We start from the raw sequence: 72,089 nt of genomic DNA on the forward strand, positions 1-72,089 counted from the left end.
CAGTTGATGTTGGCTGTCTGTATTTTTTAAAATAAATGCAAACATGACCAAATAGCAACAAGCCTCCAGAGACCTCCTTCCAAACAAAACCTGGGTAGGATCTGCACCCCAGGAACTTTTCCCTGCTCAACGAAGGGGACTGGGTGTAATAATGTAGGGTAGGTACCTATAACGTGCAGTCAAGGATCTACAGGGGAAATGTTTCATCCCCAACGTCTCTTTGACACAGTGAACAAATCTGTAGGAACAGAGGACGCTGCTGTATACTGAATCGGACCATTGAGCCATCTAACTCAGTATTGCCTACACTGACTGGCAGTAACTCCCTAGGGTTTCAGGCGGGAGTCTTTAGCCCTACCTGGAGATGCCAGGGATTGAACCTGGGACCATTTTTATGCAAAGCACATGCTCTACTGCTGAGCCACGGCTCTTGGAACATACTGCATCTTTAAATCATGCCACATACTCAGTGTTAACTAGACTAGACATAATGATGGCAGACCTATGCATCAATGTAGATTTCCTCCAGAATCCCTATAAAGCAGATTTTAAAAGCAGCACGGGCGACCATAAGAATATAGGAAGATGCCTTAGACCATTGGTCCATCTACCTCAGTATTGTCTATACTGACTCCAGGGTTTCAGACCGGAGTCCCTCCCAGTCTTACCTGGAGATGCCGGGGATTGAACCTGGGACCATCGGCATGCAATCAGATGTTCTACTGCCACTGAGCTACGGCCCTTCTCCCAAGAGCAGGGGAGACGGCTTCTTTCCTTTCTGGTATTTCTACCACCCTGTTCTCCAAAAACTATTTTTAAAAAAGCCTCCTCCCTCTTCTCCCAGTAGCATTTTGAGACCAAAGAAAACCTCAGGAAGGGAGAACAGGTTTTGAAACAGGTGGTTTTGGGACAGAAAAAGGAAAGCATGTGTCATGGCCCCGTCAGAGGACTCCTCCGATGAGGATGACTCGGGAGTAACAGCAGCAGACCCAGGAGCAGTAGACCCAGAAGGAGCCACGGAGGAAACTCCTGAGAATCCAGCTCCTTCTCCCCCTCAGCTGCAGAGCACCTCAGATACAGCAGAGGCCCTGCAGCCAGACGCAGACAGTGAACAGGATACTCCCCCCTCACCTGCAGAACGTAGACAGCAGAAGGTCAGGCATAAGAGAGGCTGGCCTGTCCCCTTAAGGCCCAGACGCTGAGGGCTCACACCTGCTGTCAAACCTGCTCCTTATAAGGCACCCCTTGGCTTCAGCTGGTTGCTGACCGCAACGTCAGGCGTGGCTTCGTGTATTCCTGGTTTCTTGGCAACGTCTCTTGGACTGACCCCTTGGCAATTGATCCCGGACCTCTACTGACCTCGCTTCTGGACTTCTGACTCGGCAAGTAAGCTTTGGACAGGCCTGGCCCTTATCAGGTTCCCTCCTCATAGGCCTGGCAGATTTACAACCAGACTGCCGGCTAAGGACTTTCTTTCCCTGCCAATGACCCAGGCATTTCCAGCCCCCACCGGCACTGCTGACTCAGTGCAGAGCTGACAGCATGCTGGTAGGATTCAGCTCTGCCTCCTGCCTATCCAGTCTGCAGATGAAGGCTGCAGACACCCCAGTTGCTTCAAAAGCAGCCAGAGCGTTTTCTCTGGCTGCGCTTTGAAATGACTGTGATCAGGCTGGACTCATCTCCCTTTCCCACTGCTGATTAGGACTGTCCACAGCAAAGTGTGGGGCCAGTCACATTTGCCTACAGCAAAGTATTTTTATTGGGCGCACCTGGAGTGGCCATGGGGTTGATGGCCAATCCGTTTTGGTGTCTGTGTGAAGCTGACTTTGACATAACGTGCACTGGAGCTGCAATGTCTGAGGTTTGGGAGTAAAAGAGGGCAGGGCTTGCCTGGTGTCATGTGTCCCCGTGTTCAGAAAATGGAGGTGCACTGAAGCCAGCAAAACTGCAATGTGTTTCTACCCTAAATTGCCCTCATCTTCCCCACTTGATAGGAATGGAAAGGAGCCAGGCTGGGTCTTGCTGCCCTCACATCTTAAGGCATCCTGAGGCACCAAATGAAGACCCAGTGCCTGCAGGGGGAAGAGGACCATCACTGCCCAGGGAGGGAGAGCCATCTGCCTGCTTGTGCTGCTGCTGCTGCTGCTTGGCTGTCATCACTGCCCTCTCCTTCTTGGGCTCCTGCTCTGCAGGTTGGCACCTTGCAGGACCAGGCCCCAGGTACTCAGCCAGATGTGGCCGATATTGTTCCACCTGTCCCTTCCTCGGAGGGGATACATAAGCCAGCTGACTGAGGTGGCTCCTGCTTTGTTTGCCTTTTTGTGGGTCTTGAATCATGTGCCTGGGAGAGAGGATTCAGAGCCAAGTGGGGAGACTTGAGGGCCCCCCAATTAGTGTAGTGACAGGTAGAGGGAGATATGGCGTTGTGAGGAGGACTTGCCAGGTAAGCGGAACGCGGCCCAGGCAGTTAACGGCTGTGCCTTGTTCCAGTCCTCCCCACACCCGCAGGTTTGTTGGTGGCCCTATCAGCCAGCTCTCAGGCCTCCGGATGCTGCTCCTAAATGCCAGATCTGTGCATAATAAGATCTCCCTCATTCACGATTTAATTGTGGATAAGGCAGCCGATCTGGCATGTATAACCGAGACCTGGGTGGATGAGCAGGGAGGAGTCAGTTTCTCCCAGCTATGTCCGCCAGGGTACCTGGTCCAGCATCAGGGTAGACCTGAGGGTCGAGGAGGGGGGTTTGCTGTGGTCTATAGGAGCTCCATCTCCCTCTGCAAGCACCCTGTCCATGTGACTACTGGTCTGGAGTGTTTACACCTTATGTTGGGTCAACGGGACAGACTGGGGATTCTGTTGGTGTACCGCCCACCCCGCTGCCCAACAGACTCCCTAGCTGAGCTGACGGAGGTGGTCTCGGGTGTACTGTTGAGATTCCCCAGACTGTTGGTGCTGGGGGATGTCAACATTCATGCCAAGGCCGCCTTATCTGGGGCGGCTCAGGATTTCATGGTTTCCATGACAACCATGGGACTGTTCCAATACGCCATTGGCCCAACACATGTAGCAGGGCATACTCTAGACCTGGTTTTTGCAACTAGACATGGAGTTCGTGATCTGAATGTGGGGGGCCTTACATCAGTCCCTCTGTCATGGACAAATCACTGCTTGCTGAAGTTTAGACTCACAGCAGCTTTTCTCCTCTGCAAGGGTGGGGGACCTATTAAGTTGGTCCACCCCCAGAGACTAATGGATCCGGATGGTTTCCAAAGGGCTCTGGGGAGTTTTCCGGCTGATAGGGCTGGAGCTCCTGTTGAAACCCTGGTTGAACTGTGGAATACAGAAATGACCCAGGTGGTTGACATGATTGCTCCTGAGCGCCCTCTCCGGTGTAGAGCTCGTATGGCTCCATGGTATACCCCAGAGCTGAGAGTGATGAAACAATATTGGAGACGGCTTGAGCGCAGATGGAGATGAACTCCTGGTGGATGCAATTATACACTGGTAAGTGCCTATGGTAAGCTGTATTTAGGGGCAGTAAAGGCAGCAAAAAAACAATATTTTGCTGCCAGTATCAAATCATCAATCTGCCACCCAGCGGAGCTCTTCAGAACTGTCCAGGGGCTATTACACTGGCCCCAGCGACAAGGTAGAGCCATCTGAGGCCCGCTGTAATGAATTTGCTAGGCACTTCTAGGAAAAATCTTTAGCATTCGCCAGGACTTAGACTCCAGTGTTATAGCAGATGAATCAAGCGAGGTATCCAGAGCACAGCCTTGTCCCGATTTCTTGGATGAGTTTCAGTTGGTGCAGCTTGAGGACGTTGACAAGGTGCTTGGACAGGTTCGTGCAATCACTTCTGTGCAGGATCCTTGCCCTTCTTGGCTGATAAAAGCTAGCAGGTATGGAACAGCCGGCTGGGCCAGGGAGGTGATTAATGCCTCTCGGCGAGAGGGGGTGGTTCTTCTGACCAGATGGTGGATGTCCAACCTGTCCTGGATAGGGTTGCACTCCCCCTGAAGGAGCAGGTTCGTAGCTTGGGGGTTCTCCTAGAATCATCTCTGTCACATGAGGCTCAGGTAGCCTCGGTGGCACGGAGTGCCTTCTACCAACTTTGGTTGGTGGCCCAACTACGTCCCTATCTGGACAGGGATAACCTGGCTTCAGTTGTCCATGCTCTGGTAACCTCTAAATTAGATTACTGCAATGCACTCTACGTGGGGCTGCCTTTGAAGACGGTTCGGAAACTGCAGCTTGTGCAAAATGCAGTGGCCAGATTGGTAACAGGGACCAGACGGTCCGAACATATAAAACCGATTCTGGCCTGCATGCACTGTCTGTCTGTATGTTTCCGAGCTCGATTCAAGGTGCTGGTTTTGACCTATAAAGCCTTACACGACTTGGGACCACAATACCTGATGGAACGCCTCTCCTGATACAAACCCACCCATACACTACATTCAAGATCAAAGGCCCTCCTCTGGGTGCCTACTCCAAGGGAAGTTAGGAGGATGGCAACAAAGGAGAGGGCCTTCTCAGTGGTGGCCCCCAAATTATGGAATGATGTTCCTGACGAGGTGTGCCTGGCACCAACACTGTTATCTGTTCAGCGCCAGGTCAAGACTTTCCTCTTCTCCCAGGCATTTTAGCATGTGTTTTATACTGTTTACATTTTTAAATTGTGTTTTAAATTGTTTTTATAAGATCTGTTTTAAATTGTATTTGTTTTAATGTTTTTAGTTACTGTAAACTTCCCAGAGAGCTTCGGCTATGGGGCGGTATACAAATATAATAAAATAAATAAATAAAATAAATGACCCCAGGTTGGGCAGATGCTTGCAAATGGAGATCCAGTTTGTGTTTGTTTTTTTGCTTCTGGTCACTTCCTTTCTCCATCCCTTCAGCACCTGAAGTTTCTGGCCATCTCATGCTGGACTTGTAGGTTTAATGATGGGTGATGGGGCTAGGAGTTTTGATCTATTTTGATCAGCAGGCTGGCTTTACCCCACTCTGCTAGGCCTTGTACAACGTCCTTGTGGAGGATCAGCCCGGGAAATCATGGGTAGCTCTTGTGGGTATGTTGAGAAGTTCCCAGGGCAGGAAAAATGGGATTACAGATGTCAGTCACTCCAAATGTTTGCAATAGCAAAGGTATGAGAAATTATTACAGCACACAATGCTGCCCTCTGCGGGGGAGAATGAGTATTGCAGATATTGTGTTTTATGTGTTTCATAATAGATGATTTGTGTTTGGATATAAACTCAGACATGTTTTTGGCAGGGGACCATGAGAGTGGAACTTGAATCCAAAATTTGAGTAGTTAAATTTTATTTTGAGGTGAGGTGATTTTTAACAATTTAATCCCCAAAAGCCCTCCCTTGGCAACAAATACAAGTTTTGAAAATCTGGCTAAAGGTGACTTTACAAAGCAGACAGATCCTTGTTCTTAAGGCCCGGGATCTATTTTAAGGACAAATTGGTTCTACTTTCCTTTATGATATTATCAAATAGGACCAGTAATGAAATGTTGCAATATGGAGTGCCTTTTTTCAGAGTGCCAGCCAGCCAGCCATGTCCTCCTTGACAATACTCCATTCCATTTTCCTCCATTCCACCCAGTTTTCTGTATCCCCCTCAACAGTCAGTCAGTATTCTGTGGCCACTCTGCATGGTCAGTCCTTGCTGAGCTGTTTGGGGTTTCCATCCTCTTTAGGGTTTTTTGGAAAGAATTTTGTTTAAACTTTTGCAAACTTTGGGGTTTCCCTGAGTTTGCTGATACCTCCTACTTTTGTGTGGGTGATACAGTTTTGGCTACATAAGTAATGGCACTCATGCCTGAACATCAGAAATAGGGGCAATGATTATGCTTTAAATGTGGTGCTTTTATTTTGGACTTGGTCTTTTGTGTATGTTGTGTGAATAGGATGGGGGGGGCAACCTCTGAGTGCCTTTGTGATGTTGCCCCACCAGCATGGGCTATGAGAGTTGTAGTCCAACAACATCAGGAGGGCCACAGATTCCCCATACATGGGATCAGTCCAGCAATGGCAAATAGCCATGATAGTTCAATGCAACTCAGTGGATAAGAGTGAGGGGTAAATAACCGAGGAAGGCTGTTGCTTTCATTCCTTGCTTGCAGACTTCCTAGAAGTATCTGGCTGGTTGCTGCTGGAAACAGAATACTGGGTACGGCGGACCAAGATCTCATCCAATAGGACAGTCCTTTTTCTTTATACCGAGAGTGTATTTCATGGTAGGCATCTGTTGGGTAGTGGTAATTCTTGAAGTGTAGGAGCTCCTCATGAGAGCCTCCATAGCCACATCTCTAAGGAGAGTTCAAACATTAAGGAAGTTCCCTTGAACCTGGCGTTGCTTACTTCTGACTGCATTGGTAGAACTTGTAAAACACAATGAGCTTTAACAACAACAATCTTCATCCAGCTAAAAGTAACCTTTAGCAGTTAATTAGAAGGGCAAACTATCTTGCAAAGAATGTTTATTATTTAAACTGCTAGCCTAAAACTCTGTCAAAGAAAAGGAAAGGAGTATCCAGCCTCTATTTGATTATTTCCCCCATTCTTTGACTGCTTCTATCACAAACAAATTTGAAAGCCTCGTTTTCATCTCTTCCATTTGCCAGAGCAAGGAGGGCCAGGCAGTTACCTCAAAGCTGTGGCAGATAATGCCATTGCTCCTGCTCTGAAAAATGTCCTGGAGCCGTGCTGTGTTCCCACTCCACTACACTAGTGCTCTTCAACCGTGGGTTCCCAGATTTTGTTGGACTACAACCCCCATCATCCCCAGCCAGCTTAGCCAATGATCAGGGATGATGGGAGTTGCAATCCAGCAACATCTGGGGACCTGAAGTTGGAGACCACTGCAGTACACCACTGGTGGGCACTTCTCAACTACTCTGTATGGACTCCTGCCTTCTGTCTGTGTCTCTCCCCTGTCTGCTGTGCTAACTGGATTTTAATGTTTAAAAAATTCTTAAAATGTTAATTTTGTAGCATACACAAAAATGAAAAATAGAACATAGGCTATTATTCTGGTTGGTGGGTCTCAGCTAGGAAACAGAAAGACTGTGTGAGAACCTCCCTCACTTTGGGACCTGCTTCAGATTGGATCCATATTCACTTTGGATCACTTTGGCAGTGGGTTTGCCTCAGACCCCAAATCCGAAGCAATATTTGGAAATCCAAATTTTTGGTTCTCCTATCGACTTGCATTGGGAAACTTAATGGTCCTAACTTTTGTTTTTGCCCCCACAAAGGTGCTTGAAACCTGCCGACTTTGTAGACCCCCAAGAGGGGAATAACCTTGCCAAATTTCAGACGGGTAGATCAAGGGGTTTCTGTGCTAGCCACTTTTTTTCCAAAATATTTTCAAAAGTAAAACAGAAAAGCAATGAGGAAATTATACAATAGTCTACCAGGCAGCAATGAGGAAGGCCTGAGGATTTTTTTCTGTTTGTAAGATCCATGTCTTTATTTCCCACAATTTATATACTTCTTAACACCATAGTCTCTAAGTGGTGGTCTCTAAGTGGCCTTGCATGGATCCTTGTGGATCCTTGTGCTGTTGAGTGATTTTTTAAGAAAAATGCTGGCATCCTCTTTTTGGACAAGGAGAGGGTGAATGTGTTGCTGCTGCAGCGACTGCAGAGAATTGTTTTTCATGGGAAATGGATGCAATGGATGAGGTTTCTGTTCTACAGCAGCTAGGCTTGCCTAATGATGATAGGCGAGTGTATTTCTCATACATGTGTGAGATTTGATCTGGCAATGACTCAGAAAGGGGATCTTGGGGTTGTGGTGGAGAGCTCAATGGAAAGGATGACCCAGCGTGCAATGGCTGTGAAAAGGGCAAAGTCTGGAAAGGGACTGAAAATAAAACTGCCAATGGAATACAGTAATGTCTCTATATATGCATTGCTTGGAAAGTTCATTTTAAAATGGAATTTGTTTGTGGTCCAGGTCCCCTCCTTCAACAAGAAACTAATTCTGTTCCAGTTCAATTCACAGAACCTCCAGAATTGTACAAGCAGCTTTGCTCAAGTATAAAATATACTTAAGAAGACTAAGGTTGTAGTCCTGGGCTCCTACTGGGAGGAAGGGCAGGATATAAATCTAAGAAATAAATAATAAATAAATCCAGTACACACTTACCTGGGAGTAAGTCCCATTGAACCCAGTGGAGCTTACTTCTGAGTAGACATGTATTGGATTGCAGCCTTAGAAAGCATCAACACACACCTAACACACCCGCAGTGTAATGTGAACAATTGTTTCATGTATTTTCCCCAACAATTATGATATTTAAGTTTAAACAGCAGCATCAGATTTCAGACAGGTAAAAATTGTAAATGCGATTACTACAATCAAACAGAGAGTTAAATGAAATATATATGAATTCAAATTATAATGGAATTTAAAATCACCCAAATTTCCTCTGCAAAATGAACATAATTCACATTCGGTTCACTTGGAATTTATAGAAACTACTTTCAGGTGTAATTCCGGGTTTTTTGAATTAAATCAGTGAATTAGTTAATCTGAATTAGTTCATTCCAAGCACTGTGCACAACACAAAACCCTTGGTGGGTGAGCACACTTGGAAGAGCTTGGAAAAGTTACTTTTTTGAACTACGACTCCCACCAGCCCAATCCAGTGGCCATGCTGGCTGGGACTGATGGGAGTTGTAGTTCAAAAAAGTAACTTTTCCAAGCTATGCTTGGTACTCTGTATCCTGTTCTCAATGCATTTCAGAAATAATATTGTAGAGCTGGAAAAGGTGCGGGATAAAGGCAACCAAAATGATCAAGGGAATAGAGAGGTTCCCCTGTGGAGAAAGGTTGAAATATTTGGGCCTGTTTTAAATTGTTTTTTAAAAGATGTATTTTAAATTGTATTTGTTTTTAGTTACTGTAAACCCCCCAGAGAGCTTCGGCTATGGGGCGGTATACTATAATAAATAAATAAATAAATATTTTAAAAAAGGTGCACAAGTGGGGCATTGGGGTGTTGCTTGGTACTTAAAGGACTCAGGGCCCTGGCCTATGGCACAACTGGGCCAATTAAAGTGGCTGGGGACTGGGTCTCACCAGTGCTGCACTGTGTGGTGTGCCCAGTCATCCTGTAAGAGAAGTATTTATTTAAAAAGTTTTAAAAAGGGGAGGGAAGGGGCAACAGATATGGGGCCTGGCACAAATGACCTAGGCTCAGCCACCCTGGGCCTCTGCCTAATAATGCCCCTGGAAGGCATGACAGAGGTGTATAAAAGTAGGCAATGTGTGGAGCAGAGGTAGGCAGTGTACCTCCAGATGCTGCTGGACTCCAATTCCCAATAGCCTCAGCTAGCACAGCCAAAGGTCAGGGATGGTGGGAGTTGCAATCCAACCATCCCTGGCAGGGACACCATCTTGGCAACCAGTGGTGTGAAGAAAGTGGATAAGGAGAAGCATTTTGGGAAATGTAAGATAGCAGTCACTCGGTGCCAATAAAAGCCAGACAGCCACTCAGCTCTCTTCTTTTTTTTTTTTTTCAATAATTTTTATTCAGATTTTCATAAAACATACAAGACAAAATCATAAAACATTCAAAGACAAAAAACAAAATCAAAAATAGTTAAACAAAAAGAAAAAAAGAAAAAAAAAAACAAAAATAAAAAATAAAGAGTAAAATATTGACTTCCCATTTGTCAAAGATCAAATCAGTTATAAGTCTATAATATATAACAATCCTGTCTCTTAAGTCATATTATAAAATCACTTTCCTCCAGTAGTTATCTTACTTAATCATCAAATCTCATAAACATTACTTTATTCTTTCCACAAAAAGTCAAAGAGAGGTTTCAATTCTTTAAGAAATATATCTATCAATTTTTTTTTCCAGATAAGCATATCGATTAATCCATCTCATTACTAATTATGATAATCTTATTGTCATAACCATAGTCAAAATAAACATTTCAATTAATCCATCACATCAGAATCTGTTAGGTTCAATAATTTCAGTAGCCATTGTTCTATTATCTCTATTAGTTCCATTTTCCATCTTCCATCTTCAGTAGTCTTGTTAAGTCCAGTAATTTCAATATCCAATCTTCCATTATCAGTATTCCATAATAATCTTGCTGTCAAAGCCATAGTCATAAAGTAAGAGTCTGATGGGAATTACCTCTATCCCAAATATTTTCTTGCCATCCATTCTGAATAGGTTGCTGAAATACTGCTGTAAAATCATATCTCTGTTCTTTTTTTCAAAATACACTGGGTCATCTCTTAAAAGTTTTTCCATTGTCACATGGCTGCAGTTAATTCCATAGATTTTCTCTATATTGGGCTCCATCACATCATTCCAGTCCAGAAGATTATCCATGCCATTGATAACTTTATCTCTAGAATCTTCATTCATTTCTTCAGAGATAACATTGAGTTCCAAACAATAGATTTTATTTCTAAAGTCCATAGACTCCAAATCTTGTTCCTGTTCCACGTTGGTTCCAATCTCCGGGATCTCCTCTCTCACAGGGACCCCTATTCCAGTCTCCAGGGTCTCCTCTCTCACAGGGACCCCTGTTCCAATCTCCGGGGTCACCTCTCTCACAGGGACCCCTTCCAGGGTCACCTCTCTCACAGGGACCCTTATATCTTTAATCTCCTGCTTCATTTTACTCAATTCAATTTTCATTATCTCAATCTCATCCATTATTTTCTGAAACATAGTTATTTCCAGATTTTCAGCCACTTTCTTAATTGCCATTTTAAAAGAAAAATATAGGAAAACCACTTCTTATTTCAGCAACAATTGGGTTAATACTCCAAACTTGGTGACATCACAGTATAAACAGAGCAGACAGCCTTATCTCTCCAATAGTTAAGTAAACAAAATGCAGTTCCCAGGATCGAAACAATTAATGGCAATCGTCAAGAAACAGATTCGTCAAAATAAAATAGACCAAAAAGAGAGTAGTCTCAAAACAGTATAATATTTTTCAAAATAAAAATCTGGAATAGAAATCCCTCTTCTGTGTATATCTTTAGAATGCAAATCCAGGACAGCTTTTTGCAACAAAAACAGAGATAAGCTATTAATTAGTGCGTAGCAGAGAGAAGTTATGGCTCCCCAGTGAGATGTCAAAAACTGATCAATCTGGCAAATCTCTTTTAAACAGCAACAATTTAAGTCAAGTAAAAGAAAAATATAGAAAGAAGGGTGCTTGCCTGTTAGTGCGTTCTCTCTTAGAAGATAAGATGAACGTTCGCTTTAACAGATAGAGCTTGCTGTTGAAAATCCGTCCCACCTTCGTCGGCTGGACCTCGTCCCATAAATTAATGAGATCTGGTCGTCCCAACAAAAATAGGCTTTGAGGTTAATCTCTTCGTTTCTCCCTACCCGGGAGAAGTTTAATCAGTCAAAAAAAAAAAGAAAAAACTGACTGATATATCTGAATAAGCTTCTTTTGAGGCAGGAGCCCGTCTCAAAAGCAGGCACAGGCTAAGTCACCCTTCCCGGAAGTCCAGCCACTCAGCTCTCTTCCAGAAGTGCGTCTGCTGCTTCTGCCGGATGAGGGTGAGGTTAAAGCATGCGTGCCTGGGGGTGGCAGGGTGGCAGGTGGGTCCTGGCTGGCAGTGCTGCCAAGGTGCCTTAGTGGTGGTGATTGGGGACCAGTCTGGCACTGGTGGGGGGTGGCAATCAGTGGCACCATGTTGAGAGCTAGGAATGGGGAGAATATCCACTAAATTGGATTTATTACCAGATTTTGACATAATCCAACAATTTGCTGTGTTTTCGGACTGGCATTGATTTCTTGTGGCAGGTCGCATCTGTCATCGGCATGGGTTTTTTTTATTAAAAAAAATCTGCTCTGAATTTTATGTTATTGTCTTCGTAATTGGCCTTTCTTTAAGCTGATGCATTTTTAATTTATGTCTAGGTGATAATGATCACTATTTATACCCATTAACTTTCCTCCAATTTTCTCTTTGTCTTGTTAAGTCTCAGAAATGGCCAACAACCCATCTCCCCCCCCAATTGTAATACAGAGCAGACTTGGACAGGATTCCCCCTTAGCTTTTTAATCTCTCTCTCTCTCTGTCTGTCTCTGTCTCTGTCTCTGTCTCTCTGTGTGTGTGTGTGTGTGACTGATTGTGTTGTGTGACTGATTGTGCTGTGTGTGAGTGAGTGGCTTAGTTATAAATTCCCTTAAAAAAATTAAAATAAGCAGTGGTGGTTGACTTTTCAACAGTAAAAATCAAAAGCACTGCAAAACAACAACAATAGCAAAATGTGTGTGTGTGTGTGTGTGAGAGAGAGAGAGAGAGAGAGTCATCTTTAAGTGTCACATCAGTTAGCCTGAGGCAAGAGACTGACTCAATGGGCGATTGTCTGCCTAACTGGTATGTACATAGCAAAAGAAAAGAAAAGATGGAACAAGTGCTAAAGCATAAGCATTTTCATAAGTATTTTCATTAGAAATTGTTATTTTTCTCACTTAAAAAAAGAAAAACAGCAAATCGGCAATCGCAAAAACAAATGGGAACAAAAAATGGTGAATTGGCACCGAAAGCCAGACTGTCAGAATTAAAATGGTTAGGACCAGCTAGCGAACCCCATCCCTACAGAGGTCGAGCCCTGGCTGATGTACTGTAGGTTTGTATAAGGGTATTACATCATTTGGTGGGTTTTTTGGAGGGGATTGCTTTCCTAATAATCACTAGCATGAAACCTGCCTTGTCACGGCAGCTGCACACTAAGCCAATGCTTTCATTTTGTGGCCCTAGTGACACCAAAATCTCTTTCCCAATTGATTGCTTCCAGGTCACAGAACCCAGCCTTCCTCAACAAGTCTTGATCTTCTTTAAGCTTTCCACCAGTTTACCTGGACTAGACATTAAGGCTGCCATTCTATAAATACTTTTGTGAGAGTAAACCCTATCGAACTCAGTGGGAAGTACTTCTGAGCAGACGTGTGTAGGATTACACTGTAAGATAATAGCCCTATAATTTCCTGGACCTCTTTTTAAAAACTGGCATCACAAGGACCAGTGGCGTCACTAGCGGGAGTGCGGGGGGGTGCGGACCTCCGGTGCGCGCCCTCCCAGGGGCATGGATGAGGTGGTTGGGCTTGCATGCGCACATGCACTCGAGGCCAGCCACCCTGTCTATGCCCCTGGGAGGACGCGCGCCAGAGGGGCACCCAGCCGCAGAAGGCCTGGGAACGCCAGCATGCCTCCCTCGCCCCGCCAGCGCTGCTCCTGCTCCTGCTCTCGTCCGCCCGCCCGCCTCCGAGGAGGAGTCAGCGCAGCCTTGCTGGGCAACGGCACGGGGCGGGGTGGCTCTGGGTGTCACCCCCCTCATGGTGACACCCGGGTGCGGGCCGCACCCTCCGCACCCCAGTAGGGATGCCCCTGACAAGGACTACTTTCCAATCCTTGGGAACAGGCAGAATTTTAGGCCCAAGTTGCATATTTTTCTTTGAAGATCAGCAATTTCACATTTGAGTACTTCAAGAACTTCCAGGATGGATATTATCTGGTGACATTAATTTTTAATTTGTCAATAAGCCATAGGTCCACAAATCATGTCTTATTACCATGGATTGTTTATTTTAGAAATGTATGCTCTGCTCTTCAATTTATGCTCTACCAGTGTGGCTGGTAACAGCATCAATATAATAATTGCTATATTTTTTTTCCAGCTGAAACCAAATATTTGACTGTTGCAGTCCAAGGCTTTGGCCATTGGGAGGCAGCAGAGCATCATGAATGGAGAAACAAAACCACTTTTGCTGCTCTCTCTTGGAGTGAAGGAGCTGGGAAGAGGGGGGTAATGATGATGAATGAATGCCTGTGTCACGAGGCTAGCAATATGTCTTTTAATGAATGGTGGGAGGGAGCGACCTTGCATGGCATGGAAATGGTGGGAGGGGGATGGAGGAATGCATCTTTGGGGGCTGGATGGAGTTCAGGACAAGTGTGGTTCAGTAATTCAGCAGCAGCGGCAGTTGAACTTCAGACAGAGAGCTTGTGTTGAATTCCAGGAAATCCAGCATTTTGAGACCACTTTGCAGCTTGAGTGGGTGGTGGTAAGAAGCCAGAACTTCAGTAGCTAGTTTCAGTAAGATGCCTTGATATGGCCTACAGACTAATTCCATACATTCTATTTTATTCACCAAAATATGTTTTTGCATGTGCAGTGCTAATTTGAATCATTTAACTCAATGAGACATGCCAAAACTTTGAGGACGGCATCTTCAAAACAGCGGGAGAAACCATGGAATGAAAGCAGCAGTGATGAATGTGTGCAGTAACAGCAGAGTGTCTCAGAACATGGGCAAAGTGCATCTTACCAGTGGAAAATCACAGGCAGTTCCCACGTATCTAGTATTAGGGAGAAGGGATGCCAGTTCAGGAGGTGGGTATATGTTGGTTCTTGGCAGGTCTGAGCCTCTGGAGCTCCTGGTATAGAAATGAAGTCCAGAGAAGGGGGAGAAATTCAATCAGGTTTGCATTTTAATGTGTGAACCTACCTAGTTTGCACTTCCTGAAACAGTACACAAGCTGCACTGCAGCTATCCATCAAAAGTCACAATTTCCTGAATTTTGCAATGCAGTTCTCCTACCAAGAAACTATGTACAAAAATGTGTATATTAGGGGAAAGTGTGCATAATGATTCATGCATTACTGAAAATAGCATATAAAAATGCATTACAGAGTGCTCTTGTGCTCAGGTCCTGCTTTCAGGCTTCCCATATAGGCATCTGGTTGGCCACTGTGAGAACAGGATATTGGACTAGATGGGCCATTGGCCTGATCCAGCAGGCTCTTCTTCGTCTTAAAGAAAATAGCTTGCTAAAATGTGTAAGTTGGGGCAAAATTGCATGTAAAAATGTGTATATTAGAAAAATATGCACTCAAACGGTGAGAGATTTTCGTGAAGACTTTTTTTTTAAAAAAAATTGCAAACTAATGCAGAAATGAGGTGAACAGTAGTATAGTGGCAGATTCAGAAATGCAGGGTCCCTACATGTTCATGTTCCCTCCCTGCTTTTTGTTTTTTGCTGTGGGGTTGAGAATTAGATCCTTGTTAATGCTAGGAATCAATAAGCATGAAAGGGGAGTGTGTTAGCCACTGAAGAGAGTCTTCTAACAAGCTTCCTTGTACTTTCCTGCTGATTGGAGCCAATCAGAGTGAAAGGAGGTGAGTTAAACACTGAGAAGACTGAAGGACTGGTGTGGGAGTAGTGCTCCCAGATCCTGCCGCAGATCGCAGGGAGGGAGCTGCCCACCCACTCACCAGCTTGTATGCACCCACTCGCTTGCTCTCCTCCATGCCCACCTGCTCCCTCACTCCCTCACTCACCCTCTGCCCTCGCCAGGTCCCTCGCTTGCCCTCCCCCACCTGCTCACTTGCTCACCCTCTCCCCTGCCATCCTGCCCCCGGCTCGCTCGCTTGCCGTCCTGCCTCCTCACTCACTCACCTGCCATCCTGCCCCCCACTTGCTTGCTCGCCTGCCATCCTGCCCACCCGCTTGCTCGCCTGCCAGACCTCCTGCTCCTCCGCCCGCCTGGTAGGTAGGTAGATAGGTGGGGCTTGCATGCGCGGGTGTGGGTGCCAGGGCCCAGGGCAGGCTGGTGCCCAAGTGCCCCGGCATGTCTGGGGCCAGCCCTGTCAATCAGGTTATTGTTGTATATACCTCATACCACAAGCACATTTTCAGGACGCTGAGACTATAATCCTAAGTAGGGATGGGTGAGAATTTCGATACACTTTGCATTTCAAGCAGAATTTATCAAATTTGCACTTTTTGAAACAATATGAGAACCGAAACACAGCCATCCTTCGAACTTTGCATTTAATTTTGCATGCAGTTTGCCAACTAAACAATATTTACAAAAATGCATGTATTAGGGGGAAGGGTGCATAAAAATAAATATATGAGTGAAAATGACAAAAAAGGTGTGATGTGATGAGAAATGGCTTGCACAAATGGGTACCTTTGTCAATACTACATACAAAAATGTGTTTATTTGGAGAAATTTGCACTAGAGAATTTTCATGAGGATTTAAAAAAAAATGTAGAGAACTGAATTTAACATTGGAAAAATGAGGAACTGAGAGAACCAAAACTGACAGATCTTTCCATCCCTAATCCTAAGCATATTTACCCAGAAGTAAAGCCTATTGAACTCTGTGAAGCTTACTTCTGAGCAGACATGCATAGAATTGTGTTGCCAGAACAACAGTTTCCACATCATGCACATACTCTATGTAAGATTTCCGCAACACCTGCCATGTCATCACCTCAACTTACCTAAATCCTGGAAGCCATACCCACTTTGCAAGTTGCAACACTGGCCAGTTTTATATAAGCTCAATTAGTTGGTTTATTGCTTGATGCCCAGCCCGTCGCAAAACCTCCAAGGCTTCTTCTGGTGAGGTTTCTGAGTCTGGACTAAGTCTGGACTGTGTCTGCTGGTTGTGCTCAGGTCCTGTTTGTAGGCTTCCCGTGGGCACCTGGTTGGACATTGTGAGAAAAGGATGCTGGGCTAGATGAGCCACTGGCCTGATCCAGCAGGGCTCTTTTTATGTCCTATTCTGGTCTTGACCCTGTGCTTTCAACAGTGGCCCAATGTCCACAGATCTAACCTGCAAAGCATTTCCCATCACTATATCTCCATGCCAGAAAGAAGCACCCACTGCTACATTTCTGCTTGGCGGGCTGGTATTGCAAGCACAGGAGTGTGGCCCATAAGAAACAAAAAGCAAAGCTGGCAACCCTAAACGTTGCTGGAAACCACAGGAGGAGAGAATGCTGTTGGGCTCAGGTCCTGCTTGTGGGCTTCCCATAGCTATCTGGTGAGAACATGATGATGAACTAGATGGACCATTAAGAAATGGCTCTTCTTATTGTTCTTAAAAGGAACCTAGGAAACCTAGTACTCAACCACCACGTGTTGGTTGGTGGCTCCATGTCAGTGGGGCAGTGGAATACACTCTGGGTTTTAGTCTGAACTTTCAAGGCGCTAAAACTGAGTGTGGATTCCTCTGCCCCACTGATATGGAGACACCAGCCGCCACTGTAAGCACCTCCCCTCCAATCAAGCGGATCTGATTCACAGGAATATAGGAAGCTAACTTACACTGCATTAGACCATTGACCCATCTAGCTTAGTATTGTCTACACGGACTGGCAGTGGCTCTCCAGGATTTCAGACAAAGGTCTTACCCCAGCCTACCTGGGTATGCTGGGGATTGAATCTGGGACCTTCTGCTTGCAAAGCAGATGCTCTGCCACTGAGTCACAGCCCTTCTCCGTGCCCGGATTCCCTGCCCAGATCTGGAGAAGGAGCCCATTACTTTTCCCATTCACCTTCGCTTTCAGTCCATGGCATGTAACCTCCTAGATGTTTATTTATCTCTCAGATCTGCTGATAAACCCCAGATGTTCTGGTTCAAATTGTCTTGTTGCTAGATCCACATCTTCCAGTAATGAAAATGGATGTTAATGTGAATATTATCTTCCAAGGAATCCTGCGTTTCTAATAGCCTGGTTATACTGAGGTTGTCTGAGTGAGTTCTCCATGGTGCGTACTATCAGTAACCGTGATTACTTAGCACCTCCAAGCTGTTTGATGAACATTAGCTGATGCGCCTATAGACATATTGTATGCCACGGAAAGGCTCCCTTTCTTAAATAGGTAAAGGTTGCAAACATATGCCCGCTTACTTGGGGCCTCAACTGATTTACTTCTGAGTAAATATGCTTAAAACTGATGTGCATTAATGGGCTTTACTCCCCACCCCATTCACTCATTCTCTCTCTCTCCTTTCAGAACCTGTAGATATTGTTAATACCACATTTAATGACCTTTTTAAAATGAATGAAAGATCTTAGATTTATGTGGCAATCCAGATGTTGCTGGACTACAGCTTCCATTGTCCCTGACCATTGGCTGTGCCAAGGGGAGCTGGATTTCAACAATAGCCAGAGGGCCATAGGTTAGCCACTTTTGCCTGACGGTAGCCTTTCCCAGTGTTTCCATTACAACTCCCATCAACCCCAGTCATCATGGCCAGGGGTCTGGGATGATGGGAGTAGTTCAAAACATTTGGAGGGCACCACTTTGGGGAAGTGTACCCTAGAATGTTACATCTGAATGGCTTAAAAGATAACATGCTGTTTTGTTCTTGCCAGGATAGACTCATATTAACATTTGGCCATTTCCTTCTTTTATTTTCAGGTGTTCTTTGGGTTGTTGGGAACTTCACTAGTGGTGTATTTCCTGTCATGGGGAAGGATGTAGACTGGGGAAATACTTGCTTGAAGCGGTTGGTCAGTTTCAGTCTGCTGTTATCCCAAGCAGGTACATGCATTTGATAAGTCTATTTTATTTAGCATTCAGGGAAGAATGTGCTGAGGTGCACAGCCTTTCGTATACAAAAAGGGGGAAATGATAGAGGCCCTGCAGAAGAGAGACAACATAGTGTTGCTGATGTGTTTACTATTTTTATTGTTTGTTTTAAATGGTGAATGAACATTCTTCTGTCTTCAGAGTCTAGAGTTGGGGGAATTGTCTGATGTAGTACAGTAGGACCCCACTTACCGGCGCTTCACATTCCAGCGTTCTGCTAAAGCGGCGGCTTTCAATTCCCCATTTTAAAGCCATTTTGGGGCTTTTGCAGCATTTTGTGGCATTTTCGCATCATTTTCATGTGACGCGCCCCATTATACTCAATGGGTTCTGCTTTATGGCGATTTCTGCTTTATGGCGGCAGTCCGGAATGGAACCTGCCGTATAAGCGGGGCCCACCTGTATCTCATCTTATGTATGGCCACATCTACACCAGACATTGATTACACTGTAAACAGTCATGGCTTCCCCCCAAGAATCCTGGGAAGTGTAGTTTGTGAAGGGTGCTGAGTATTGTTAGGAGACTTCTATTCCCCTGACAGAGCTCCAATGGCCAGAGTGGTTTAACAGTCAGCCCCTCTACCTAGAGAATTCTGGGAACTGGAGCTCTGTGAGGGGAATAACAGTCTCCTAACAACTCTCAGCACCCTTCATAAACTACACTTTCAAGGATATTTGGGGGGAAGCCATACGTTGTATCTCAGAATTCTGCATCTTATATGAGATTTCATGGGAAATCCATGATTTTATCACTCACATTTTATTTTAAAATCAGCCATGGGGAGGGCAGATTGACGCAGTAGTGGTGGGGAAGGAGGGCTTAAGCTGTGGTTACTGAGTGCCCCTCATCAAGGCAAATGGAATTTTCAGGGAGATGTAGGCCCCATCTGCACTATACATTTAAAGCACTATTATGCCACTTAAACAGTCATGGTTTTCCCAAAAAATCTTGGGAACTGTAGTTTGTTAAGATTGCTGTGAGTGCTGTGAGATATCTATTCTCACAGAGCGACAGTTCCCAGAATTCCCTGGGAAGAGAGATTGATTGTTAAACCACTCTGGGAACTGTAGCTCTGTGAGGGGAATAGGGGGCTCCTAACAACTCACAGCACCCTTAACAAACTACACCTCAAGATTCTTTGGGGGAAGCCATGACTGTTTAAAGTGGTATAATACTGTCAACTTAGATGCCTTTAAAAGGGGCAAAGTCATAGAGATTCAGATTATCAGCAGCTACTTGCATTGATGGTGATTCAGTATCCTTATGAATACCAGTCACTGGGGAACAACAACAGGAAAGGGCGACTGTCATGTACTGCTTGTGGGCTTCTCATAGGCATCTGATAGGCCACTGGGGGAAACAGGATGTATGTCTGGATAGGCCTGTGGTCTGATCCAGCAGGGTTTTAATGTTCTTATGTTAACCTCCTTCCCTCTAATGCCACAGCCCCAGTCAGATTCAGCAACCCTCCACCCCCATGCAATTGTTTTTAACAAAAACACAGGAGATTTGATCACAAACATCACCGTGTTTTGACAAGTTTGGCCCAAACATTTCAGAACAGACAGCAAGAATCTTCTGGAAGTTATGACTTTGTGTCTTACTTTGATATCCAACCTTTCTGTCATTGCGGAACTTTAGGCAATGTGTGCAGAGGTCCTAGGAGATCTTGCTTAACTTCAATATCCTCATGTGCCTTTATACCATGCTGTAGAACTTTGTGCAATGGGGATGATGCTAGTTGTAGTATAAAACATCTGGAGGACACCAAGTTGTCAAAGGCTGCCCTAGAGAAACAGCACCACTCAGAGCAAGCAGCCCTGGTCTAGATAGCCTGATTTAATATATAGCAGAGTCATAAAGAAGTGCATGTCTGGAGGTGAATGGACAATACCCTTTATGCCTGCTTAGCTTGCAATTCTGCTTTGGTTGATCTACCTATATTAGAGGTGGCCAACCTGTAGCCCTCAATCTAATTTCAAAAGTCCTCTACAAGGTATAATTTCAGACCTCTGGCAACAGCCTCCTCCCTGTAGTACCATGGACAGGGATTAAAGGGGAGGTGGAAAGAGAAGAGGTGGTAACAAGAGAAAGTGAAAAGGGGTGGCCCACACATTTTGGGCTCTGGCTCCACCCAACTCTGGCTTCAGTTTTGCCCAACATAGGCAGGTAACCCCTGAGGGAATGTAGCCTTTAGCAGACAAATGGTTGCCCACCTCTGATCTAGAACATCTCAAGGGGCACAACTGGCTGGTATTCTCTTCTTTGCAGCAGTTGGATGACTCGCTAGGATAGTCTGCGATTATGTTTTCACTATACCATAGAAAGCCTTTTTGCTTAACATTTCAGGAATGCTATTTAAGGCGAGAAATAAGGCCTGCCAGGTAGTGATCCATCCAGATAATTCCAATGATTCCAATCTTTGCTACCCCATGGTAAAAATCCAGCCTCATTCCCTGCAGAGTCAGATTTCTTCAGGGATAAGGAAACCTCATGAGTATTCTCTTTTCCTTTCATGTCTTAGATCATGTTAGAGAAACCACAGATAGACAGGTCTGTCTCTTTGTCTCTCTTGTATATACTCACAATATAGCTAGACATATTAATTAGAACACTGTAGTAAGCAAACCAATACATGATGACAAAACCATGGTGCTGATTATTTATCACCTGGCAGATTGTGGGAAACAAAGGCGGCCCACAATAATGGTTTACCCAAGTGCCATCTGATTGATAGCAGATCTTGGCGGCTTTCAACTAAGCAACAGCTCATTTGCAAAACTCAATGACAGCATGGCACCAGCCACAACAGCGGAGCTAGAATTGACAGCTCTCCCTCCACCAGAGTGCAGAAAATGCCATGGAAAGCCAGAAAAGTGCTGTTCAGCTCTAAGGCTACAGAACACATTTCCCCTGGAGGTTTGGCTGACACCAACATTGTTCAGCTTTCGGGGCCAGCTGAAAACCTCTTTCTTCTGTCAGCCCTTTTTCTTTTTAATATAGAGGGATGGCTGAATTGCAGAAAAAAATACTATATTGTATATTTTAAATTATTCCCCCCCATTCCTGATTGTTGAATGAATATATTTCAAATTATTTATTTATTTATGCAGTTGGAGTTACAGTTTCTACATCAATGTGACAGGTAAGCCTGCAAAATATATTCTACAGATTGCCGGTGATCTTACTCTGCTCCTCCTTTCTATTTGGAAGGATCCTCAAGGTGGCTTATGAAAAAATATAAGGAAATTCAGACGGATTGATGCTGCTCACATCCACTGTGGCACACAACATTGCCTTCCACTCCAAACCCAACACAAGAAAGGGATGGAACAGCCACAATGGCCAAATGAGAATACTGTGGCTGTTTCCATTCCCTGTTAGCCTGTCTCACTCTCAGATTGCTGGCAACCAGGTGGTCAGTTGCCTGCCTGCATGCTTCTTACTCCCTTCCCCTCTAGGACTGCAGGACTTTTCAGTGTCCAAGGACAGAGAGGAAGGTGCCAGTTTCAGCTGCTGGACCTCAGGCACAGATTAGATAATCCAGAGAGGATTCTTTCCCATACTAGGCTTCAGAGAGAATGGATGGAGGTGATTCCAGGAACCACCCAGCTCATAAAATGTGTCCCAACCGATTTTCCTTCCACATGTAATTTCTAATCTATTAACCCCACCCTCCCCTTTCTCATGCATGGAAATATTAAAGCCAATTGGCTCAAAAATGATCAGCTCTACCTCTTCCAAGAGCTCTAGTTTGGATTAGCAGCCTCTTATAGTCAATAGCTTCCCTGCTTTGCCTGGGTACCATTTTCCACTGGGGACTGGGACATCCTCGGGGGATGCAGGAGCAGGGCTGGCTGACTCTCTGGATCAGCCTTTCCCAGCTGGTGTGCCTCCAGATGTTGTTGGACCACAACTCCCATCAGCCTCAGCCATCGGCAATGCTGGCTGAGGCTGATGGGAGTTGTGGTCCAACAACATCTGGAGGCACACTGATTGGGAAAGGCTGCTCTGGATTTTCCAGGCTTCAGCAGCTGGCTTCTCCACTTGGCTGCCAGACATCACATTCGCAACCCAGCACATCTGTCAAACTGGTTCTGTAACATTGTGTCCGCCCTTCTGAGGGCTAGGTCTTAAAGCATCTGCGTAGTGGAGAGAAGCAAGCCCTATAATCCAGAGGGCATTCTTCTTACTGTTCTCTCTCACTCTGGGGAGGATTAATTGACAGAAGATCCCAGTGGATCCAAAAAGAAAAGAAAAGTAAAGAAAAGTGAACCATGGCAAGACAACAAGGGGCACAGAGATTTGGCATAACAGGAGCTCTGCTGCTGGTGTTGACTGCACTGATGATGCAAAGAGGGATCTGCATGCAGAGGTATTATGGATATAATCCTTGTAATGATGACCAGCAGGAAGTAGCCAACAGAGGTAAGGTTTTGCAGTCCCCATTTTATTTATTTATTTATCAGCAATTTAGACCCTGCTTAATTACAATAACTAAGTGATATACAGCAAACTCAGCAACTACAATAAAGATTTAAAAAAATAAGTTAAAAACCATAAAATCAGAAATCACTTAAAATGCCTGCTGAAATAAAAAAAAGTTTTCAGTAGGCCCCAGAAGTTCAACAGGGAGGGGCCCCTGTCTGATGTTAACTGCAAGAGAATTCTGCACAGGAAAGGTGGGATTTAGTCATCTAGGAAGGGGACTAGGAGCCAGGATTCCTGAATCCCTTCACCAGTCCTGGAAAACAAGTAGTGTGTGGTAGGTTTGGGAGGCAGAATGCCTGGTGTTTGCAGCGACACATATTCAAGATCCCCAGGACAGTGATCTTTTTACCAGCTTCATTTTTGTATTAACGAGCAGGGTGGCTGAAGGATGGTAAAATATGATATTTCTATCCTTCCTGTGCATGATCAGTACTGAAGTGGGAGTTCTAATCTGTGATGTTTAGGTCAGAACCAGCGGGTGGCTATGATTCTAGATTTATTAGTATAGCATGACCTATCTGTGTATGTATTGGGGGTGTGGGGGTGAAGGTAACACAGGAGAAAAGTGGAATCTCTTGACCTACCATGGAGGGGTTCCTGTTTGCCCTAATTCAACTCTCTGGTAGTGATACCTAGTGGGTGTGCTGATTACTTTTATTTTTTGTTATATCTCACCTTTCTATTAAAACAGCAATCAAAGCAGATTACAATCCAAAGTTAATACAACATAATAAACAACAGCAATGCAACAATACATCATTCAAAGAGAATAACAGTAAGACACCAGTAGGAAAATATCAAGAGACAGAAATACTAGATGTATACTGAGAATATGGATGGGGAAATCTTAAGTTCAGTTCTCTACATTCCACATCAGTTTGTTATTTTTAAAAAAAGTTCTCATGAAAGTTTAACAGCATTTTAGTGCAAATTTCTCCTAATATGCACATTTTTGTATGTAATTTTGCCTAATGGACACATTTTTGCAAAGCCATCTACCTGAATATAATGCATTTTGAATGTCATTTTCACTAAAATGTGCACACTTTACAATATGTATTTGTGGACACACTACTTGGTTGGAGAACTGCAGTGCATGTTTCAGTTCACACCTGGTTTTGGAACGTGAAAATTAGGTAAGGCACCTTTAAATGCAAACTGCATCCCTAATTGAGAACATCATAAAAATAGCAAGTTACAGATGATTGAGAATATAATGGAGGGGAAGACAGTCACGACTTGGATTTTCCAGCGCTGGGTGTGGACAGGGATGGGGATGGGGATGGGGATGGGGATGGGGAGGGAGGGGCAAAGGAAGGGGAGGGAAGGGGCAAGAGGAAGTGGATAGAAGGGAGGAGAAGGGAGGGTGGGTTTGATCATTTGCATACTTTTTGAGTTCAATGGGATTTATTTATGTGCAATCATGTTTGAAAAAAGAAATGGACTGCATTCAAGTCGATCCCAACTTATGGTGACCCTATGAATAGGGTTTTCATGGTGAATGATATTCAGAGGTGGTTTTACCATTGCTTTCTTCTGAGGCTGAGGCAGTGACTGGCCCAAGGTGACCCAGTGAGCTTCATGGCTGTGTGGGGATTTGAACCCTGGTCTCCCAGGTCATAGGCCAACACTGACCTGGGGGAGGGGCAGGGAGGGTAGGAGGAGGGGAAGGGGAGGAGATTGGGTGGGTGGTCACTGGGCAGAGGGGAAGCCCCTTTCCTTTCCAAAAGGAAAACATTGTGAACAGTATCATTGTTTTTCAGTGTTTCCCCCACCTTTTTATTCTACAGCAGGCACATGTAGCCTCCCACCTAAATTTAAAGCAAAGCTGTCCCTGGCCACATCCACACCAGGCCTTTATTTCACTTTGGACAGTCATGGCTTCTCTCAAAGAATCCTGGGAAGTGTAGTTAGTGAAGGGTCCTGAGAGTTGCTAGGAGATGCCCTGTTCCCCTCATAGAGCTTCAATCAGAATGGCTGACTGTTAAACCACTCTGACCACTGAAGCTCTGTCAGGGGAATAGGAGTTTCCTCTCAGCACCCTTCACAAACTACACTTCCCAGGATTCTTTGGGGGAAGCTATGACTGTCTCACATGAAATCAAAGTCTGGTGTAGGTGTGGCCAGAGCTTGGAAGTAACTATTACAAGTAACGAATTACTTGTAATTCATTAATTTTTTGAGTAACGAGTGGGTAATTCCTTTACATTTTGACTGTAATAGAACTAGAAGTAATTTTACTACTTTTGTGGAGTAATTGTAACATTTCCAGAATTACTTTGGGGCATTACTTGAGGGGGAGCAGGGGAAGTCTTCTGCTCCTCTGATTTGTGGATGAAAATCATGTGCCTCAAACTGGGCTTCTGTGCACTGTCACTCTTTCCTCATGCTCTGTGGATGGGTAGGAGGCGATGAGGGAGGAGGCGCAGAGTGAGATGGGGTGGAGTGGAGAAAACAATTATTTAAAAAAATGGATAGTGGTGGTGAAGAATGGAGTGGAGGGGAAAAGGATCCGGAGGTCAAGAACATGGATAAAGGAGGAGAAAGAGGCAGCAGCAGAACAGAGATAAAGAACTGTGGAGGTGAAAGATGACAACGTGTGTGTGTGTGTGTGTGTGTGTGAGTGAGAGAGTGAGAGAGTGAGAGAGTGAGAGAGTGTGAGAGTGAGTGAGTGAGTGAGAGAGAATACTGTGTTTGCACTTGGCACACAAAGTGGCCTCTACCACCCTCTCTGGCTACTGTGCTGCATTTGCAGTATTTTAACTTTTTTGCATCTCAGGGAAAAATGTTTGCTTGAGTGTTCCTTAGTTGGTGGCAGGGCAGGGTCTGGGAGGTGGTTAAGTGAGAGAGATTATGCTGGCTGGCTGAGTGGGGGGGGGTTGCACTAGGTTTGATGTGCAAAGATCTGAGTAGTAGCCTCAGCCTCCCTCCCCACCACCCTCACCAGTGGAGAGACCACCATTGCTATCTTATGAATAAAAATAATTATTCTACTACCTCTGTATGTGTTTGTTTATTTTTAATGTTGTTTTAGGCTACTTAGATGTGCAGCAGCCAAGGCTGAAATGTAATTGTAGTGATTACTTTGGAGGAAAAGTAAGCAGTTACTTTCAGAGCAATTGTAATTGTAACGATAATTACTACTTTTTTGGGCCATGTAACTGTAATTTATTACTTTTTAAAAGTAATCTTCCAAGCTCTGGGTGTGGCCCCCTGATTAGCCAAGCCAAGCAGCTGTGAGTCTGGCTTTTAGAACACTGACAGTTGGTTTGTACTGAGCATGCCTGACACTATCATTGGGTTCAAGCCAAAATTTATGAAATTAATTAAAAACTAGCCAGGTATTTTTTTAACTGTTAAACTGCAGAAGATGAAGGTCAGAGTATGGGGCAAGGTCAGTAATAAGATTACAGGTACTCTGTGAACATGACTGATTTTTAATGAATATCAACAGATTATGAGAACTCTGACAGAAAAAAGTCCAAAAGGGCTCTCGGGGTTTTTTCTCTCTTTTTAGACTTTGAACTCTCTATTCTCTCTGACGGTTTTGTGTATCGCCATGAAAATTGAGAGTGGTGTTAAGCAAGCGTTTCTGTGTTCAGGACTATACGTTTTGTAAGGTTTTGTTTTGAAATGAGCTTATGGGAAGCATCAGAATGGCATGGGGGTATTTTCAGTTTAACATTGCGGAATGTGAAAAATCCACGCTGGGGGGCTGTATAATACAACTATGGTCATTAGTGTAGTGGCAAATTCAGAAGTGCAGACTCCCTTCATGATAACCACAGCCACGTCCCCTTCTAAGATTATAGAATAATTTGGCCAGGCTTGAATACTGCTTCCTGTTTCTCTGTCACTGTCACCATTTGACTTTGCTTTCTCACTATCAGAGACATTGCTTGAATTACGGAAGAGTCTTCTCAGTGGCTGACTCACCTCCTTTCACTCTGATTGGCTCCAGTCAGCAGAAAAGGACATGGAAGCAAGTTAGAAGACTCTTCTAAGTAGCTAACACACTCCCCTTTCATGTTCATTGGCTCAAAGGATGCAGGAGACATAGGGACCCTGCTGGGACCTGGCTCTCAAAAAAGTAAGGTGTCTAAGATCCCCCGAGACCCTGGGTGACTACACCCCTGCTTATGGTTATTAAACCCAATTAAAGATGCGTGCAAAATTTGAAGATTGGAAGGTATTGCAATGTAACAAACACCTATGCACCTTGCATGTTCACATACCTTAAGATAGGGGCACAAACTCTGAAGCTCTCCAGATGTTGCTGGACTGTTTTCCTCTTCCCTCTCTGGTCTTTTTCCTTTTGTATCATGTCTATTAAATTTACAGGCCACTGTTTTAAATTCTGAACTGGCATGAGAATACTAACAGATTATCTCTCACCGTGCTGTCTGGGGCTGATGGGAGTTGGAGTCCAACAACATCTAGAGAGCCACAGCTTCCTCACTCCTGCCTTAAAAGACATGGAAAAAAGTGTAGTAATTATCTGGCTGAACCTGACGAAAGCTGAAATACTCTATATACTTACCGAAGAATTAGCCACACTGAGCACAGTGTGGCTTAGTTCTCAGTAGACATGCACAGGATTGTAGCGCAAGTGCTACAGTGGTGGGTTTAAAAAGGTCTTCCTAAGTAGGAAAGCTTCACAGTGCTCCAGATGGCTTGGGCAATGGATTTCTGTAGGCAAAAACCAGTACCAGAGCACTGCTAGAAAAGCCCTGAGTGTCCCCCGTCCTGGCTCCTCCTGCTATGGCTGCCACCAGCACCTGGCTTCCTTGGGAGGTGCCAGGGTCCCAGCAACCTGGTAGGGCTCACTGCTGATGCCCTCCAGCTTGACACTCTAAAGCATGACTGCACATGGATCAAACAACTCTTGTGATTTTCCACACTGTCCCCCTACTTAGCATTGTTCTGGGGCATTGTTGGCAATGAAAAAGGGTAGCAGTGTTCGGACCATGGCCACTCAGTGGGTGCTGGTGGCTCCAATGTCAGTGGGGCAGTGAATCCACTCTGGGTTTTAGTCTGAACTTTCAAAGAGATGTCCATGCTGTCCAAACAGATTCACTGCCCCACTGACATTGGAGCCACCAGCATTTACTGTGGCCACTGCAGCCAAATAAGCCCTCTAGGGCCACTGACAGAGGAAGAGGCCAACTGGAGGAAACTTTATTAAGAGGGTCTATCTCACGTATGGAGCTGACTCTGCCTCCTACCTTGCATTATCTTGCATAGGGAAGGGAATTAGGACCATTAGTGCCATAATGACTGTAGAGTACCCCTTGTTTGTATCTGGAAGTTTGTCTTGTATGGTTTTACTCCCCGATAATCTGACCTGGATGCCCCCAGGATGCTTAGAGAGACATTAAAGTATATTGTTTCCCCGAAGAAACCTGGGAACTGCAGTTCACCTCTCATAGAGCTATAATTCCCAGCACCAGGATTCTTTGGGGGAAGTCATGTGCTTAAAATTGTATGGTGTGTGCACGGAGCCTCAGAAGAGGAGATAGTTACCAAAAAGAGTTTATTGCATGCTAAACTCCTTTTGCTAACCATCGACCTTTCTCACGTAACGTAACATGTGTTTAATCCTGCCTGGTGTTTCCTCCTTGTTAGAAGTGGATCGAAAGGAGGTTGCCAACTTTGGAATTGGAACCCAGCAGCAGCATTTTAAGAGCAGTTTGATCAACACCTGGTAGCAGGTGAACAAGGCTGTCTCTATGCCCTGTAAAAACACAAGTTGCTGATTTCGGCATACCCAGCAGCTGTTTCAAGATGCAAGAGCAAGCTAGGCTGGATTGTTTTCTGGCCAGTTGCCAAACTTATGTGCAAATGGGAGCTTAAGAAGGGCTTCATCCTGCTTACATGAGGGGAAGAGCTGTAACTCAGAAGCAGAGCAACTGCATTGTATGCAAAAGGTCCCAGGTGTAGTCCCTGGCATCCCCAGGTAGAACTGGCAATGTCCCTGGTCTGAACCTGGAGAGGCTCCCAGTCAGTTTAGACCAGTGGTTCTTAACCTTTTCCCTTGGATTTCCAAAATATGCTCTTGCACCCCCTGAAAAAATACTGTTCATATTTTATTTTAAAGTGTGTTTTAGACGTGCACATGTGCATGTCATTGAGCCTCGGCTTCATCACTTGCCTGCAGCAGGATGGGGACAGCACGGATGGCTGGCGCCCTTTGAGAGCATAAGCTGCGTTAAGCAGTGTGCACTGATATGCGAGCGTTTCTGTAGCAAACGCAAGTCAGTATAAATGTCTCATTTACTAGTGTGTATTCTAGTGAATTTTAAGGCTGTAATAAGATAAATGACAGTTTTCCAAAATCCTTGGTTGTATAGTTAATTTTCTGCTTCTATTTAAATGAATTTTTATAATCTCTTGAACAACGCCTCACACCCCTAGAAAAAGTGTCTCACACCCTTGGGGGTGCATGCACCCCAGGTTAAGAACCACTGGTTTAGACAGTACTGAACTAGGTGGACCAGACTTGATATAAAGCGGCCTCCTATATTCCTATGAGAAGAAGTGTTCTGTACTACATTGCTGTTTAATTGGAGATATGTAACCCACAGCTAGGAATGGGGGAGAAATTGGTTTGCATTTAAAGCCAAATTTATCAAATTCACGCTTTCTGAAACAATATGAGAACCAAGGGCTCATCTGTATGGTGGTTTACTGTGTGTTTGGTACTACTCATATCTCCTTTAAATTAGCATGGTTCACATTACATTACTGGCAAATGGAAGCTGTCACACAGTTTCCCCCGTGTAAATCCATACTAACCCAATCCACTGATAATATGAAAAGGGAAGAAAAAGATGTATTCACTCTCTTTTTGTAGTGCTTGTAGATGCTTTGCTCTGATGCTTTTAGGTGGGTGTGTCAATCATTCCCCTCTCCATGCTCACTCTCTCCTCCTCCCTTCATTCATTTTATTTCTTGTGGCCCTCCAGAAGTTGCTAGACTCCCATTGGCTCCAATCAACATGGCCAGTGACCAGGCATGATGGAAGTTGTAGTCCAACAACATCTGGAGGGCCACCAATTCCCCATCCTTGGTGTAGACCAACATCTATTGGTGGACTACCAGCCAATATTCAGGAGAACACTTGACACTAACTGGTTGTTGGGATTCTGGCAAGAACACCAGACTACAGGAACCTTGGTTTGATCCAGAAGCGCAGCACTGCACACCTTTTGTTCTTAAGTAAGAGAGTCGCTTAGCACAGATTGATGATGTCTGAAGAGATCTGATGTGTGCATACTCTCAAAACCCTTTTGTAGATTGTGGGGTTCCTTGTGAAAGCAAGCAAGCAAGCAAGCAAGCAAGCAAGCAGCCTGCCTAATCCTGAAATAGAGAATTTGTCACTATTGGTGACCTACTAATTTCATGAATTGCCAGATACATACCTATGGGTGGGACAATTTAGGAAGAGAAGGGTGTGTGAGATTTCTGGGAATGTTACCTGATATTGAAAAAGATTATGGAATAGGCTACTTAAGAACTGCCTGGTTATGCTGAGTACCAGTCTGGGCGGTTTGGCGGATGGGATTAATTGTGTATGGGCTGTGTGCATATGGGGTGGGGATAGCGTGTGTGTGTGTGTGTGTCTAAAAGTGAGCGAGTGAGTGAGTGAGAGAGCGAGGGAGAATCCAGTCTTGAATGATTTAGGGCACAATGGTTATTGAAGAGGGGTTCAGAATAAAGCTGTACCTGCAAAGTTTTTCCTGCAAAAGTTGCCGCATCTGAGGATGCACAAATGTCCTTTCTACCTTTTCTGCACACACACCCAACATCTGTTCTGAGACATTGTACCTCCATTTGGCTGCTGCTTGGTTGGGGGGAAGAGAGAGAGATTGCCAGGGCTAGTTCCTGGTTTGATGGGTCTCTGTGCAAAGTGGGTCCTTGTTGGCTCATTCACCCATCAGTGCGTCCTAGTGGACATCTGATGTGGTAGTAGTGCTTTGAGCAGATCTGGGCCAGATACAAATGCATTAAACAAAGACATTTTATTTGTTTATTTATTACATTTATATCCCACCTTTCCTCCAGGGAGCTCAAGGTGGCATTCATGGTTCTCCTCACTCATCCTCACAACAACCCTGTGAGGTAGGTTAGGCTGAGAGACAGTGGCTGGCCCAAGGCCATCCAGTGACAATAAATACATTGATTTTGTTCTACTTTTAATAGCTTCCCTCCAAGTATGTTGAGAGCTGTAGTTTGGTGAGTCTGTCACTAGAAATCCCCAGCCTCCCTTACAGAATAATAGTTCCCAGGGTTCCCTGTGGGAAACAAAGTGTCTGTCAAACCAGTTTATGTCTGTAGCATCAATAAGTCCACATCAAAGTGGGAAATAGCAATAAACAAATACTTGGGAAAAATGTTTCCATTATATTCATTGGATCAATTTACTGCAAATTGTTATATGACGCAGGCATCCCTTGTTGTGAAACTCTGTTGTGAAGACTGCAAGCCAAAACCTTTTAGTCTGATAAAATGGAAAGTTAATTAGCTAATGATGATTTCTATAATTAGATCTGATAAAACTTCATGTTAGCTTACTGCTCTGTGGCAGGCTGGCTTAATAGCTCAGTGAGCACATGATTGACAAGCTGTAGTTGTAATCATGGGGTTGGGTGAGTGGTTTTTAATGCATACCATGGCATCAGTATAATGAATTCAATCCTAACACTAACTGAAGTAATGAATATTGAACACCAAACCAATTGTGCTAGATATATTTGCTCTTGCTCTTGAACTCATCTGATAAAATTGTGTCAAGATTCAAGCAAAGATTCCACATACGTTTAAATATTTAAATGATTTGCTCCCACTTAGGCCTTCTTAACTTTGCTTTTCCTCTTCTTCCCTTCCCTCGCTCTGTTGTCCCACTGGTGACATCGAGATTGTAAGCTCTTTGGGGCAGGGATCAATCATCTATTTTGTGTTACTCTACGGTGCAGTGTGTTTTGATGGCATGTGTATACCTTATCAATGACAATAGTTTTGAAGTTGGCTTCTTCAGGCAAACCATAGTTAAAACTAACCACGGTTTATTCCAGTATGGATGCAATGATAAACTATGCTTAGCTGTACAAGGAAGCAGATGCTTTTGAATTCCTCCTCGTGACAATGCTGGAGAAGGAGCAGGGAGGTGGGAAAGAAGGGGGAAGTGTGAACCTGAGATTCTTGTAGCACTAAATTAGGGATAGCCAATGTGGTGCCTTCCAGATGTTGGGTGACATCTCCCATTAGTCCCAGCCAGCATGGCCAATAGTAAGGGATGTTGGGAGCTGTTGTCTGATCACAGCTGGTGGATATCATATTGGCTACCCCTGCGCTAAACTCAGTCTCTCTCTTCCTCTCTCCTCTTCCTCAGTGGGTGCTCCTACGTTTTCTTCAGCCCAAAGGAATTCCACATTGGTGCATGCCACAGCCAAGACCTCAAAGGGGTGTGGTGTTCTCAAGATCTACACAACCTTCCAACCTTTCCATTTGTTGGGAGATTTTGTTAGCTTGTAGATCACCTTCAGTAACCCTGTCTTTGGATGTGGCCACACCCTTGACCCTGTCCTAGGGAAGTTCTTGCATCTGTGGCTTTCTTGGGAAATCACTAATCTCACAAAGGGGCACACCCCTATTTCTGCCACTGTAACTTGCAGCACCAAGTCAAGCAAAGCAAAAAACAAACCAGAGAACAAAAACTAAAGCAAGATTCAATAAGTATGAAGAAAGCTAGCTGTGGCTGATGAATGAAAGCATGGATTTACATCTTGTGAAACCCCAGATATTAAGACTGTGAATTTTGACTGTGTGTGTGATATATGTTTGAGCTGCTATGTGATTAGGAATCTCCCTAAATTAATTGCATGATGTTTTGCTTATTGACTGATGACAACTGAATGTTTATGAAGTGCACATCAGGAGAATATTTTTAAAGGAAAAAAACTTGGTGTAAAGATGCATGCATATGTTGGAGGGAGCATAATCTCTGAAGGGGCATCCCCCTTTCTTTCAAACAAAGGCGGGAATGCCTTCTCATGATGTTGACAATCTTTATATAATTACAATAATTGCAAAAAAATTAGCTTAAATGATTAATTGACCAACACTACAATCCTATGTGTGTTTACTCATAAGTAAACCCCACTGAAATAGGGGAGCAATCCTAACTATGGGAAGCCAGTGTAATTTAATTTATTCCAGCTGAAGTTATGGCAGCCTACAGTATGCCAGACGCAAACCCTGTTCAGGAGTGAGACTACTGCTGGTTGAGCTGGCCCAAGCCTGGCAGAGGGAAAACAAGACTGTAAAATAGAGTTTGATTTGCACCGGTGTAAACTTATACAGGTTGCCAGGTCATGTGACTGAAGTGAATGGAGTTAGGATTCAGCATGCCAGAGCAGAACAGAGTTAGGATCTAGTCCTGCCCTTGCTACTCCCCGGAACACCCATTTTTCAGGGTTTATGCTAGCATAAATTATGCTGGTCTCAGCTCAGGTGGCTGAGCAGGGATGAGCAAGTTAAGCAAGCATATCTGCACTTAAGCTGGGATGAGAAAGTTATGCCCGCATAGCCTGGCTGAGCTGGGAACCAGCTGGCTGAGCCACAGAACTGCCAGATCCTAACTTGCTCGTCCCAGCGGATCTTGGGTTTTGATTGTGCCCTTACGCAGATGCAAACATCATAAGTGCCCCCACTTTTGCCACTGTCACAGCTTTCCACTTGCTTGCCCTCTTCCTCTGGGCCAAATCTAGACCATAGTCCAGAAGGAGAGGACAAGGCTTCTTCTCATTGCTGTTGCTCTTCCCACTGCTCATATACTCAGAATGAGGCAGAAAACAGGCAGCAATAACACAGAGAACGAAAGCCAAAGGCTTTCGTATTGGGCCCCCTTCAGGGTGTGGGCCTTGGAATTTGCCCAGCAATCCCAACCCCCCCGTGCTGACCCTGGTGTGGTATGCATTATGTGAAAACAAATTCAACAGGTCAGGTTGGAGGATAGGGATGGAGGACAAGTTTGGTTTGGTTCAGATTTTAATGTGAAGCTACCTAATTAGCACTTTTCTGAAAAAGTATGCAAACTGAAAGACAGCTATCCTTTAAAATTTTCACTGTTCTAAATTTTGTGATGCAAGTCTCCAACCAAATAATGCAGACCAAAACGTATAGATTAGGGGAAAGTGCACATAAAAATGCTTATATTAGAGAAAATGCCATATAAAATGCATTGTATTAGGGGACATTGCATGCAGAAATGGGTATATTGGGCAAAAAGGCATACAAAGATATGTATATCAGGATAAATTTGCACTAAAAATTTCATGAGGACATTAAAAAAAATAGCAACCTGATGCAGAAATGTGGAGAAATGAACTTTTCTCCTGCTAGCTCTTGGTCATGAATCAGTGAAGAAAAAAAAAAGCAGCTACGATAAAGCAACTTAAATCTTCCCTGTTGCTTCAGGCATCCTGCCTGTAATTTATTTGTCAGATTTGGCATTCCTGCCAGATTTTTTTTTTTGCTTGTTTAATTTGTATTTTAAACCTCATCTCTCATGGCCCTTGGCATAACTGAACATGTGCTGAGTAAAAAAACACACATGAAAAAATGAGATACAGCAAAAACTCATTATAATGACACATAAAAAGAGGTCAGCAGCAAACGCAACATAAATAATTCTGTCAAACCTTCTGCTGATGAAACCTCATCTGTACAAAGGAGGTGATCTGTATGGAGGCTTTGGTCCTGAGCTATTTTATGAGCACGGGTCTTAGACAACAATTAGCTCTGCCTGGAGTTTTTGATATTATCGTACAATTAAAACTAGTGCACAGATCAAAGGGGCACTGAACATGATAAGCTTTTGTCATTTAAGGATTTGTTGCAATTGCTAGCAAAATACTCACTAGATGGTGGGAAGGTGTGAGGAAATGTGGTTTACAGAAGGGTGAGTCCATGCATAAAGAACCAATTTTTTCTTTGTCTAAGATTTTGGTGGGCACTTCCCTTCTTCTCCAAGTTCTGCATTGCAATTCAATAATCATGGGCGGAGAAGGGGAACCTGCGGCCCTACTAATGCTGTTGTATTACAACCTCATCATCTCTGACCATAGGCCATGGTGGATGGGGCTGATGGGAGTTGGAGTCCAACAATAACTTGAGGGTCACTGGTTACTCACCCATGATTGAGGGAGTAGCGGTGCTGGTTGTTGCTAGATTCTGTATACTCATGCTCATTTCTGACTGCATGCTTCTGTTAACTATGACATGGCACTTCTCTTAGTGCAGGGCTGGTGTTAGGGGCGGCATGAATGAGCGTCTATCAAAGCTAGAGGTTGGAAGGAATCTGCTTTGATCCACATCTTAATGCAAAGTTGCCTAGTTTGGATTTTCCCACACAATATGCAATCTGAAATGCATCTACCCTTTGAAACGCACACTTCTCTGAATTTTGCAATGTGGTTTCCAATCAGGTAACAGGTACAAAAGTGGATATTTTAGGTGGAAAGTGAACATAAACATATACTGTATGTGATACATCAGTGAAAATAACATATTAGGGGAAATGGCTTAAAATATGTATATATTAGGAAATGTGCAGTAAAAACCTGATGGAATATTCATGATTTTTTAAACAAAAAAATGGGAAATTTTCTCAGTATGAAAGCTGTCCTGGTGAGGAAGGGAGTAAGGTACCTGGGCTTTTCTGCCTGAGACTCCAGGTGCCTTACAGATGTAAAGGAAAAGGCATTATGACAGATAAACAATGGTGATTAAGTTTTATAATGTTTTGAATGGGATTGGTTACATTTTGGATTATGTCAAACAGGAGATTAATTTACAGATGTTCTAAAATTAAAAGTAGCAATTATATTGATTTAGAACGGGTTGGATTGTGTACATTGCTTGTAATAAGAGATTACTGCAATGGGTGGATGTAACTTGATATAAAAAAATAGATCAGTGCTGTGTTCAAAATGAAAGGCATATCCAACTTGAAAAATATACAGTTGTACATATTTCAAACACCTTTTCGAAATAAGATAATTATTCTATTAAAGTGCCTGATTTTCTGGGAGAGGAGAAAAACTCCCCCGCAACAGCTATTCAGGAATTCCAAGTAGAAATCTTTAGCTAAAGATGTGCAACTCAAGCACTATTGTGATGTCTTACTCATCCTACTCACTCATTCACTAATTATATGCCAGAGGCACATGTTAATAAATTCTTCCAAGCTACATGAGAAATGGATTGGATTGTGAAAGACCAACCCAAATTGTCTTTGCATTTTGACAAATTTGTAGGGCAGTACAATATCTCAGAGAGGAGGTCAGGTCTCCTGCTCTCCTTGTGCATTCACTATAGGTGCCCAATTTCCCTGCTTTTTAAAGTTTGATAGAAACATCTGTTGGCTATAGGTATATTCTTAAATCACAAGGTGTTTTTTTTTTTTTTTGCCTCTTAGTGAATTTCTCTGCTTTATAATCCTGGAGGTAAGAAATGGGATCCTGTGCAAGTTTGCTGAGAATGGATTGGGTATTTGTATGCTTATTGGGTTCAGTGGGATTTACTCCTGTGCAATTATGCTTAGGATAGGTGAAACTGATCAAGGGGAGGAGGAGGCGGGAGGGAGGGCAGGGGGGAAGATGCGGGATAGGAACAGGCTGGAGGGGGAGGGAAGGATGAGTACAGGTCTGATCATTTGCATGCTTATTGAGTTCAGTGGAATTTACTCCTATGCAATTATGCTTAGGATAGGTGAAGCTAATCATGGGGGAGGGGATGGAGGGAGGGCTGGAGTGGGGAGAGGAGAAGGAGGGATGGGGAGAGGAGAGAGTGAGGGGAGGAGAGGGGGAGGAGAGGAGGGAGAAGAGAGGTGAGGGGGAAGGGGAGGGGCAGGAGGGAGGGGATAAGAGGGAAGGAGGAGGGGAGAGCAGGTTTGATCATTTGCATGCCTATTGAGTTCAATGCTTAGGATAAGTGAAACTGACCTGGGGAGGGGAAGAGAGGGGAGGAGGAGGGGAGGACATATAGGGGCAGGGAGGGTGGAGGGGAAAGGGGGAGGGGGAGAAGTATGGGGAGGGAGGGGAGGAAATTGGGTGGGTGAGCACTGGGCAGAGGAAAAGCCCCTTTCTTTTCCAAAAGGAAAACAGTTTCATTTTTGGGGGGGTTCCCCCTCTTTTTAAATTAAACAGCAGATACATGTAATCTTCCATCCAAATTTAAACCAAAGCTGACCTTTAGCCAAGCCAAATAGATGTTAGTCTGGTGTTTAGAATATTGACAGTTCGTTCTTACTGAGCATGCCCGAGCTTATCACTGACTCCAATGTTAAATTTCTTAAATTAATTAAAAATCAGCCATGCATTTTTTAAACTTTTGAACTGCTGAAGATGAAGGTCAGAGTATGGGCAAGGTCAGATTATCAGACCACTGACTGAAAAAAGTCCAACAGGGCTCTGGATTTTTTCCCTCTTGTTTTATAGTTTGGACTCTAGATTCTCTCTGGGTGCTTTGTTTATCACTATGAAAACACAGAGGGTTGTTAAGAAAGTGTTTCTGAGTTCAGGATTATAGGTTTTGTAGGATTTTGTTGTGCAATGAGTTTATGGGAAGCATCAGAATGGCATGGAGGTATTTTCAATTTAACATGGCAAAGTGTGAAAAATCCATGCTGGCTATAGTATACAGCCACTCTGGTGGGAGTGGAATCACCCATGTGATTAATCCAGGAAACTTCACCCTGCATCTCATTTGTTCTCATTTTCCCTAAGTGATGTCAGTATATAGCTAAATCTATTTGGTTATAATTGTGTAATGCCTTTAACTTATTCACCACATGATCCCCAATAGAGTGGGTCATCATCATAATTAATGCTGGCAGGAGAAAGAAGTGGCAACTAGAGATAAAAATGGGGCTGAAGCAGTAACTGCCATGGGAAACAATGACACCCAGCAGGATCTGAAGGAGGTGTAAACAGTCACACAATCAAAGTGATTTGGAGTATTTCTGTCTCATTGAAGTATCTATTTTCAAACTGAAAATCAAAATGGAGGGAATATTGGTGCAGTCAGTTACCCCTTCAGACATCTTCTTGGAATGATAACCCGTTGATATCATTTACTTCAGGTTTATGTATCTTTAACTTCCAATCCATTCATTCATTCATTCATTAGATTTATTACAGTCAATTGACCAGCCAAAGAAATTCAGTACAAAAAATACACTAAAACATATTCAAAAACAGTACAAAATAGTACAGGTAAGTTAATTATTTCATGAGGCAATGGATCGATTAGGTCAAAGCTTCCTTACTCATCAGGTCTCTACGTGTATCAATGGCTGCTGTGAAAAAATTCATGACTTTACGGGTTATGGGGGAATTAATATCCGCTAATAGATATTGTGCAAATTTTTTTTTATCTCTGCCTGGAAATTTCTGGAAGAGAGGAATAATAAAATGGCTGCGAAGGCTGGTATAAAACCTGCACTCCAGTAATACGTGTTCTGCTGTCTCAATGGCACCACTGTCACAAGGACAGTAACGTTCGGTCCGAGGGATTCTATAACTTCCAATCCTGGATCACAGTTGTCCTTATTTGTTCCTCTTCTTTCTGTTGCAGGTTTTCAGATGGCCCGTTCCCATCATGGTAAGTTTTCATCTAGCCCAAACACATCATTAAACTTCTTTTTACCTCTTATGCCACATATGGGAGAACTGTGGCCCTCTAGATGTTGTTGGACTCCAACTCCATCAGCCCCAGCAAGCATGACCTGCATTCAGGTCTGAAAAGAGTTAAATTCCAACAACATCTAGAGGGCCACAGGCTGCCCTTCCCAAACCATGGAAGGGTTTCAAGATCATCATCAGCATTTTGAATTGAGCTCAGAAACAAATCGGAAGCCATTGCCATTGTATTAGCAAGGAAAACACATGGACTTGTTAGGTGGACCCTGTTAATATCTGTCCCAATTGGAATAATGATAATAATGATAATAGATCAATCAGTCAATCAATTATTGACATTTATATCCCATCCTTCTTCCCAGAAGGTGCCCAGGGTGGCAACCAAGAGATTAAATTCTAAAAACATCTTAAAATATCTTAAAAACAAAACATCTTAATATATATATTTTTAAAAAATATTTAAAAACTTCTTAAAAAGCAGTTCCAACACAGACACAGACTGGGGTAAGAGAAAGGTTATCCTGTTCAAGGTCAAAAGGCATATTGAAGGCAGGGTGTGGTCTTATACATTTCTTTATAGATTTTGCTTAGGAGAATGGGGAAGTGCAACAAATCTAAGGCTTATGGTGGTGAGGCTGGAGCAGTGGAGAAGGAAGCAGCAATTATTTATTTTATTTATTTATTATTTGATTTATATCCCACCCTTCCTTCCAGTAGGAGCCAAGGGGGGCAAATGAAAGCACTAAGAACACTTTAAAACATCATAAAAACAGACTTTAAAATATACTAAAACAAAATATATTAAAATCTTTTTTAAAAGCTTTAAAAACATCTAAAAAAAGGTTTAAAAACATATTAAAAAGCAATTCCAACACAGATTGTTGAAAGAGGAAGGTCTTCAGTAGGCACCAAAAAGATAACAGAGATGGTGCCTGTCTAATGTTCCATTTATGCACACTTTTCAAAGGCACACAGAGCTCATTGCAGTAGTCTAGATATGATGGAACAAAGACATCTGGATGGCCACGGGGAGAGCGGGATTTTGGACCAGAGTGGGCCTTCGGTCAGATCCAGCTGAGCTCGTCTTATGTTCTTCAGGCATGTGTTTCTTTAGCTAGATCTGCATAAGTTTAAACGCAGGGTAAACCCTCTCTGCTCCTTTCTTTCCCTAGTATGTGGCCGACCAACTGCCCTGAATAGGAATGTTGGGGGTGAGGACTCTGTGGAAGGCGAATGGCCGTGGCAAGTCAGCGTGAGGAAGATGGGCAGGCATATCTGTGGAGGGGCCTTGATCAGCCACGATTGGATTGTGACAGCAGCACATTGCTTCCCGCCGTGAGTAACCTAGAAATGGGTCTTGTGCTCCTGCACACAGCCCTTTGGGGTCTGCGACTCTTACCCACTCTGCCCAGTACCCAGTTTTTCCTGATCTAACTTCTCCTCTTCCTCCAATTTTGCACCCTTCGGTAGGGCAAGCTCTGCCTTTTATTCCCCCCCCTCACTCCTGAATTGCCATTCACACCATGGCAATTAAACAAACTGGATGTGGACCGTTAAAAGGGACTTGCTGCTGAAATCCCAACTTCTCACAGCTCAGGTAGACTGCTCTGGCTCGGCAAACAGAGAAAACAAAAAGAAAGACCTGCATACTGCCACTCTTCAGGGGTGACTCCAGGTCTGAAGGCGCCTCTGCATAGGCCCTCTGGTGAGCCCACTCTTGGTTCAAGTGGGCTGCTACGGTGTGTTGCAGCATTGCCATCAATCTGGATGGGGAACTCAAAGTGGCCCTCTAGGCCTCTCTATCTGGCCCTCAGGACTCTCCCCAGGCTCTACACCCTCCCGAGCCACATCCCTCCCTAGCCCTGTTGCGCACCCCACTTGGATGGTTTTGCCAGGCTGAAATGTGTCCTTGAACTCTGAGAATGCTTCTTGCTTGCCTGGATGTGTGTGTGTGTAGAAACTAGCGTACTGTTGTACAAAGGTAAAATCCATATTTAATAATGTGCCCCCTTGTGCCTCTCACACCACCCACCATTGGCAATTGGTTCCTGGAAGGCTGCCCATTAGAGAATCTGGCCCTCAGGCTGAAAAAGGGTCCCCACCCCTAGCAAAATTGCTGGACACCTTGGAGTTGCCATTGAAATTTCCTAGTATGAACCCAGAGCATTGTGGGAAATTTAAATGACAGCCACCACTGGTGGCCACCATTTCCTACAGTGACTGACAGCAGCCTCCTCTGACCTGGTATACACCAGATGCTGCTGAACTACACCTTCCTTCACCCCTCACCATTGTCCATGCTGGCTGTGGCTGATGGGATGTGTCGTTCAACAATACATGGAGGTTGCCGAGCTGGGGGAGGCTGTCTCAGTGCAACAGTATCTCATTATGAAAAATTAAAATGGTGGCTCTGAGAACCAGATGCCTGACATGGGAGGCTCAGGGCAAACGCCAGTGCAGTGAAGGGTCTTGGGATCAAGCTACTGTTTACTAGTGCCATGCCTAGTTGCTATCCAGTGTCACATATCTCTAATCTTTCCCCCCTTCCTGGCAGAATTTAATGGGTGAATATGCTTTATCTTATTCATTTGTTTTAAAACATTCATACTCCACCTTTCAAAGAATTTCCTAGAGGGGCTTACAAATTAAAAGCACTAAAAGCATCATCACACAATGCAAAACAACAATGTGTAAAAGCAGCAGATGAAAAAACTGGAGTGTGAAGCCTGTAATCGGGAAGTAAGATAAATTAAAATGCTCAGCCATGCCTGTAGCTCAGTGGTAGAACAACTGCATTGCATACAGAAGGTCCCTAGTTCAATCTCTCACATCTCCAGGTAAGGTTGGGAATGTTTGCTGTCTAAAATCCTGGAGAGCTGCTGCCAGCCAATGCAGACAATACTGAGCTAAATGAACCAATGGTCTGACTAGGTATAAGGCAGCTTCCTATGTTCCACCTGGTACCAAGCTACCAGTAAAGTGCGCATGAGGTTAACTACCCAAGGGACAAGGTCATTCCATAAATGGGCTCCACCACAGAAAAGTCCCTGTTCTGAGTTGTCACCTGCTGCACTTCAAATGGGCCACTTAGAGAAGAGCCCAGAAGATACAGGGTCTTTTCAATATATACGCAAGTTCATCTGAAGATGGGCCATCCTTCAGATATTCTTTCCCCAAACCATGTAGGTCTAGATTTCAGGCATGGGGTCAATGTAGGTTATGTCCAGGGGAAAAAAAGTGGTAGTGGAGACTACTGCCCTGGTCCCCTATCTTTCAAAATAACCTCCACCAAATTTCTCCCCCTGGCCATTGTAGTTCCCCACCCAGTATCCCCATTCTTTGGAAACGAGGTTGCATATTTTAATGTATGAATCCATTGCAATTCTGTTCCTAAAATACTTTCAAGGCGAAGATCATGAAGCAGTTTCATATTGCTCTAATGTGCCACAGTATATTAAAGTTTACAAGGTCTTGCAAAGTCTGCTTGCCAGACCCAGGTCTAACAATCAAGCTACTCAAGTTCAGCAGCAGTTATCTTAGTCACTTTGCAAAAAGAGCTGAGATATGGAGATCTGTTTACTTTACAATGGCTTAGCAAAATATATCTTAATGAACTTCCCAGGGACCTGAAGTTTTGCAAGAAGCTCTGATGTGATTTAGCGGCAGAGCTTCTGCAAGGCTTATTTTAATTAGGTTGAAGAGGAACTGTCTGGCAAGATAATTTGTTCTGATCTGCCAAGCTTTGTTTTTGGAAAACATCCCAGCCATAAACCTGAAGCTTCACATACGGTATACTGCCCAGAACAAAGACAGAGTTGTGAGTCAGAAGAAGAAGACCTATGAAATTGAGGTGCTTAGAGTGCAGGTTTGCCCAATGCTGACTCCCTTCTTTAATTATTTATTTAAAAATATACACCCCACCTCCCGCCCTGGTTCTAATAGCGTTCAATACTCTCGGCTAAACTAAGCAAACTGCATGGAATTGCAACAGCATTCCTCAAAGCAATTTTCATTCTATCCTCTTGCAGAGATGGCGATCCCTCCCAATACTCTGTGATGCTGGGGGCCAACAAACTGGAGAACTCCTGGCCCTACACACAGTTAATAGGGGTCGGAGACATAATCAGAAACCCCCGGTATGCAGGGGAGGCCACGAGTGGAGACATCGCTTTGGTGCATCTGGCTCGCCCAGTAAGATTCACCAATTACATCATCCCAATCTGTGTCCCTGCAGCCAATGTGGACTTCCCTGCAGGCATGAAGTGCTGGGTCACTGGCTGGGGAGACATCAGTGAAGGACGTGAGTATTAGGAGAGGTAGTAACAGAATTTCCTTCCTTGTCAGAAAAATGCAAGATGGTAATGGTGATGATAAACCCCTTCCCTTTCTAGAAAGCCTGAGATTGGCCGAGCATACAGTATGCACGTTTGTACTGAAAAAATACTGTGATCGATGGTTACTAGTCATGATGGCTGTATGCTACTTTTAGGGCAGGGGCTGTTGTCCTTCTGTCTTGCTCATGAGCTTACCACAGGCATCTCATTGGCTACTGTAAGAATCAGGATACTGGATAGGGAAGGGCTGTGGCTCAGTGGGAGAGCACCTGGTTTGCATGCAAAAGGTCCCAGGTTCAATCACCAGCATAAATTCTGACAGAAGCATAGATGGGGTGGGTAAAGAGAAATAGGAACTAGCATTAGATTTGGAGGGTGGTAGGTGTGCCATTCTAGGAGCGAAGGCAGGCACCACAGCTGGAATCAGTGCCCTGGCTCCTGTAGGTAGGGATGTCTGTCTGTACACAGGAGGGAAAGGGCAGCAGCACTGCAAAATCAAGGCAGAAAGGGAGAGGCATGCTGGTGCTTGCAAGTAGCAATTTATTTGGGAAGGCTGCCCCCTTCACACACAAAAACACTTGTCACAATAAATGATTACTTTTAAGCACCGTGAGGCCTGTCCTCATATTGCATGTCTGTTTGCATACAAACTGTAGAATCTGAATTCTAAATTTCCAAATATGAAGCATGGAGAATTCAAGCGACATGTTCTTTCTTGCAGTTCATTTCAGCTTTAGGGACCCTCAGAAGGTGTTCCCGTGTTACCATCATGGGTATATAGGGCTCGTGGTAGGAATGGGGGAGACATTCAATTCAGTTCACATTTAAAGCTGAATCTATTAAATTTGCACTTTCCAAAACAATATGAGAATCGAAACGCAGCCATCCTTTGAAATTCACACTTATCTGAATTTTGTGATGCAGTTGTTACAAAACTGCATATATTAGGGGAAAGTGTGCATAAAAATGTATATTAGTGAAAATAACATGCAGAAATGCATATTAGGAGAAACTGCTTGCAAAAATGTGTACATAAGTCAAAACTGCATACAAAAATTAATTTAATAGAAGACATTTACATTAAAATGCTGAAGAATTTTCATGAGGATTTTTTAATAAAAAACCCAAATTGCTAAGGAACTGAATTTAAGATTAGAGAAATGACAAACTGAGAGAGCTGAACCTGACGGATCTTTCTATGCCTAGATGAAGTTGACCTCATGGCTCAGAAAAGATGTGGTTGAGGTTGACCAGCTGGGGGAATGCAGTAATATTCTTTTGTTGCATGTGAAGCTGCCATAATATGCTCTCCTTTCCAAGGTGGCTCCAGATCCCTGCCTTCTTAACTAGTAACCTCCACTTTCTTTCTTATGTTACACATAGCCAATTTGTAAGAAGAAGGAAGATAAGGGGACAGGGAGGGATCTGAATGCCTTTCTGTGCTTTTTCTTCAGTATCTTGTATTCTTCATTGCAGAGGATCTACCATCTCCGAAGAAGCTCCAGAAGCTCCAGGTGCCCATAATAGATATTCACACTTGCAGAAAACTCTACAATATTGACATGGGACCGAACCTGCCCCAGAAACCCATCCAAGATGACATGATGTGTGCTGGGTATGCTGAAGGCATGAAGGACACGTGCAAGGTGAGGGATACCTCTTATCAAGGCCTGTCTTCACTGGAATTCCACATTCTCACTGGTGTCCAAATACACTTATTGTTTTTAATCCAGCCTTTCTGCATTTTAAAACACCTGATTGCAGGGAGGGAGTGCTCATCCTAAACCGGTGCCTGGAGGCTGTGAAAGGCTGGATGTGGGCTAACAAACTGAAACTTAATCCAGACAAGACGGAAGTACTGCTGGTCAAGGAAAAAATTGCACCAGGGATGGGGTTGCAACCTGTTCTGGATGGGGTTGCACTCCCCTTGAAAGAGCAGGTCCACAGTTTGGGAGTCCTCCTGGATCCTGCCCTGCTGCTTGAATATCAAGTGGCTGTGGTAGCCAGGAGTGCTTTTGGCCAACTCATACTGGTCTACCAGCTGCGTCTGTTCCTGGAGGCAGTTGACTTGGCCACAGTGACACATGCATTGGTGACTTCGAGGCTTGATTACTGTAACGCACCCTATGTGGGGCTGCCTTTGAAAACGGTTCAGAAATTGCAGTTGGTTCAAAATGCAGGAGCCAGAATATTACCTGGAGCATGGTGCAGGGAGCATATCATCCCTGTGCTTTATTGACTCCACTGACTCCCAATTTGTTTCCGTCCCAATTCAAAGTGCTGGTTCTGACCTTTAAAGCCCTAAATGGCCTTGGACCAATGTACCTGAGGGACTAATTAAGCCCACATGTACCTGCCTGGGATTTAAGATCATCTGCCTCTGGTCTCCTCTGCGTGCCTGGAGTGAAAGATGTAGACTGACAGGGAGAGAGCTTTTTCAGCTGTGGCCCCCAAGCGTTGGAATACTCTACCCCAAGAAGTCTGCTCTGCTCCCTCCCTGTTGGTTTTCCAGAGACTTCTGAAAACAATCCTGTTCCGGAGAGCCTTTGGGAGGGACTGAAGGCAGAGCCTGACACTGATTTTATGCCTTCTATGTTAAATTTTACCTTTGTAGTCCCTTTAGCACCACTCCCTATATATATGTGTGTGTGTGTATATATATATAATTTTATGTATTTTAATTGTATTTTATGTATTTTAATTGTATATTATGTATTTTAATTTATTTTAATGTTTTTGTGATTTTACTGTTTATAATTTTATTATGTACGTGTTTGATTTTATTTTTGTAAGCTGCCCTGAGTGCCCTATTATAGTGTAGAAGGGCAGGATATAAATATTTTAAATAAATAGATAAAATAAATTTAAAAATTTGTAAGATGGGGTATAACAAGTATTTAAAATAAATTAAACAATAAATTAAATACCAAAATAATCAATGTTAGATCAAAACTCCATGTCCCTCTCAAATTCTCAGGGCTGTATCTGTTCTTAATTGTACCCAGATCTGATCCATTGAAATTAATGGGCATGACTTACCTATCTTCATTAATTTCAGTGGGTCTGCTCTGAGTATATCTTAGTTAGATACAATCCTCTGACTGGAGATGAAGAGGTTGATATAGCTGCCACTACTGGATGCATTCATTATAAGCAGGTCGTGGTGTCTTGGTTGCCAAGGCTATTAGCTTTACATGGGGCTCAGAATCTTGCTTTTCCTTTAGGGTCTCTTCCAAGTGTGGGACCTTCTCTCAGTGAGTCTGGGGGCCATTTAGGAAGGCTTTGGAAGCAAGAAATAGGCCAAATGGTCTATTTCTGGTCCCTGTCACTTTCACTTGTCTTTACTTACAAGGCTGTTCTGTCCCATTTCCACTGTAATCTTTGCATTTAAAAAAACAACTGTTTGATAATGTGCATTGAAATACATTTTGAACATTTGCATTTAAACACCTATTTACAAATTCATGGAGGATCAGCGGCTACTAGCCATGATGGCTATGTTCTACCTCCACTATTGGAGACATTGTGCTTATGAATACCAGTTTTGGGGAATTGCAAGTGGGAAGAAGACTGTTGTGTTCAGGGCCTGCTTGCAGGCTTCCCACAGGCATCTGGTTGGCCACTATGAAAACAGGATGCTGGACTAGATGGCCCTTTGGTCTGATCCAGCAGGGATTTTCTTATGTTCTTATCTTTTCTTTCAAAAATGCATTCCTAAAATTCTCACCCTTGATAATACATTTACATTTATAACATGTATTTTGTTATGGTTTCTGAGCCAAGAACTGCATTGGGAAATTTGGGAAGTATGAGATCTGGTGGATAGCTAACAAACTTCAAAAAGATTAAGGGGGCAACCCCCCCAAATCAACCCAATGCAGACTGAACATGCTCAGTAGAGAATGTTGACTGTCAGTTGGGAAACAAAAATGGAAACAGAAAAGTGGGTGGGTGAGGTCTTATTAAAAGTGGGTGGGTTAGGTCTTATTAGCCATGAAATGTTGACTGCTGATAGATCGATCCAGAGATAAATAGATAGAATTAACCTGGAGGAGGGCTTGACTGAACAAGACCCTGAAAAGGAGCAGTCATGTTAGGATACACTGCAACATTTTGTTGCAGGTCCCACTTGCTTCACTGGAATCTCATGTTTGTGCCATCTCATGATTATGCCACAACCTTCAGCATTTTACAGATGAAAAAAGGGACAAGATTGTTAATTAGCTGCTAACAATCTCCCTTCCCCTTTACAACATTACACATCGCTGAAGGCTTTTGTGTGCCTTCTGTATACTGTACTCATTTGCTCTACAACTGTCTTTTATCTGCTGATTTATTTAAAAAGCAAAGAAGGTATTTATCCGTTGTGATAATGATCTGCTCTAGGTTATGTTGTTGTGCAGTATATTCCCAACTGTTGCAAACATCTCAGCCAGCCCCTGCAGTGTGCAAAGTGATAGGGTGGAGATGGCATAGTGGCTTAGAATTCATACATGTGCATTTGCTAGGGGTGTGCAGTGACCACAGTATTCACCTTGTATCTAGCATTTGGAAGCAGCTGGATCTTTGGATCCACTCCATGTCATTCTGATTTATCATTCTGGTCGGGATCTGATCTGTTAAACCTGAAGCTCTGTCCCCCCCCCATTTACTATAACAGGAAATTTAAAATTGCTGTATCTTTTTTTCATTTTTACATAAGTGGATGAAATTTTCAGGCAAGGATTCCCCCCCCCCAATTGATGAAGCCTGCCAAGTTTCAGACAGATCCATCTAGGAGTTTTTGCATAGGAACCTTCCATGAGTGTTTTTGCCTGGCTTGAATGTGTCCTTGAACTTTGATTAATGCCTCTTGCTTGTCTGGCTGGAGGATACAGAGGGATAGAAACTAGCCTATGGTACAAATGTAAAATTTACATTAATTGCGCTCCCCACTTTTGCCTCTGGCTCTGCCCAACACCGTCATGTGGCCCTGTGTAGGTCACCCAAAAAGGAATGTTGTCCTTGGTCTGAAAAGGTTTCCTCACCCCTGCTGTAACCAGTATGCAATGCTGAATCTTCAATGCATCTTATATCCATCTTGGTGTTTCCCTAGGGTGATTCTGGTGGCCCGCTGATGTGCAAGATTAACCAGGAATGGCTCTTGGCTGGTATTGTCAGTTGGGGGGAAGGCTGTGCTGAGAGGAACCGCCCTGGTGTGTATATCCGTATTACCGCATACCATGACTGGATTCACAGGATTATCCCCAGTCTGGAGTTCATCAAAGCTAGGAGGGGTTACAACAACAGGATCAAGAATCAAAGCATCGTTGGAGCCAGTGGGAGGGTACAGGCCTTCTTGATCATCGCTCTGCTGCAGGTTTTGGTGTGGACCTTTATTCATCTCTTGGGATAGAAACTGTGGAAAGAAAAAAGTTACAAGTGGACAAGTGGTGTCGGGTTATCCCTCTTCTCATCTCCCTCCCATTTCTTGGTCATTCTAACTTCATCTGCCCAGGATTTTTATATCTGGTCTCTGTTTGCCCCAGAGCACCACATGCACAAGGAGATATAAATGCAGCAAGGCATAGATGTCTCAGCAGAATGGTTTGATGCCTGCTTCTCAACAATGGGACGCAACATCCTCTCTCACAACCCTTGCAACGCCTCTGTCTCTTTCCCTTCTTGCCACACATCACTATTGCTCCACAACTTTTACATATGCATAGCATAATAAGAAATTATGACTGGCTGGGACTGGGGTGTTAGTTGCCCCTGGGATCATCATGTGCTTAAGAGAATGCTCTTCGGAGGTGTCTTGAGGGATGGGATTGGACCTGTCCGACAGGTGAATTGAGATTCAAACACATATGGTGCTGAGATGTATGATGATTTCCCCTTGTATTTTTTTTAACAAAGTTTTGGAAGCTGGAATTGAAAGCAGTATGTAAGGACGAAGGAGGCTGCCCCCCACCTGGTTAGAGTCTTTGTCCATCTAGCCCAGTGTTATGTACTTTGACTGACAGTGTCTCTACAGTGCCTCAGGCAGAGGCCTCTGTCATCATTCCTTGCCTGATCCCTCTAATTTGAGATGGGACCTTCTGCTTGCTAGGCGTGTACTGTACCACTGAGCTATTGGACATCCCTGAAGGGGGTGCTACATAACCATTTCCATCCTTGGCATTTGTCTGCTCAGAATCACCTTCCTCTATTGCCTTCTTACTAACAGAGGGGGAAAGATCTGGTGGCCATGGCATTTGTCTGCCTCTAGGGATGGGGGCAAATTAGATCCACCTCGCATTTAAAGCTGAATCTGTCAAATCTGCACTTTTCAAAACAACATGAGAACAGAAACACAGCCATCCTCCAAAATTTGTACTTATCCAAGTTTTGCAGTGCAATTCTCCAACCATTGTTTACAAAAATGCATATATTAGGGGACGATGTGCATAAAATGCATATATTACTGAAAATAACACACTAAAATGCATTAAATCAGGAGAAACTACTTGCACAAATGTGTAGATTAGTAAAAACGGCATACAAAAATATGTTTATTTGGAGAAATTTGCACAAAAATGCTGAAGAGTTTTCATGATGATTTCTTTCAAAAGAGAATCCACAAAATGCTGCAGAAATGTGGAGAACTGAATGACTGGAAAAATGAGAAATGGAGACAAGCGATCTTTCCATCCATCCCTATCTGCATCTCTAAGCTGCTTTGCCCTCTGCAGGGAAAAAGATGACTCCATCTCCCCTCTGTCTTTTTCTGTGGTGGATAGGAAAGCAGCTGAGATGTGAAATGTTCAGCAAATGAATGACAAGCAGAAAAAAGGCTAAGTGGCTCTTCCTGCTATCAGTTGCAGCTTCTGAGCCTGTTTTGCATTCAACAAACCAACCAACCAACTGTTGGGGGAAATAACCATGCCACAGAGCCTCAATTAAATTGTCAAGAATGCCAAACCAATTCCTTAACAATTCACTCAAAGAGCTGTCTGAGCCTTGCTGTTTTATTCATGCCATCTAGCAGCTCTTCATCCCTGATCATCCCTGGAATTCACATAAATACCATTTGCTCCCAGAATATACATTTACCATACTTTTTTTTTAAAAAAAACCCACATTTAAATTCAATTCAATACCTGCATGTATATGTGTCTTTCCCTCTCTCCACAATCATGTTCCAGTTGTCTGTCCAAAGCATTTCACCCACCCCAGCTTGGCTTATAAGGAAGAGGTGGCTTGAAGTAGGGGTGAGAGTGGGGGCTGATGACTGTTCTCAGTTGGACACAATAAATTGGTACAAGCTGGATAGAAGACAGAAAGTTCCTGGTGACCCTTAACAAAATCCCCAGGGATAAGGAAAGGCAAAAGAATTACCTAGCCACGGAAGATGTTGGGCAATGGAAAGTTTCCAAAGTGTGGTGGACAGGCCTTGCCTGAATACTGGTTCATGCAAAAAATGTGGGGCTTTTTTGTGTATGGGGATGCACCGCCTTTGCAAACCAAAAAGGCAATCAGCTCTCACAGAGTCTGGGAGGGGAGATGAAAGTGGAGCCGATAAATTGCTTGCTGTGTACAATGCTGCTTGCCTGACAAGAATTCATTCCACAGTATGGTTGGGGTTGTAAGCTTTTTTATTGGCCATTGGTGGGTGACCTAGCAAGACGTTGTCTTGGGCGCTCTCTCTGCTTGCCTGTTAAGGGGACTGTGATGTTCCTGCTTATATTGTAAATATGGTAAGTGCTGGTTATATAGAAGACATATGGTAAGTGGAGTGAAAGAGGAGAGGGAGTACATGAGCAGTAGAATGCTGGATGATTGGCTGAGCATTTGAGTGGCTGGGAGTATAAATGGAAGAAGGACAGTTGAATCTGGGTGGTGAATTGGGAGGTGGATGTTGGAGAGAGGTGGATGTTGGAGGTTTGATGGTGTTTGGTGTTGTTGTTGAGGGTGAGTCAGAGTTCTGAGGCAATTAGTAAGAAGTCAAGTACATAACAGAATATAGATGAAACCATACACTTGTGAAACATTCCTTAAGTAATCTTATTATTTCTAATACTAAATAAATATTTCTTGGTTAAACAAAAGCCTGATTCCTTCAGCTGGGAAACACAAACCAGGGGGAATAGCAAAGTAACCAAGGCTGAACAGTTTGTATCAAATGATGGCAGCAGCGGATCGGAGGAAAGTGTATCCAGTCCCACAGAGAAACCCAGGGCTGTATGCTTCGGAGTCAAGAGGCTGCAGGGGGGTTTGGGAATTACCTATACCCATAGACACAAGGTATCGAGATAGCCTGGCAGGGACTAAGGCACAGTCTAAGGTTTTAAGAGATACAGAGTGTTGGGTAGTAAGGCCTAGCAGGCGGATCTGTTGAAATCTGTGCTAGAGCTGTAAAGGGTAAGAAGAAAACCTGACGTTCCTGTCTGCTGGTAGCCACAAGTGAGAGCTTCACAGGTGGTGCCAGGGAAGGAGATCACAGGGACTAATTACCATCATATTATAAACTTTTTACTCCTTCTGTTGCCACATACTAACTCCTTCCATCATTGCCGTTTGCCAGCTCTAAATTTTACTTGGACTTTTGACTCTAGAGGGTAGGTCTGTGATGATAACATTCCTCTTTCTCTCTCTGGTTTGACTCGGCTGACGCCCAACTCATGCTGAGTAAGTAATTACTGTTATTTATGACTAAGGAGTAATCCTCCCCTTTCCTGGCAATTCCAACTTCAAAGACTCTAGGATTGTTTACTTTTTCTTCTCGGCTTTTACCCTGGGGTGTCGTGATATCACCAGCAGGGTTTACTGCAGTTTAAGTAGCCTACTCAGCACAGGGCGAGTGAAAATGACCCTATAACAAGTAAAGAGAAGGATCAAGTTGAATGTGGATGTGGAGCACTCTAGGACCTTGAAATTTTGGGGCGTACAATTTAAGGCATACTGAGGACATTGTCCCCTGTAAAGCTCGGCCTAGGTTTGTAGTTGCTGGATTATAACTTTTATTGCTGTGTCTCTTTTAGCAAGTTACCTTACTCAAGGTGAGATGGTTCTCACCAGAGTTGGTCATAAACAAAGGGGACTGGTTCCTGTGACGGAAGATGTCATGTCCTTCGTCAAAACACAAAACCAGCTCAAAATTACAGATTTCTTTGGATCTAGCCCAAAGGAAAGGTTTCAAGCAAAATCCTTGGATGATTCTCCAGCTGCTGAAATCTTGTACTGGTCCCTGGGCCCTCAGTGTATAATGAGAGTTATGAATTGTGACACACAAGGGACAGAAGAACAGAGTTTGGCCGCAGAATTAGATCTAGTTGTTGATTTCTACAATCGACACTCAGGGGGATTGCAGAATGGAACAGTTACAAGAGGGACCAGAGAATGCAAATTTGACTTGCTCTGCTGAGAGTTCATTGAGAGCAAACTGTGATTTTGTATTTTTACAGCCTAGCCCCTCTGCTTCTCTCCCTGCGCCTTCTGGCCCCAAAGACATTGACTCTCACACGGTAACTAACCTTTTCAATTCTCAACTTGAGTTGATCAGGGGCCTGTTCATGAGCTGGACAGAGGATCTATCCCTGATTAAGAATTTCCTTGTAGAGTGTAAGGGGCAGCTGTTCTCGCTAATGAATCTATGTCTGGAGAATACTAAGGAGAAAGCCCAGTTGAACCCATCCCCCTTTGAAGGCACTGATTTAGGGCTCAAGGTTCGAGCAGAATGGGAAGTCACTACTACAAATAAGCCCCCCATCAGAAAACCTGCACAGAACAACAACCCAACCTAGAAAGACCAGTAAGACCGCTATCAATAAGAAGATTGGTAAAAACATCTTGGGACTGAGCGAAATGAACACCAAACGCCAACATTCAAAGACCTCACTGTGCCCCAAAAGGAAATCAAAAAATGTGAAAAATGTAGTTAAAACAAAAAAAGGATCTAAAATGAATTTTAACAAATTATTTAGGATACTAGATGCTAAGGAGCAAAAACAGAAAGTACTCGACTGCAGGGCAGGTCAATAAATCAAAAACGAATAAGACTGATTTTAAGCAGGCATGCTTGACTCTGTGCCCTGAATTATCTCTCCTGCATGATCGTGAGACAGGACTTGTAGACCCGTGGCCCATGGCTCAATCCCCAAATAAAGTGGAAGCTCCCATAAAGGGAACTGTGGACTGAGAGCACCCTCAGAAGTTATCCTTGACTAATTAAAAATGGCACCTCCAGCTTATGGACAAAGACCTGGTTTTTATCAACTACCCTAAACCAAATGGCTGGCAGTCGCAATACGATCGCAGACTCCACCTACTGAAGCTTATGCCAGTGTCACTCATGACCAGACTAGGTTTAGATTCTATTTGCTTCGGCAACAACAGCTGCAAAAGTTTATTCAGCCAATGAGGCATTCCTAAGACTAGGCATAGAGTTAAGAAGGCATTTTAAGGAGAATTCCTGTGCCATGCTCTTGGGAACTCGAGGGGAGGGCAAGACTCGCTTCCCCCAAACTCTGAGGCAAATGGAGGATCTGACCAAGGTTTCAGTCAAATTGACTAGTGTCCCTTCATCCTCATTAATTCTCAACTCTGGGTCTGCAACTGCCGGCCCTCCGAGGCCCAAGGATCATCGTGATACGGGGGAGTCCCTCGGAAGTGATGATTTTGTTCTTGGGAACCCTGTCCTGAAGAAGCTCTGCTTATAGAAAGTTTTGGGGCGCTACCTAAACAGGAGCAGCACGAGATTCTGCTGCGTCTCTCCTCCCTGCAAGATAATCTTTTAAACATATTAAGTCATGATACTGAGCTGAATTTGATTGATTTCTGTTCGCCTGCTCCTGATGTTAAAAAAAGAACAGGCAAGATTTTCTCTGGAAATGGCCCAGTGCAGGCCGCACAGAGTCCTGCCAAAGATGCCAGTTGGCCGACTGATTGTCATGCTTCTCTGGGTCCATCTTTAATGTCTAAGACATATCCCATTCCAATCTGTTGAGATATCCAGTGCTAAGCCCTGAAGTAGTTGTATTGCAATCCCTTAAAGTGCCACAAAACAACATCTCTACCTATGTAAGTCCAAAAGTTAAAACTTCTGATTGGTTGTCCTTCCAATTTTTGGAACCGTATGAGCGTGGCCTACTGGACTGCAATAACAGCTTACGCACATCTACTGCTCAAAATTTTATCCCTCGTGTGCCACCTATTAATTGCTGTGTTATGGCAGATACCGGTGGCAATTTGGACAAAATAGAAGAGGTAGACTGACTTCGACCGGTGAATGGCTCTACCTCTTTAAAATTCCTCTCCTGGAACATCGCGGGTTGGAAATCCAAAAGTAGTGATTGTAACTTTTTGGCCTATATGGACAAGTTTGACATCATTCTGCTCCAAGAGACTTGGTGTAGAGATCATATTTTTGTAAATGGGTTTGTGTCCTACTCCATCCTTGCAAGCACTACTAAGGGTAAGGGTAGAGCCAAACAGGGTCTGTGTATCCTGATTTCATCGTCTTTGGATGTTAAGATAACCAAGCTTTCAGATAATGACTCTAATTTGATGGCCTTGACTCTAGATTTGAGATCTATACCCATAACCCTACTCTTATTTAATATTTACCTCCCTCCATCAGCAATTAAAGACGATTCCATGTTAAATTGGCTTAAGATTGACTGTCTATTTAGTCACTGGATGTCTAAATTTCCTGATGCACTTCCCATAATTGCAGGAGATTTCAACGCTAGGACGGGAACCTACCTGATGTGTCCCTCCGAGTGACACCTCTCTCTACGTTGACAGGAGTCAATTAAGGAGCAACATACGACATTCTAAAGACACCTATTTGAACTGTGCAGGAGTTGGTCTGCTCCAGTTTGTTTCTAAAAACGATTTATGTATCTTGAATGGCTCTAGTGTAGATGATGAGTGGGGGGAATTTACTTACATCTCTCCCAGGGGCTCGAGTGTGATCGATTATATTATTACCCATAAGGAGGTGAAAATGTTGGGCTATGCTTTTAGAGTTGCAGTTAATTCCGATAGTGATCATCTGCCACTGGAATTTTCTCTTTTAATCCCTGCTTGTCTCACTTAAAAAAATCATCTCACCGACTCCTCAACTTACCTATAGAGGTTAGTGTAAACAAGATTAAGTGGTCCACCAAAACAGGTCAGGCTTTCAATAGGTATATTTCCTCTCCTCATGTAATAAGAACAGTAGCATCAATTACAATAGATAGCTTGCCTAGTAAAGACATGACTACTTTTGATGAAGTGATACAAGACATGAGCTCCACACTCCAAACCACTTCCACAAAACTCCTTAGAGCCCCTATAGAAAGATCCAATGTATGGTTTGACAGAGAATGCATTGACCTAAGGAGGAGAATTCATTTTGTTTATCACCAGTATTGTAGCAATAATGAACGTCAACTTCCTCATTCATATTATGAATTAAGGAAAGAATATAAGAAACTCGTGTCCATGAAGAAAAATGAGGCTACCAGAGATCTATGGCAAATGCTGATAGCAGCTTCTATTACCAGTAACACCAAGTCCTTTTGGCAGCTTGTTTCCGGGGCCTTGGCTAATCACAATGGTAGCCCTGACTGCCACATCCCAGCTAATATCTGGGAGGACCATTTTTGACCAGTGTTCAATGATCCAAATTCTTCTAAATTAAGTTCTCCTCCCTATTTGTCTCCTGACATTCCAGAGTGGCCCCCTGTAGACATTAATATAATTGAGGAACTATTATTCCAATTAAAAGTAGGCAAAACTCCTGGACCTGACGGTATCCCCTCGGAGTTGATGAAATGTAATATACACTGGTGGGCTCCCTTGTCGGCCTCTCTTTTTACCTTAATAAACAAATCGGGTAAAATCCCTGTAACTTGGTTGAAGGCTTACATCATTCCCATTTATAAGAGTGGCCTCAAGAGTGACCCGGGTAACTATCACCCGATCAGTCTGTTGTTGACTGTGGGAAAGCTGTATGCTAGTTATCTAAGCTCAAAGCTGAAGCAGTGGATAAGTATGAATAATATCTTGGGAGAGGACAGCGGAGTCACTAGCGGGAGTGCGGGGGGGGTGCGGACACATGCGCACTCGAGGCCAGCCACCCCGTCCATGCCCCTGGGAGGGCACGCGCCGGAGGGGCACCCAGCCGGAGAAGGCCTGGGAATGCCGGCGCCCCTTCCCTCGCCCTGCTGACGCTGCTCCCAGTCTCGCCCGCTCGCCCACCTCTGAGGAGGAGTTGGAGCAGCCTTGCCGGGCAACGGCACGGGGCGGGGCGGCTCTGGGTGTCACCCCCCTCATGGTGACACCCAGGTGTGGGCCGCACCCTCTGCACCCCGGTAGTGATGCCCCTGGGAGAGGAGCAGATAGGGTTTAAACCTGGGTGCTCCACTCTCGACCACTGTCTGGTTTTGGCTTACTTAGCATACAAATACTCTAAACCTAGAGGTGGCAAACTGTTGACAGCCTTTATAGACCTGAAGTCTGCGTTTGACTCCATTTCCCGTGTTCGACTATGGAGCAAATTAGAATCTCTATCCATTGATAAAAGGCTACTGTTCCTGATATCTGCATTACATCATAACATGACTGTTCAAGTCAGATGTAACTATCGTGCTCATCTTTCAAGGGAGATCCAATCCTCCCAGGGGGCTAGACAGGGGTGTGTTCTTGCCCCTACTTTATTTAATTTATACCTGGCCGATCTTCCTCCTGCATTGAGAAGGATGCAATCTCACCCACCCAAACTTGGGCTTACGGAAGTATGTATCCTGCTCTATGCAGACAATGCAGTCCTGGTTTCTCAAACTCGGCTGGGCCTAAAAAGACTACTTAAGAGTTTTGCGGATTACTGTAAAGACAACCAGTTAATAATTAATCATGCCAAATCCAAGGTGGTCGTGTTCTCTAGGAGGAAGGTCAGGTTCCCATGGTTCTTGGGTTCTGCTAGAATTGAACAGGTTAACTCCTATAAGTACTTGGGGATTTGGTTTCACGAAGCTGCCAACTGGGGACCTCAAGTCAAATACATCAAAACCAAAGCTGAGAAAAACCTCGGCACTATTTCCCGCTTCTTTTTCACTAAGGGAGGGAATTTTGTCCCAGCTGCCATTTGCATTGTTAGATCCAAAATTGTCCCGATGATGCTCTATGGAGCCCCAATTTGGTATCCCTATTTTAAGGGATCTCTTGAGGGAAGTTTAAATTTCTTTCTTCAATCCATCTTCGGAGTCCCTAGATGCGTCTCTGGTGCTACTCTTAAATTGGAAGCGGGTCTAAACTCTATAAACTGCTCTGCCTGGACTTATACAATCCAATACTGGCTTTGATGCTGTTCCCTGCTTCCGCAGGACTCACTTACGAGGCAGATGTTGAGTGACCCTACAGAGTCACCTTGGTTTAAACTGGTGATGGATAAAATTGCTTCGGTTGGCCTTTCCCATAATGACCTGCTTTCTATGGAACTCAGCATGGCTAGGGGGATTGTTAAACAGCAGTTAGCTGACATCAATAACCAAGACCTTTTTGCAGATGCTTCGGGTCCCTGCTCTCCTCACTCACTGGGTTTAACTGGCTTCCATCATAATGAGGAGATGCATTACTTAAGTTGGTTAACTGTTCCCAAGTATAGAAGAGCTTTTTCCCTGGCCCGCTTTAATGCCCTACCCTCCAAGCTTTTGGAGGGTAGATATAAAAAATTTTTTGAACCTGGCCATGATGGCTAGACACCGCATGATTGCGCACAGTTTTTAATCTGTAATGTATGAAATTGATTTCTGTACTACTTATAATATGACTCTATGTTTTAAGTTTTAACGTTTTTAATGTTTTGTACTAGCTTTGGATTGCAATGGTCGGTTGACTAAGCAATAAAGATATACTTTACCATTGGCCATTGGCAACATAGGCCTTTGGTCCCTCCAGCTCAGTATTATCTACACTGACTGGTAGTGGCGCTCCAGGACTTCAGAGAGGGTTCTCTCCCAACCCAGCCTGGAGATGCCAAGGATTGAGCCTGGGGCCTTTGCATTCAAAGCGGTTGCTCTGCCACCAAGCAACTGCAGCTATACCATTTGAACAGTATTGGAGAATGAGTGGAAACTCAAGGAGCCAGTTCTGAAATCATCAAAGGGAAGAAGCAGGCATGGAATACTGTGCATTGCATCCCACCATCTGTGCCATTTCTACTCATGCCTGGAGTGTCTGTCATGATAGATAATATGTAATAACTGAGACAATATAAAGACCCTTGTGAGCAACCCCATACTGAAGCTTAATATTCAATAAATTTAAATTTTTAGAAGAGGGGGAAGGTTTGATTAAGGGAAGCCGGTTGCTGGGTGTGTGTCTTTGGGGGTTTTGTGGGAATTTACAGTTTCACAAATCCACTGAAAACCAGTTCCTACCTCTGATACGCTTTGACACTCTGATGCTTTTGAATGAACATTGAAAAGCAAAGTCATTCCTGAATTTTGATATGCTTGAATTTCTAAAACTCAGCATTATCACTCCAAAAAAGGTGACTCTATCACCACATGCAAAATCTTTGGAAGGCTTAAATTTCAACCTTTGGATTCTTGGAAATGGATTTTTTCAAAGTCCATGTTTCAGTCCAACGGAAAACTGGCTGTTCAGAATACATTCGTTTGAAACAGGCCTGGATAAGAGTTGCTTCAAGGCGTACTTAACTGTATCTTTACCACCCCTTTATCTAATCCTATCAGCCCAGGCCACTTTAAAGTTTTAAAGTTTATTTGCTATACAAAATTACAGTGCTTTTATACCAATTTCATCATCATGGAATCCTGGGAGTTGTAGGTTGGGGAGAATTCTCTGTTAGACATCCATGTTGTCTCCTCATTGCAATTCCCAGAAAGAAGGAATGGCTTTTTAAACTGAATAAAAACTGTGATGTAGATGTGCCCTCAATCACATGCACTATTCCTTAGCTGACCATAATGCTAAGAAGCAACCACTATCCTGTCTTCTACAGGCCTAACTGCTACACATTACGTTAACAAAATTAGTAGCAATCATGTAGATGGCTACATGAGATGAAGCATGGGCACCCCGATTATGACTGGCACCACAGCACAAAGGCAATTTTTAAACTCTGCCCTCACTAGCTGTGATCTTGGTAAAACTCATCCCCTATCCAGCAATTAACATTAAGGGAAAAAACACTTTCATTGGCCACAGTGGGAGGTTTTTTCTCCCAAAGGCTAAATGCCACAGTGGGGGAGGGGGGTATTTGTTTATATGGAGGCCACTACTAGGACAGGAAGACTTAACCCTTCCTCCAAACATGCTGCAGTGCTGATCACAATTGTTTCCCCTGCCCTGTCAGGTACTTAATTAAAACAAATCCATGATATATATGATTGCTGATCATGTTATTAACATAATGTGTTGTTAGGGGGCTCAAGTTATTTTTTAAAATCAAGTCCAGAAATGGATGCCCTCAAATTTAGCTCTTAAAATCCTCTCAAGAATCTTGTCAGTGAATGAAAAGTGCTGAGCCTTTGAGGGGTGGAAGATTAAGGGGAACAGTGTTCAGTGTGTTGGCCACTAGGGTGTATGGTTTATGTGTTCTGCAAAATATTGCATATTAATAAAATATTTTGCTTAATAAAAACCTTTGCTTGTTTGTGTTCAAGGTATTAAAAGAGCTGGAATGACAGCACTGATGAAGGATGAAAGTAAGGGTGAGGAGAATCATGTAATGCACAATGGATGGGAACAGCCAAGAAAGAAAAAAATAAGTGAACAAAACCAGTCATATATCACTTATGCAATTATATCTTAACAGTCAATTTTCAATATATCCCTTACTGATATAAGGTATCAAAATGTATCAGCTGTTATAATGCCAATGTGTGTGTATATATATATAATTTTACACTCACACACACACACACACAAATGTGAGTTCTAGCCCCCAGATGAGCAATGGGGTGGGGAATATGGTTCAACTCATATCAGAAGCAGAGGAGAACTACTGTCAGGAGTCCAACCCACATAGCAAACACCACAGAGCTGCTCCTACCCCTTCAGTCACAGTAATCCTGTCCTCTTTCATTATGCTAACCTTCTCCAATTGTCCTGAATTCTGTTGTGCAGGTAAGGGGAAACTGTGGCCCTCCAGATGTTGTTGGACTCCAACTCTCATCAGCCTCAGCTGGTGTGGCCCATGGTCAGGGATGTTGGGAGTTGTAGTTCAAAACATCTGGGCTGGGGAAGACTGCAGTATGTAAAACACCAGGCACCTTGAAGCTGCTATAGATTAAACTGACAACAATCCTCTCCAGTTGTCTCCTCAGCATCCGCAACAGCATCTATTTCATTAAGATGTGTGATCTCTGAACATGAATGTTTTGATGAGGTGTCACAGCTAAATAGCCAGTGATTGAATTCATATCCTCCATGAATTTGTTGAATAGCCTGTAAAGCCACCTAGGTTAAGTGGGCATCGCCACAAAGGATTTCATGTCTTAAACATGCTCCAAATATAAACTTTGGGTTTTCAGATAACAGTATTTTGGAGCTGTTTTTCCTATGCCATTCCAGATTACGCAGAAATAACCATATTTAAAGAAAAGGAGCAGCAGGCATGTATTATTTTGTAATCCATGAATCTTTTTCTTGCTGCAATTATTCGACTTTAGCTGTACTCATATGTTCCTTCTCTGCCGGGTTGCAGTGTGTGTGTGGTGCGCACCACTGTTTCCAAATGTGGGCTGAAGAAAGGTTGGTGACTCCTGGTCTAGAGCAGGGGTGGGGAATCTCAGTCTCAGGAGCCAAAAGCAGCCATCCAAGCCTCTCTTTGCAGTCCATGTAACTCTGCCTAAGCCATGCCCCCTCCCCATGCCGCACCCTTTCCTGGACCTGCTCTGCACTCTCCCCTAGTAATTTTAGCTGGCTGCAATGTGTCCATGAACTGTGATAATACCTCTTGCTTGGGTGAATGGAGCACTGGCATGTGACCACTGCAAGGTTGCCCATGAGGGAATGTGGCCCTCAGGCTGAAAACAATTCCCCACTCCTGGTGTAGAGGGATGTGGTACAGCAGCTTGGCTGAAGCGAAGCAGGTCTGAGTCTGGTCAGGATGGAATTCCACCTAATCCTATGAAGATTACCTTGAATTCTACTGAAGAACTGTGGGATATAAATGTAATACTTCACACACACAATTACAGAAACCTGTACAATACTACAAGGATTGTGGGGCATGCTGATGTTGCATGAGGTGCTGGCAAAGCCCGAACAAATTTGTTTTTGCTTTGCACATGAATTGTGTGTAGGCCATTCCCATTCTCTTAAGCCCATGTTAGTGAAATTCTCTTGCACGGTGGAATGCCCTTCCTTCTGCCATAAGTGAAACATTATCTATTATTTGCTTCAGTTGACATGTGTAGACATCTCATTTTTGTCATTTTTGTGGGTTTTTTGAAACCTAAATGTGAGAGATGAAAAAAGCCACCTCTCCGACTTTTTTTTTGGGGGGGGGGATGGAATTCTGAAGCAACAGCAGAGCTTGGAAAAGTTATTTTTTTGAACTGCAACTCCCACCAGCCCAATCCAGTGGCGATGATGGCTGGGGCTGATGGGAGTTGTAGTTTAAAAAAGTAACTTTTCCAAGCTCTGAGCAAGAGTTTTTAACTTCAGAGGCTCTAACTGTTATCCTCACTGCTGTTGAGCCAGAACTTAGCCAGCCAAAAAGGTGGTACAAGTCAAATTCCTCCAAACTGCTTCTGAACAGAGTCTGGAACATTCTTTTATAGGTGAGGCAACCAGAACCATACACAGTATTCCAAGTATGGTTGCAGCATAGATTTGCATAATGGCATTATGATATCAGCAATTTTATTTTCAATTCTTTTCCTAATGACCCCTGGCATGGAATTTACTGTTTCACAGCTGCTGCACACTGGGTTGACAACTTCATCGAACTATACACAATGACCCCAAGGTCTCATTTCTGGTCAATCCCTGCCACTTCAGACCCCATTAGCATACAGTATATGTTGACCTTATCCACTTGAAGTTTTGAAATTTCCTTTTCAGTCTTGACGAGAAACAATTTATTCTTTTACTGGCTCCACACATCAGATTCTGAGGGCGGATCATCTGAATAGGCCAACCACCCTTACAGGGGGGAATTGCCGCTACCAGTCCAAACTTCACCAGGTAATGGACTGAGCATGACAAGGGAATGCATTGCACCCCTCACCTTCAGCCCACCCCTCATAACGCTTGGGATAAAGACAACATCAGGAGTCAATCAATCATTTATTACGGTCGATGACCAGCACTATAAAATGTTAAAACAATAAAACATATCGGTATTATACAGAGAAGGAAACAAGCGGCAGCAGCCTGAGATAATATGATACTTTTTTTTTAATTAATTTTTATTCCAATTTTCAAAACCAAAACAATACAAAAAGAAAACAACACAAATCAATAACTAGTATAATACAAAAAGAAAGAATATATATATATATATATAAAAGAAAGAATATTGACTTCCGATTTGTCATAGTTCAGCTATAAATCTATAATATATAACAAACCTATCTCTTAATAGATTATAAAATCACCTTCCTCCAACGGTTATCTTAGTTGGTTTCAAATCTCATTAACATCATATCATTTTAATCTTCCACAAAAAGTCAAAGAGAAGTTTCCAATCCTTGAGATATATGTCAATCAATTTTTTTTCTAAATGAACATGCCAATTAATCCAACTCATCAAATCTACTAAGTCCAGTAATTTTAAATCGCTCTTCTGTCATTATCCATATTGGGTCCATCTTCCATCTTTACGCACCCAAAAATCTTGCTGTCATAGTCATATAATAAAAGTCTGATAGGAATTTCCTCCATCACAGATATTTTCTTGCCATCAAATCCAAACGTATCACTGAAGTATTGTTGCAAAGCCGCATCTCTGTTCCTCTTTTCCACATGATACACTAGTACATCTCTTGAAGGTTTTTCCATTGACACAAAACAGGGATTAATTCTGTTAACTTTCTCCATTTCAAGTTCCATCAAATCCTTCCAGTCCAAGAATTTTCTTGAACCGATAATATCTTTATCTCCAATCTCTTCAATTCCTTCAAGGACAGCGCTGAATTCCAAACTATAATATTTGTCTCCAGGATCCATCACAGCCAGGAAATCCAAATCTTTTTTCATGTCCATAATTAAGCCAATCTCCATAGTTTGAACCTTGCCTTTAATTTCTCTTTCATCCTTTTTTTGTTTTCCAGATCTATCTTTATTCTCCTTTCTCATAGAATCCTGAGTTTCTTTCAGCTCCTGTCTCATTTCGTGAAATTCAATTCTCCACGCTTGTCTATTATTTCTCAGTTCTTGTTTTATTGAGTTAATCCCATTCATTATTTTCTGAAACATGTCTAGAGATAAAGTCCCTTCTTGTACATCCATGATCTTCTTAATTGTCATTCTTAAAACCAAAGGAACAAAACTCCTTCAATTTTCAATGTCCCAAACAAAGAGCAGCTTATTTCTTTAACCAGTTACAAAGGAGTTAATCTTTCCAGCAAACTAACGTCACACGCTAGACAGCCCTTATCTCTTATCTGCCCAGAAGTGTAAGAACGGCTTTAGTTCACAGCGTCGAAATAGCTAGTAGCAGAGAGAATGAGCAGATTCGTCAAAAAAAAAAAAGTAGATCAAGAAAAATAGTCCCAGCCAATAAATCAAAAAGATTTCTTATCTCTTTCAATCAGAAATCTCTCGTCCATTTAATCTTTAGAATGCTATTTTCCATGTCAGCTTTTTGCAATAAAAAAGATACGCTATTTATATTTTCTTCCCCCTTAGTTCCGTGAATAAAAAAAGGAAAGTCTTACCTCACCTAGGTTATCTCAATTGCTGTTACTTTGACAAATCTCTTTAGCTGTATAGATAAGAAAATGATGAATGTAGACAGGAGGATGTTTGCCTGTTAATCCGTATAAAAAAAACGGGTCACTTATCCAGCTGAGCTAGCATAAAAATCCTCGCTCTGTCTGAGCTGCTGGAAGACAGACAATTCTGATGAATTCCAGACTCCAACAATCAAAACAAAGCTATGTGGGAAATCTCACGTTTCTTCTTTAACTGGAAGAAATTATTCCCAGTCAGAAAAGAGCCTTCTGACTGAATTTAAACTGGATAAGTTTCATCCAAGACGGAGCTCGTCTCAGAGGCTGCACAGGCGTAGGGATCCTCCTGGGAAGTCGAGATAATATGATACTAATGATGTTGAATTAAGGCATCAGTGGCCCACCCGATATTAACTGTTATTGTTATTTGCTGTCATCACTCTCCTGCAGGTAACAGCCGAAGCACAAAATCTTGCCACTTTGACTGTCACCTGCTGGTTCCTATCGGAGAAAATATGCTAAAAAAATGTGTCAGACTTCCCTGGGATTTTTTGGAGAATTGGGTTGATAAGATTGAATCGGGAGTCTCGATAAAATGGACAATAGAGCAATACATGTGGAGCGGTTTCCACACTTCCCGTATCACAGGGGACCTTGCTAAATCTACCTTCTAAAAGCGCAGAAGGTAAGACATTAAGTCTAGCAAGCGTGAAAGCTTTTCTGTGCTTAGCAGTCGCCAAATTTCTCATATAATTTGTTGTCATAAACTTTCTCGCATAATCTCCATAGTTGGAATGAAGTGCAGCCAAACTCATATGGGTTTGTAAATCAATGTCCATGATTCGCTGAGAGACAGCCATTTTTGCTTGAACATAGCCTAATGCCATAATAGTGGGGATAGAAAAACCGAAATGCGACAATTTCATTGACAATTCTCAACATCAGGAGTATGCCATGCCCAATGTCTTGGAGTGATGACCATTCGAGACAGTCCCATGGTTGTCATGGAGGCCATGATGTCCTGTGCTGACCCAATGGCAGCCTTCACATGGAAGCTGAAATCCCCAAGAACTATAGTCCTGGGGTTCTCCAACACCGTGCTAAAGACCACTTCAGCCATCTAGGCCATGGATACATAGTTTGTTTAAATGAATTTATACAAAAACTGTTTTTATCTATGAAAATGTTTTGTAGATGTTTCTATTATATTAGAAAGGGGTTCAGGATGCCTTGTGGGAAGCAATCTATGAACGACATAATAATAATAATAATAATAGTGCGGAGGTACTGGTGGGCACACTGGTGGCTGCAGACCCATGTTAGCGACCCCAATCTAACCCTAAAACGAAAAGTGTGGAATTAAAGGTTAAATGTGCTTGCTCTGTATTTAAATTTAGTAAGCAAGTAAAGTTAGGAAAAGAGGACATATTTAACAACATTAATTTAAATACTGCATGTGGTGACTGCAGTAATGTAGTGGCAAATCCAGAAGTGTAGGATCTCTTCATGTTAGTCACAGCCACACACCCACCTGTTTTTTCTGCTGAGTTGAGAATGAGATCCTTGTTAATGCCTTCTCCCACAACAACATATATCCCTAGGAGCCAATAAGCATGAAAGGGGAGAATGTTAGCTACTGAAAAGAGACTTCCGAGTGGCTGACTCATCTCCTTTCACTCTGACTGGCTTCAATCATCAGGAAAGGTCAAGGAATTTTGAATTGGAGATTTCCTACTACTTCCTTATTACCAATTTAATCTCTGGTCTGTGGGATAGATGGTCACCAGGTGGATGGTTAATGGGCAGTAAAAACACGAGGGAAAAAGTTTAACACATTGCATGTCATTTAAGAGTATGTGCCGAATGACTTCTCACCACGTGAACTGGTTCCTCTTTTCCCATTCTTGCTTAGCGCTAATCTTAGCTACATTTTGTGTTCTGGCACAGCTGGCTTCCTATCATACGTGTTGTTGGGATGGGACTGCTGTTAAGCTCCAGCATCGGGCAAGAGAAATACGTTTGTTGGTCTATGCTGGCTATTGGAGGCTCTCCTCACTGTGTGCATTTGACTAAGTGAGGTAGTGCTTTTACAGGCAGCATCCCTTCCAGCCTTGTTGGAACCTATGAGGAAAGGAGAGCTAGTACTAAGTCACCAAGGAGGATTTGTCATAGGTGAAACATCCAATTTAGGAAATGAAAAGCCTACTAATTTATGAACCATCCCTTAGCTTCCAATATTAAATGTAGTAAGTAGGCTTTTTGTTGTTTTTGTTAAAAGAAAACAGGAGTAAAGGAAAAGGAGTAACAGAACTTATTTTATCAGAACCAACACTTGATTTTTTTTTTAAAAGGGAGAGACCATGCATAAACTCTCTCAAATGCACACAACAAGCCAGAATACTGAAAGTGGGCTTCCAGTGCCTATGGTTTGATGGATCACAGGTGGTACAGGTCTGGCTCATATCCGGTAATCAAACTCATAGATGACTGTTCACAGAGGTGTCCAAACACACCATAAGCACTGAGAGGGGAGGGGCATGCCTCCCTAGTTCCCCCCAAATTACGTGACTCTCTGACTCCTCCCCCACAAACATATTCAGCATCCTACAGACCTATTGAAGTACATGTGTATAGCTACTCCAGGAGAAGTATCCCTGAATGCCTCTAAAGGAACCTGATTGCAACTAAAAAACTTGAACATAGGAATGGAATTTTCTGAAAAATCTCAGTCTTGAACGTATCCACACGATTTTTTTCTAGTTTCCATCTCACTCCTTTATCTTGATAAAAAGTATTTTTAGTGGTTCTGCTAAAAATATGCACAACGATCACACATTATATGCAATAATATACACATTATTATATGTCTATTATGATACACATATTGTAGACTCCATGTTTCCTAAAGTAATCAACACATAAACAGATACCTACAATAATACATATAAATGTATACAAATATAATTAGTTGGGTTTTCTTTGATTAATTATCCTGGCAAGGCATGGACATAAGTGGGCACTCAATGCAAGAGGCAGTCCTATGTGGGCAAAGCTCAGTGAGGTCAGAATTGACAAATTATGTGGGTACGTCCATTTAAAACAGATTCCTCCTCCAATCCTACTTGAAAATCTCAGTTCTGGAGGAAGGTAGATCATATTTAACAATGGGAACCATATATTGCATGCAATAATTAGGTTCATTCTTTGATCTGATTGCCCTGACAGTTCATAAAAAAACATTTTATTTCTTAGGCTTATGGCCACAGGATAAGGTGCTTATTTCTACATATTCAAAAAGATTGCTCTGTCAGTAGATTCCCTAGGAGAAGAATGTGAAAAGTAGTTTATCAATTTCAGTAAGACTTTCTGGAAGACAAGGTAAGAATAAAATGTGGGGGTGGAGGCTGGGCTACTTATAGTGTCTTCACTTTAGGCAAGCCTTGGTTCAGTTTTCCAAATAAGGAGAATTGGAAAACCTATTTGGAAGGCTCATATAGGGCACCTGCTGAGATCAATATTCTCACATACTGCAAGATAAACAAATTCTTCATTCTTTTCTTCTTATTAGCTGTTCCCTGTTGTTCAGCTCAGGCCTCAATACAATAACATAGCATTTGGGGGAAAAGATGCAAACCAACAGCCCAGTGCTGGAAGCTAGGATGGAGAAGATCTCCACAGCTACCATGTATTTCCCCTTAGTGCTCAGGTAAGTTGGGACAAAGGACAACCACACACTGCAAAAGAGCAACATGCTGAAAGTGATGAACTTGGCTTCATTAAAACTGTCTGGTAACTTCCTGGCGAGGAAAGCCACAGTGAAGCTGACAATAGCCAAGAAGCCCATATAGCCAAGGACACAGTAAAACATGGTCACAGATCCCTCATTACATCCCAGTATAATTTCTTCAGTCATGGAGTGCATGTCGGCATCTGGGAATGGAGGAGAGAGTGCCAGCCAAACAGTGCAAATTCCTGCTTGGATAAGGGAGCAGCAAAGAACAATGGAGGTGGCCAAGCTTTTCCCCATCCATTTCCTCATGTTGCTTCCCGGCTTGGTGGCCATGAAAGCCAAGACCACAGTGATGGTTTTTGCTAACACACAAGACACAGCTACTGAGAAAACCATGCCAAAACTAACTTGTCGTAGGAGACAGATCACTTTCTGAGGTGGCCCAATGAATGGCAATGCACAACAGAAGCAGAAGGAGAGGGAGACTAGGAGAGTGTAGGTGAGTTCCCTGTTGTTGGCTTTGACGATGGGAGTGTTGTGGTGCTTGATAAATGTCCTGAGCACCAGAATTGTGATCAAAGAAAAGGAAAGAGCAAAACAAGCCAAACTGATCCCTAAAGGGTCTTCATAAGATAAGAAGTTTACAGTCTTAGGAATACAGAAATCTTGGTTTTTGTTTGGATACTTTTCATCTGTGCATTTGTGACAGTCATTCATGTCTGCAAAAGGAAAAGATGTGGCCTTAAGCCATTAATCTTCTTTGCACCATTTGTCTGAAGAGCATGCCAAAAATAATTTCTGTAATACCAATAGATGTTCTCTCTTCAAATTATAGGATAAATTCAATACTGAATTCAAGGCTCTTTTCAATATTTTTAAATCATTTAGACCTGTGCAGATCTTAAAGTTGAATCTTGGGTTTTAAGCATAAGGATGTAGGAAACCAGCTGTGATTGCAGAGCCCTATGAAAGGTGACTGATTATTAAATCTCCACATAAGATTGACTGTTTCAGTCAGGTACCTACACTTGATGCATGTGTGGTGTAACTGACCCCACCATTTTTTTAAAAAATAAAAATGTGCCATTAAAATACTACATTTGGGGGATATTTAGGAAGACTTCCCTTTTAAAAAAAAGTGTATGTTTTATATAATCCATCTTTTAAATATTTTATATCTAGAAAACATTTTAGGATTATTTGTTTTAGTGATTCAGTAATGTTTTATTTGTAACCGACTGCCCTTGAAAAAGGGTTGTTCAGACCTTAAACTTGTCGGGCTCTAATAAATAGCTTCTATTTGCTCACAAAGCATTTCTACTGTATTGTGACTGACCTTGGCATTCCTTAGCAACTGATTTCCTCTTTTGGTTTTCCCATTTACATACTATAAATGTAACAACTACAATATCAAACATTTATACAATGATGTAAATAATTATTGTAGAACATGGCAATAATCCTGAGTTGTGAGTTACTGGTAACGATGACCATACAGATCTACCAACCATAACATATGCTACCTGAGCAACCTATGCACAATCAGTGCATTTTACAACTGAATAAGTTCGGCAGACAAAACATTGTTGCTGCAATTTTCATTGTGTCATCCACAAAGGTGACACTTCCCCCTTTACTTGGTGTCAGCAGTGGTGGTCTGTACTAGTCCTGAGCCTGCCCTCCTTGATGTCCTCAGCAAGCTGGGTATGTGTCTTGACTCAACCCAGTGTTTGATTTAGGGATGGCAGATAAATATTGTTTGATCTGTATTATGGAGTGAATCTGTGCATTTCATCTCTCCCAGATCTATGTGTCGATTGGAGTGTAGATATGTGGATTACTTTTAAAATACATCTATTTCTTCACCACTGGATGACAAAATGGAAGACAGACTTGTGCAAAATAAACCAATTGCAGAGAAAATACCAGATGAAAGTGTGAATGAAGGTCAGAATAGATTGAGGCATGTTTGTACATTCCTAATAACAGAAGCAAAGGATCAAACACACACACAGAGAAACACTCCAAATTCCTTTGTATTGGACAGCTCCCTCTCAGCCCTTCCACAGCAATCCTTTCAGTCACACCCCCAAAGGAAAGTAACCCTGCATACCTATTGCTCTGGATTAGATTTGATCTATTTAGTGACTCAGTAGAGTATATATCGTACCGTTCTGCTCCGAAATCTTCCATTTTGGACATGGGGTGCAATCATAGCAGCAAAATGGCTCCCCCTCCTTCCCTTTCTTGCTTGATCCAGGGTGGCAACTCTCAGTACACATTGAAAGAGGACGTGACTAATCCACATATGAAAGAGGAAAAGGATAACATTCAAAATAAGAGATTTGAATCCTTAAGTTTCTAGTAATTTTCCAAGACAATTCAGTAATGTATGAATGGGCTCCATTTTACTGCAATTTTCCTTTTTTAAAACAATGAATATGGTACATCATTATCCCTATATTTATACCTACAAAGATAATCTATTATGAAAATTGACCAGGTGCCTATAGATTTAGTTCCAGCTTTGGTTCCTACACAGTAGCTTAATTTCACAGTTCATGCCATGTTCCCCACTGTTCTAAAAATAATTCAGATAGCTGGTGTATCTTTTTTGTTCCATTTGGACATGATGCTTAATTTTGTTGTTGTTATGTGACTTCAAGTCGACTACGACTTATGGCGGCCCTATGAATCAGCAACCTCCAACAGCATCTGTCATGAACCACCCTGTTCAGATCTTGTAAATTCATGTCCGTGGCTTCCATTATGGAATCAACCCATCTCTTGTTTGGCCTTCCTCTTTTTCTACTCTCTTCTGTTTTTCCCACCATTATTGTCTTTTCTAGTGAATCAGGTCTTCTCATGATGTGTCCAAAGTAGGATAACCTCAGTTTCGTCATTTTAGCTTGTAGTGATAGTTCTGGTTTAATTTATTCTAACACCCAATTATTGGTCATTTTCACAGTCCATGGTGTGCACAAAGCTCTCCTCCAACACCACATTTCAAATGAGTTGATTTTTCTCCTATCCACTTTTTTCACTGTCCAACTCTCACATCCATACATAGAGATGGGGAATACCATGGTCTGAATGATCCTGACTTTATTGTTCAGTGATACATCTTTGCATTTGAGGACCTTTTCTAGTTCTGTCATAGCTACCCTCCCCAGTCCTGGCCTTCTTCTGATTTCTTGTCTATTGTCTCCATTTTGGTTAATGACTGTGCCGAGGTATTGATAATCCTTGACAAGTTCAATGTCCTCGTTGTCAACTTTAAAGTTACATAAATCTTCTGTTTTCATTACTTTAGTCTTTTTGATGTTCAGCTGTAGTCCTGCTTTTATGCTTTCCTCTTTAACTTTCATCAGCGTTCGTTTCAAATCATTAGTTTCTGCTAGTAGTATGGTATCGTCTCCATGTCTTAAATTATTGTTATTTCTCCCTCCAAAATAATTGGATGTTAGAACAAATTAAACCAGAACTGTCACTAGAAGCCAAAATGATGAAACTGAGGTTATCATACTTTGGACACATCATGAGCAGACATGATTCACTTGAAAAGACAATAATGCTGGGAAAAACAGAAGGAAGTAGAAAAAGAAGAAGGCCAAACAAGAGATGGATTGATTCCATAAAGGAAGGCATAGACCTGAACTTACAAAATCTGAACAGGGTGTTTCATGACAGATGCTCTTGGAGGTCACTGATTCATAGGGTCGCCATAAGTCGTAATCGACTTGAAGGCACATAACAACAATCATCAACTATTACAGAAATATGTTTTTTTAATTGCCTGCATAATTATGGCAGCATACAAAGGTTTTCAGTAGACATTTTAAGGTTACAACAGATGGTGCTTCCTGAAACCATGTTGGCAGAGCATTCAAAGTACTGGGCTGATAACACTAAAGGTTCAATTTCTTGTTCCTGTCACCTGAGCCTTGTCAACTCAGGGGTGACCAATGGCCCTCCTGGAGATGCTCTCAAGCTGAGATATAAGGGCTTAGGTGGTCCCTAAGGTATCCTGGACCTAGGTTGTTCAGGGCTTTGTAAATTAATACAAGAACCTTTCACTTGTCTCAGGAGCATACGGGCAGCCAGTGCAGATGTTTTAACAATGGTGTTGCATGTTTCCAGCCATTTGTCCCCATCAACAATCTGGCCACCACATTCTGCACCAACTGGAGCTGCCAGACCAAGCCCAAGTGCAACCCCACATAAAATGTGTTGCAGTAAACCAGCTTGGAGGTTACCAGCACATGGAGTACATTGGTCAGACTATCACTGTCCAGGAACATCTGTAGCTGATAAGCCAGACAGTGCTGGTAGAAGGCACATCTAGCCACAGAGGACACTTGGGCCTCTAGTGACAGAGATGTATTCAGGAGTACCCCCAAGCTGCACACCTGCTTCTTCAGAAGGAGTGCACCATCATCCAGAGTAGGTAACTCGCTTATCTCCTAGACACAGGAACCACTCACCTAAAGAGCCTCTGTCTTCCCACGATTCAAGCAACATTTGCCCT

The 72,089-nt window shown here is 43.1% G+C and overlaps 2 protein-coding genes across 3 annotated transcripts in view; one reads left to right on the plus strand and one right to left on the minus strand.

Annotated features, from left to right (window-relative positions):
• Window positions 1-22,582: 22,582 nt before the first annotated feature.
• On the plus strand, window positions 22,583-52,444 carry LOC133366782 (serine protease 27-like). Of its 2 annotated transcripts, none has more exons than XM_061590265.1 (6): window positions 22,583-22,851; window positions 38,554-38,580; window positions 39,791-39,953; window positions 42,647-42,918; window positions 44,429-44,598; window positions 48,048-52,442. In XM_061590265.1, exons 1-6 carry the CDS (start codon window positions 22,701-22,703, stop codon window positions 48,345-48,347), a joined length of 1,083 nt encoding a protein of 360 aa, XP_061446249.1. In that variant the 5' UTR covers window positions 22,583-22,700; the 3' UTR covers window positions 48,348-52,442. The 2 variants fall into 2 exon arrangements, with proteins under 2 accessions (XP_061446249.1, XP_061446250.1); XM_061590266.1 differs by lacking the exon at window positions 22,583-22,851 and adding an exon at window positions 36,400-36,422 and having other exon boundaries at window positions 48,048-52,444.
• A 14,934-nt stretch (window positions 52,445-67,378) lies between these two features.
• Window positions 67,379-72,089, minus strand: part of LOC133367529 (vomeronasal type-2 receptor 26-like) — an 11,725-nt gene continuing 7,014 nt past the window's right edge. The window contains exons 5-6 of the mRNA XM_061591622.1: window positions 69,732-69,858; window positions 67,379-68,280 (exon numbers count right to left, since the gene is read on the minus strand). Coding sequence (XP_061447606.1) covers window positions 67,379-68,280; window positions 69,732-69,858 — 1,029 coding nt within the window. The remainder of the gene's footprint in view (window positions 68,281-69,731; window positions 69,859-72,089) is intronic.

The sequence above is a fragment of the Rhineura floridana genome, chromosome 11, assembly GCF_030035675.1.
Source record: "Rhineura floridana isolate rRhiFlo1 chromosome 11, rRhiFlo1.hap2, whole genome shotgun sequence".
NCBI classification, from domain to species: domain Eukaryota; kingdom Metazoa; phylum Chordata; class Lepidosauria; order Squamata; family Rhineuridae; genus Rhineura; species Rhineura floridana.

Excerpts from the sequence above, each read along its gene's own strand:
- LOC133366782 (XM_061590265.1), top strand. The coding sequence starts at position 22,701 with ATGGCAAGACAACAAGGGGCACAGAGATTTGGCATAACAGGAGCTCTG. Across the intron at positions 42,919-44,428 it reads GGGAGACATCAGTGAAGGAC|AGGATCTACCATCTCCGAAG; the intron begins GTGAGTATTAGG and ends TCTTCATTGCAG. Across the intron at positions 44,599-48,047 it reads GCATGAAGGACACGTGCAAG|GGTGATTCTGGTGGCCCGCT; the intron begins GTGAGGGATACC and ends GTGTTTCCCTAG.